Here is a 67412-nt window from a genome sequence, read left to right as displayed (position 1 = left end):
TGCAGACTCGGAAACAGGAAGTCCTACTGTTTGTCGATTGGACCAACCTTGATTGCGAATTAACGCTGACAATTCATAGCCCTCTGGATGGTGGAGAAGGCAAACATACGACTATTGCAGCTATTATCTGGATGGTGATGGGATCATCCAAAAGATATATCACAACCCAGCAGACGTAGAGGAATCGTGAGCCAATGCGATACCATGTTGTACTGGTTTTAGGAACACTGAAATCCAATGCAGGAGGACAAGAGGACGAGCGAGGCCTCCCCCTCCTCAAAAGGGAGCTCTTAAGAAGACCGAAATCCCCAGTCAGTGAGCCATCTTCTCCTTGAGGCTCTGTACCGATGTCAATTAGGCTCTGCCAAGGATGCTGTCAGGGGATCTACCCCAGTTAGCTTTGAGCCTCCAGCGCGGCCTCCAAAGTACTTCTTGCAAGGGAAACCTCGTATGAGCAATGCTGCGGACGACTCGTATGGACCTACAAAGTTGGAGATGAATCGGTTCAGATCGCATGATAGCGAGGGAGAAACAGCCTGGCACTCTAGTCAGTCACCGAATGACCTCGACGCTCCTCCGCCTGAGACCACAACTCCCAGGATTTTAGGGACGATATATGTCCACAGGAATACTAGAGATGGGGGCTATCAAATCTGGGTCTGGTGCAATCACAAAGGTAGCGAACGAGAGCTCTGGTGGCGGGCTGTAGATCTGGAGAATGAGCAGTTCGCACACCCCAAGATTGCAACGAGGTCACTAAAGTTAACTTCTGGGGGGAAACCTAGTTGGGTTCTGAATAGCACGTTGACAACGTATCGAAACCGGAGTGCAAAGCGGTCCAGGTCGCGACCCGCCACAGGCTCGACATTAGGTTCTACAGAGTCTGCTAGTGCAGCAAAATGAGCTATGTCGTGTTTTTCTTCTGTCCTATAATGGCCTTGTATGGTAAGAGTTCTTTGCGACCTGAAGCTATGCCGAAACCACGTAGTTTGACTCGTGGAATCGGCATGAAGAGGCAGTAAAGGAAGGAGACGAGAAGGAAGTCCGAATTAGAAATATCTGTGATTGCTCATGGTCAGCTGTCGTACTCCATCACCTGATACCATGGCACAAGTCTGTCGCGTCGTAACTCTTTGAGACGACTCTACGTATGATATGCATCGCAGACCTCTTCAAGCAAGCACACTGTCTGTCATGTTATGTCATATAAGCTCATGCCCCGCATGCTGTACGCGAGGCTGAATGAACCAAATCTTACCAAAAACTCTCATTCGCGATAGTGAAGGTTGGTCTGTACTCATGAATACAGAGGAAGAGCCACCTGCTCATCATGGAGTATATGCTCCATCGCCGGTAATTTCCATATTCCCAATAATTCGACACACTGATACTCCGTTAGCGGGCATCCAACTTTCCAACGCACTCTTGGAGGGACGACGACAAGGTTATTGACAGCGAGGATGAAACGATAGGATATAGTAGCCGCTCTAGTGAATATAGTGACACAGATCGGAGCATCCTGAATGTTATTGAGTTGAATGTTTTTGTGTCGATCGGTTCACTGACTGAGCATTTTACAGGACTTCCAACTACAGAACACAGTGCGTTGCATGCTGTTTCTGTTCCGATTGGGCACATAACCTTCCATAGGGCTCAAGCAGTACTCCACGGCCTACCACGACTGATATTGAGAATCTGATACTTGGATTATCAACGAGCGCTTCCATCTCGTCAACCACCGATACTCAAATCCTCGGAAATATGGCGAGTTTGACTCTCCGAAAAATCTACACCTCATTATGATATATTTGCCTTCATAGGACCCAGCCAGTACTCCGAAACCCCCCATTGATAGTCAGATACCCGAGTCTATGGAGAATGTTTTCATACTTTCAAGCCCTGAAGCTCTATATAGGCAGCTGGTGAGTGTCTGATTGTATGGATCTCAAAGAATGCTCATTTGCCTTGCAAAGACTACAGAGCCTATCATGAGTGGCATCAAAGATCAGATTCCGACGAAAGCGTCTTCATCATTGACCACTGATACTCCGATGGGGGTGCCTGCATTTTCTGTGTCAATGTTGCATGTCTGACGATTTTCCATCATAGAACTCAGCTAGCTCTCTACTAGGACACACGATGGACAATCTCGATACTCACAGAAAGAATGTGAGCTTGAACATACATTCCATCCGCAGATTTAGTCTTACGTTGCCCTGTTCAGAACTCAGCCGGTCCTTCAGAGGGATCAGATTGTCTGGCAGAGGAATTAGGACGTCCTTCTGAGCGACCAGGATATCATTCGAAAGGAGGGCATGCTTCGGAGGGGTCAGGACATCCTTCGGAGGGATCAGGATGTCCTTCGGAAGGATCGGATCCCCTGAAATGGTTTCAAAGCATTGTTGTGAGTATGTACTTATCTTACATTGACGCCATGGACTAATGCTCCTCCATCGAGTAGATTGTTGATGACCTTCAACTCTCCCGAATTTTGTTCAAGGCGGGTGCTCTGATTTACCTGCTCTTCCTAATCAGAGCGCTCCAGAAGATCTATGCAATGTTTTGGAACCAACCCCTTGCTGTTGCTGTCGGAAGTCTGATTTGCAGTATTGTATTGTTCATTCTCATTCAATACCATCCCCCGACGCAGGTCCAACTCAAAGTCACTAACAAGGTGGGTGTTACACTATAGCGAATGCTTTCATTACTCATTGCTGAAAAGTTCGAAATTCCACAAGTTGCAGTTGATGCTATCATCTTTATAGGATCCTTCACATGCGTCTCATTCGTGTTACAGATGATTCTCATTATCGGAGAGTTAGTAGCTTACTAGGAGCCATAAATTCATGTTCAACTAAGTGTAAAGTTCAATACAAAGAAATGGATTTCGATGATCACATTATTAGAATACTCGATGAGAACATAGAACACCGTGAAATGTATTCAGCATTGTATGTACAGGATACACTATGCCAAGATCATACCAATACCTCCCCATCAGATCGGCAAGTTGCATTCTTTCTTGAGATATTCGACTGCAAGGGCATCATTCTTATTCGAAAGTGTGTGTGCTCTTTGAAACTTCAAGTGCGTATGCCATTCTTGAGGAGTCATCAGCACCACAGGCTCAGTAGATTCGTGGATTTTGGTCAGTCGCTTTTGAAACCAATCTTTGGCATCTTTTGACCAGAATCCACAGTTAAGCCCACATGTTCTCCATGAATTCGGACGAGGCCACCAGGATCGTATTATAGTCTGTTGTACACCCTCCTTCGAGATGATGCCTCAACAAAATAATGAGAGATAGACATGAGAAAAAAGTACACACATACCTGTAGCAACCTCATATGTACCGCATATGAGATCCATTTCTTCAGTCGTCAGTTGGTTGTCCCAGAATGCACGGCCTCGGCCCATTTCCCACACACAAAGTGCATGCTCTCCTTCTTGCAGAGCATGTACAGTAGGTCCATCACAGACATCATCTTCATTAACAATCTCACGAGCTAATCGAGCAACTATGCCTCCACCTAACAATGCAGCACGACCTCTAGCTGAGCGTAGGAACTCGTCGCGAACAACCTCATATGCATGATAATCTTGTGAAATAGGAAGAAATTATGCTGGACGAAAACCCAGAACTGCAGGTCGACGGCGCGGGATCACCTTGCATATTCGAGGAGGATAGCTAGCTATCAGAGTATTGAATGGTAAACCCTCTTTGATTAAGCACCTGATGATATCTACCGTTCCTGGACCCCACTTCCTACGAGCTATTTCCAGAACGGTGGCTGCGCTGTGTAATGCAATTAGATATGGCTCATTATCCGTAGCATTTTGTGCCTGTATTAAGAAATGGTATCCGTGGTACGAGGACAGGACATCAACCTCGAACAGAATCTGAGGTCTCAAGGACCCATTCCTGATGGTCAAATCATACTCTTGGGGTGCATGCCGTAGATCTACTGTCTCTAACAATTGCATGACAAGATTGATTATCTGTAGCTTGACATGATCTTCTGGTCCATCAGGTACGGGCGGGCGTCCACATCCAAGCAAGCCCAATACTTTCTTCCAAAGCCTAGGTAGAACCACAACTTCTCTATTGTCTTGGAGGGGTCGTTTAAGAAGACCGAATCGATGGTGGGCAACGTCTTCGATGGCCTCTGAAAAGGTTATAGGTACCACGGGCAAGTGCTTTGCAGGCTGAAGACGAGCAACATAAGCATATGAGGAAGCGGGGCCGACGTCATAGCCCGCTTCCACATGTGATTGTGAGCGTGTAGAGATAAAAAAATCATCGTCAGAGTCATCCCCGAAGGAGTCTAAATCACCACCGTGAGGATCCAGGTCCGTGCAGACCTCCCATTCATCAGCAACAGAATCATAACGCCGTTGGCTTGGGCCATATCTCTCCCAGATATCCTCATAATTACTCCTTCCAACAGCTGTCCGCACCCTGATACCCTCTACAAGGTCCCAGTAATAGACATGAGCACCTTTCCGACCCGGAGGTCGATCTCTCCTAGCATTTTCTTCCCGCTGTAAGCAAGACTGCTTTTCGGATGCCGCTTCCGATGCGATAGCTTTGAGTCTATGAGCTTCTTGTTAAGATCATGTACACCATATAACCGTGCCAAAGCCACAAGGTGTCTAAGTGCGGAAGACGAGTGGGACAGTAGTGAAGTTATTAACAACACCGCCGTTACGCCGTTAGTCCCCGGAGATCGAGAGTAGAGAAGGGAGGAACTGAGAAGCAGCCAAGTCGGAGCGGCGGTATTGCCGGTGACGAGGAGCGAGCCAGAGAACGTCTAAGTCCTAAGGTTATAGTAGAGAGTACTCCAAGGCATTGAGCCTGAAGACTTAGAGAGGAGTTAAGTTGGGAAGGGAGATCTAAGTTGATAATTAAACTGAGGAACTACAGTAGCGTACAAGCAGTATTTATATCTACGGAGCGGCGCAGCGGGGCGGAGCGCCAGACTAACTACTAGGAGTTATACATGTAGTCCTGCAGGGTAAAGTAAAAGACAATAAGAAGGAGCTAGAGTGAATGGGTATGTGTAGCGAGAAAGAACAATAAGGAGAGATTACAATAAAAGGTAGATCTTCGGGATACCGAGCGGCGGAATGGAGGCCCGAGGCATGGGCTTGACACTTCTCTTCGTTGGATGAATGTGAATATGTCTTCATTGTGACGGGGAAAGCTTCCACCAGTGATACGCGGATACTGCAATTTAGGCTTGTAAGTAGATACTTCTGTGCTGTTGAAAAAATGGCCTTCTGATATTGGTGGCGGATAAGGGGTTTGTGTCGCAGTAAGGTTGTCAATCGTGGTAGTATCGGGAATTGGAAACGCGACGGGATTGGGAAATGGGATCACAAAGTTGAAAAATTTTGGAATAGACCAATCACAAGTTTGACCCCAGTATAACATCAGAGGCATTTTGGAATCGAGGAATACAGGGAGCCAGGGGAGACACCCGGAATTGTGCACATCGACAAATGCACCAACTGGTGGAATATCCATGATTTGGTGAAAATACGCAAGCCAGTCAGAGCTGATTGACGTTTCCCTACGAAGTAGCTCTTGCCATTCCCACTTTGCAGGAACAGGCCCCCGGTGAAGTTCCGCATACTCCTTCTGTCTCTTACCCAAGAAAGAGTCGTCCTCGTTGGGTGGAGTGTGCAAAGCGACAAGATCAACCCATTTGTTCTCCAAATGATATAGCATTCGAACAAAAAACGAGATACAGGCAATCAAAGGAATGAACGCTTGACGAGATCGCATTCCTGCCCTACGCGCGTCTACTTCCGTTCTCCAACGTTTGTGATACCCATAGAAGTTTGGTAGCGGCCAAAGGCGGAAATCGTCAGGAATGGCTAGCCGGCTGATTTTCATACAGGCACGTTGAAATGCGCACATATTTCTTTCTAACGAGTCCCAATCTTCTTGTAGTGACGAGCTGAGAGCGTAAGAATTTGACTGGCCGTCTTTGTCAATTGGTAGGGTACTGAATCCATAGTCAAGGCATTTCAAGAAATGGAATTTGAATGGGTTGCTGCTTGGAGCGAACCCCAGGAAGGGTATCGAGGAAGTCATTCAGCGTGGTGTATAAAAATCGGGGAGTGTGGCTATTTGGACTGGGATTCAGGTTTTGTCTTCGGGAGGGCACGATGGGAAAGTTGTGCGGCCTATGACTGAGGCAGGTGAAGACGTCGTTATCTATCAGCGCATGGAAGCTGGATAGATCGGCTTCCTGAGACGTCGCAAGCATGCAAGTCACCTCTATGGTCAGATAGCATTAAGTCCCAAATTACATGCTATTCATTATAAAGGAGGTGCTTACTTTCCATTACTTTGAACGTTGCCCGGTTAAGTGCAAAGAAGAGCTGATACTAACGATGTTGCGATAAGGTTATCTATTCGTAGGTACCTTCAGCGCTTTATACCCAGTTTGACCAGATAGAAGCCTGACGAAGAACTTAGTAGATTTTCAGGAATCAAAAGCTACGTAGAATGTCAAGTCATGTGCACCACGTTGACACGCCTAAATTTTGGCTAGACGTCTATGCTGTGAATTGTGACATTTTCACGTATAGATTTGTATCAAGAGGACTGTAATTGAGACCCAGATTGACAGTCAAAGTCAATACTGAATCAGTCTAATAAGTTGAAGGGACCATATACCCATACTACCACAAGTTGGTTAGTTTACCCATCCCCGATACTACCTTCGGATGACAGTCTACCTGTTTGTCAAGCAGGATTATACCAGACTCGGACTACATCCGAAGGATGACCATTCACATATGACATACCAAGGGTATTCTTATTGGACCTTACACTGGCAGGAGTTTGGAAGAACTTACTCAAGTGACCATGAACCGAGGATTGACTCGAAATGACTTTCTAGAACTCAGGAATTATCAAATACTCCTTCTAGAACGAGATCATGCATTAACCTAAAAGACTGCGATTTAGTCTAATAGACCAATCAAGTTGCATGTTTGAGGAAAATGACTAGAAGAACGATCGAAGTACTGCGAGGCTCCGAAGACATATCAAATGAGTGTCAAAGAGTCCTGACGTAGAAAATATTGAAGAATGCAATTAAATGAATACTATGCGTAACTCCCTTGATAGAGTATAGGCACAATGGGTGTCTATTGAAAGAGAGAAGCAATTAGTTTAATCCAGATGAATCAGATTGATAGGATTAGAATCGAGGAGAGCTAATTTGCCTCCGGACGAGGTGACCAACGATCGAAGTAAGTGTTGAACAGCAATGACAGTTAAACACTATTCGAGTCATTTTCTAAAAACAATTAAATTAAATGAATATTGAAGTACCTACCTATGTTTGGAGGTATACTAGAATCTTGGAACCAATATGGACCAAATAAGGACATGTAGATTCAAATTAAATGGTATCTGACCGAGTGTAGAAGTTTCCTGGCGGTTCCGAAAGTTTATTGTATTAAATTAATTGTACTATGCGACTCTATATTCTGTATGTATAAATAGCGATCCGATGTATCTGGAATACAAGTGATTTTGGGACAACGTTGCAGTGCTAATCCGTAAAAAGGAAAGACACACTCCCGCCAGACTGAAACCTCTTCGCTAGCAGCCATTCGGGCCCGGCACTTGTGAGTATAGGAACGTTGTGTTCTGCTCCTTGTGACTGCGAGAAGTCTATCCAGTTGTTGGGTATTCTTCGAACTTAAGATCAGTCGTTGGTCTTAAGGGCAAATCACGCTGTGTGGTTGTGCCAGCACATAGTTCTAGCCCTCCGTAGGGGTCTGTGTGTTTCGGTTTTAATTTACTTTGATTCAAACCCCCAATTCTTGATATACCCAAATCAATACAAACCAAAGCACAAATCGTGCTGAATCTACCTTGATCAAAGGAATATATCGAATCCTTAGAACGATTCAAATTGATTGATCAAAGCTTCTTACTTAGCTCTCAAAGCTTTGCAGAACCTTTGCCAATGCTACCCCTTGCTATTAAATAAATTTGATAGCAGTGAACTCGCATATTGTGTATTAGATTGGTTGGTTGGAGTGCCCATTAGATTCCTTCCTTTCTCTTTCACACAAAAACGAGGCAAGCTCGTTATCTGGAGCCCACCGCGAGGGGTGGTTTTGAAGCTACAATTAGCTCGATAAATTAAATTGAACGTTTGTTTGGATTATATTCGATTATTTGGTAGAAGTGTGTTGATCTTTGTGATACCATTTCTGTGAACTGTCAACATTAGTTCATCAGGAAAACCGCGTACTTCGAAGAATTCGGAGAAAGCAGGAGTATTGACACCGGAAGAATATCGTAAAGCAGGAGTTGTATTTGGGAGATCTACATTCGGCACATCAGCTCGAACATCCCTATTAAATCCTACGAACGAATCCAGTCGTCCATCTGTTAAGATCATGTACACCGTGTAACCGTGCCAGAGCCACAGGGTGTCTAAGTGCAGAAGACGAGTGGGACAGTAGTGAAGTTATTAACAACACCGCCGTTACGCCGTTAGTCCCCGGAGAGCGAGAGTAGAGAGAGAGAAGCTAAGTAGCAGCCAGGTCGGAGTGGCGGTATCGCCGATGACGAGGAGCGGACCAGAGAACGTTAAAGTCCTAAGGTCGAGGAGAACGTACTTCAAGGCGTTGAGCCTGAAGACTTAGAGAAGAGTTAAGTTGAGAAGGGAGATCTAAGTTGATCTAAGTTGATGATTAAACTGAGGAACTACAGTAGCGTACAGGCAGTATTTATATCTACGGAACGGCGCATCGGTGCGGAGCGCCAGACTAACTACTAGGAGCTATACGAGTAGTACCTGCAGGGTAGAGTAAAAGACAATAAGGAGAGACTAGAACGAAAGAGTAAAGACAATAATGAGAGACTAGAACGAAAGGATATGTGTAGCGAGAAAGAACAATAAGAGAAAGATTACAATAAAGGTAGATCTTCGGAGTGCCGAGCGGCGGGATGGAGGCCCGAGGCATGGGCTTGACAGTATCCCCCTCTTAGGCTTGAGCCCTCGAAAGCCATTAATACCGGGAGTTGATTGGTCAACAAGGAAAAATTTTAAAGGCCGTCAGCATCGGGAATTTGGCCCATCAGTCAGCAGGAAAATTTTCGTAAGCCGTTGGTACCGGGGATTGTTTTAGTCATCCAAGAAAATTTTCGGTGCACCGTAGACCAAGTACAATTCGAAGAAAAATTTTCGCTGGTCCGTGCGCAGTTTTTGCCGTATAAAGGGTCCAGAGTTTCGCCGAAAAGGCCCAAGTTCCCAAAACTTCTAAGTTCGAAACATGACCACTAGCCGCACCACTACTACCACCGTCTCTTCCACCGCCGGGCCTTCGAGGCCACGAACCGCCCCTCTGCCGCCCATCGACCTTACCGCTCATGAAGAAGAAGGGTTGGAGGAGGAAGATGAGGACGACATCATTCGTAAGGCACAGGAAAGAGTGGAGAGGGTGAGGGCGAGGAAGGCGGCGGCAGCGGCGAAGAAGGCCGCGGAGGAAAAGGCTGCAAGGGCGGCAGCAGTCCGAGAGCGAGCGGCGCAGGAGGCGCGAGAGCGGGCCATTCGGGCTCGTCAGCAAGAAGAAGAGGTTTTGGAACGGAGGAGGCTGTTGGCCGAGGCGGCGACCGCCAGAAGTCAGAGGGAGACTTCTCCAAGTGAAGTGTCTGCTTCCCCAAGGAGGCCTACGGTGGAACTTCGGCGAGCGGCGAAAGGAAAAGGGAAGGCAAATGCCCAGGTGAGTCAAGGTTTTGTGGTTCCACTCCCCTTACTAACGCTTTTGTTTCTAGCCGGTGGGCGGAGATCCCGACGACGGCGATGACGGGGACGACGACGACGACGACGAAGACCGCGCACCTTGCGAACGGTGCAAGACCAAAAAACTCCCTTGCCAAATGCAGGCAGGCAAGAGGAGTTCGATTATTTGTAAGCCCTGTCACGATGCCAAGGTGAGGTGTTCCTACTCGGGGCGCCCCACAACCTCGAAACAACGGGAAGGCGGTTCCGGCGAACGAATCGCCGTCTTGGAGAGCCAAATGGCTCAGAGTCTGGCGGACAGCCGGGCGCTACGAGAGGCGGACTCGAAAACCCACCAATACCTCCGCCAACTGTTGAGGAGGCAAGAAGACGACCATGCCCGCCTGATAGCCATGGAGACGAGAATGGCAATGATGGGAATGGGAGGAGGATCGGCGACGGCTGGACCGTCGAGGGGAACTACCGAGCGGCGGCGTCCGCTGAAGCGGCGGAGGGTTGTGAGGGAAAGTGACGAAGAAGAGGAGGAGGAAAAAGAAGTGCAGCAAGGTATGGAAGAAGATGGAGAAGGAGAAGTAGAGGAGGAAAGAGGAGAGATGGAGGTAGAGGAAGGAGGAGAGGGGGAGGCACCGGCGCCGACGACGGCGAAGACGGTGACCTCTGACAAAGGAAAAGAGAAGGAGTTAGTAGAGTAGTAGAGTCACGGACATCGGACATCGGCCCTGCGGCCCTTCTTGTAACTTCTTGTAGTCCTCTGCCTCCTGTATAATCTTGTTTTGTTTTTGGACTTTTGTATATAAATAACTGTTCAACGCAATTTTGAAGTCGGAAGGCAAATGGGCCGCGAGGCGGCGTAAGAAATAAATTAGTTTAGTATAAGTAGTGTAAGTGTAAATGGAAACTAAGTGAAAACTGTGATTAAAGAAACCATAATAAGCAAATAAGAGAGAGAGATAAACACTCAATTTACTATCATCGTGTTTACCCTCTAAACACACGAAGTAAACTTCGGCGGAGCGCGGCGGAAACGGGGAAAGGAATAAAATGATTTTTTGTGATCAAGGTCCAGGTTTCAAAGGGTATCGAGCGTGGAATGTGGGTACCAGTTCGTCAGCATGTAATTCATCAGCGGCAACCCAGGAGAACTCATCGTCGGTACCTTCATAACCGGCCCACCGAATATAATAACGTAGAGGACAACGTTTATACCTTCTGTCCAGCTTGGAGTCGAGGATTTCGGCAACGTTGTACTCCTCTTCACCATCAACTTCAATTGGAGGTGGAGGAGATTGAGTACGATTTGGGAAAGGATTCGGCGTAACCGGCTCTAGCTGTGAGACATGGAAAACCGGGTGAATGCGGCGAAGATAATCCGGGAGCTTGAGTTCATAAGACAAAGTACCAGGTCGACTGACGACCTTGAAAGGACCAAGATATTTTTCAGAGAATTTTTCAGTAGGACGAGTAGAGCGAATGTGCTTAGCAAGAACAAAGACTTCGGAGCCGATCGGGAACTCCGGGTGCGAGATTCTTTTCCTGTCAGCTTGTTCCTTGTAACGAGACTGAGCTAAAAGGATGTCCTCTCGAAGGAAAGCGTGGAGTTCATCAAGGTTGACGACGAAGTCTCTAGCAAGATCAGACTTCATGTCGACCTCGGGCCGAACGGTGATATTTGGGTGGTATCCTTTGTTAGCGAAGAATGGAGTAATACCTGTGGAAGCGTTGGGAGCGTTGTTATAAGCGAACTCGGCGATCGGAAGTAGCGGCGACCAGTCATCTTGTTGGTAGGAACAATAGATCCTGATGTACTGTTCGAGAGTCTGATTGACACGCTCGGTCTGCCCGTCGGCTTCCGGATGATATCCAGAGGTATAATGAAGTTCCATGGAGAGCGCTTTACCGAGAGCCCGGAAAAACGCCGAAACAAATTCGGAACCACGATCAGAAGTGACATGATTAGGGACACCATGCTTAGAGAAAACGTGAATAACAAAAAGCTCAGCTAGTTGTTCGGAAGTAATGGTGTCGTGAGTTGGAATAAATATGGCTTGTTTGGAAGATCGATCCACAACGACGAGAATAGCGGTGTAGCCATTCGACATTGGCAGTTGCTCAATGAAGTCCATGGAGATGGAATCCCATGGTCGGACCGGAACTGGCAAAGGCTTCAACAACCTGTAAGGCCGATGACGGCGAGGTTTGTTGCGCCCACAGATAGTGCAAGAGGTGACATAGTCACGGACGAAGTCTCTGACCTTGGGCCAGGTGTATTGACGACGTACAGCTTCTAGAGTTCGGTTCTGGCCGAAATGGCCGGAGAGTGGATGATCATGAAAGTAGCGGAGGACTTGAAGGCGAAGGTCGCCGTGATTAGGGACATAAATACGGTCGTCAAGGCATAGTAGCTTGTCACTACCTAAGCTCCAACGTTCATTGGAAGGATCTTTGGCAAGTTCCAAACCAACAACGGAGCTCGGGTCGGCGGGAAGGGCGAGGAAGATGGCTTGGTGTAGGGCTTTGATATCCATGATAATCGAGGCTCGTAAAACCGGGCCTTCCAAGAAGGTAGCTCGAAGAGAGGCAGTGAGTTGTTCGTTAGTAAATATAGGACGGAAGTTATGAGGGTTCACTTGGGCGTAGCCGATATCCCCCTCTTTAGGGTAGACGTCCCAGCGTCTAGTTATCGAGTCGGGTTTCTCGCCGAGTTTCCCCGGCCGGAAGCGAATGACCATATTAAATTGGTGTAAAAATTCTGACCATCGGACCTGTCGGCGTGTGAGAACCTTGGTAGTAGAGAAATACTCAAGATTCTTGTGATCGGTGACGACGTCCACCGGATCACCCGAACCTTCCAGATAATGACGCCAAGCTTTAAAGGCCTCTGTTAAGATCATGTACACCGTGTAACCGTGCCAAAGCTACAAGGTGTCGAAGTGCGGAAGACGAGTGGGACAGTAGTGAAGTTATTAACAACACCGCCGTTACGCCATTAGTCCCCGGAGAGCGAGAGTAGAGAGAGAGGAGCTAAGTAGCAGCCAGGTCGGAGCGGCGGTATTGCCGATGACGAGGAGCAGACCAGAGAACGTCAAAGTCCTAAGGTCGAGGAGAACGTACTTCGAGGCGTTGAGCCTGAAGACTTAGAGAAGAGTTAAGTTGAGAAGGGAGATCTAAGTTGATAATTAAACTGAGGAACTACAGTAGCGTACAGGCAGTATTTATATCTACGGAGCGGCGCAACGGGGCGGAGCGCCAGACTAACTACTAGGAGTTATACGTGTAGTCCTGCAGGGTGAAGTAAAAGACAATAAGGAGGGACTAGAGTGAAAGGGTATGTGTAGCGAGAAAGAACAATAAGGAAGAGATTACAATAAAAGGTAGATCTTCGGAATACCGAGCGGCGGGATGGAGGCCCGAGGCATGGACTTGACAGCCTCGAAGATGGCCAGTAGCTCTTTGTCGTGTGTATCATAGTTGAGTTCCGCCGCATGAAGCGTTCTGGAAAGGAAGGCTAGAGGATGAATTTCACCGTCAGCATATTGGATGGAAAGAATAGCCGCAATGGCGTAATCGGAAGCGTCGGTCTCCACGATAAGTGGGCGATTCGGCTCCCAATGGGCCAGTATCGGTGCAGAAGTAAAAGCGATTTTGAGGTTTTCGAAGGCCTCTTGACAGCTGCTGTCCCAGATCCAGGGAGCGCCTTTTCGGGTAAGCCGAGTCATCGGCACAACGATATCGCTATAATTATAAATAAAACGACGATAGAAATTTGCGAAACCCAAGAAGGACTGAATGTCCTTAACCTTCCCCGGGACCGGCCACTCTAGAACTGTCTGAACTTTCTCCTTGGACATAGTCAATCCGTCGGGAGAAAGAATATAACCCAAATACTCAACAGTATCCATATTGAACTCGCACTTCTCGGGATTGGCGTAAAGCCGATGATGGCGAAGCCGCCGGAGAACTTCCTTGACGTGTTCTTGGTGTTCTTCTGGCGTATCAGAGTAGATCAGAATATCGTCCAAATAGACGATGACACAAACATCGAGCATGTCAGAGAAGATGTCATTAACAAACCGCTGGAAAGCCGCAGGGGCGTTCGTAAGGCCGAACGGCATGACCTTCCATTCGTAAGAGCCGTAGCGGGTCCGAAAGGTGGTTTTCCATTCATCACCTTCAGCGATTCTGACTAGATGATAAGCGTGAGCGAGATCCAATTTGGTGTATATTTTAGCTCTTTTCGGAGCGTCGAGGAGATCTGATATGAGTGGGAGTGGGTAACGATCCTTTTTGGTGATACGATTGAGTCCACGGAAGTCGACGCAAAGGCGAAGTTTGCCGTCTTTCTTCGGGACAAAAAGGACCGGAGCGCCGTGAGGAGAGGATGATGGGGTGATGGCACCAGTAGCCAGCTGTTTGTCAATAAAGTCTTTAAGGGCGACTAGCTCCTTTTCAGACAAAGGGTAAATACGGCCGAGAGGCGGCGAAGCGCCCTCTTCCAAGTCAATCTTCAAGTCGTAAGGTCTATGTTCAGGGAGTGAATCTGCAGCAATCTCGTCGAAGACGTCTGCAAACTCTGCGTACTCTTCTGGGATAGAAGGATGGAGTGGAGGAAGAGCGGCCGGCGGCGCGGGCCGCGACCTCTGAGTGGATAGCACGAAGTAAAATAGGTTCCATACCAGCGTCCTTGCAAGCCCTGTTAAAGACTGCAGCACTAACGAGTGCAATGTCGACCTCGGGAGTTTCCAGTTGAGCAGCGAATTGAGAGACCGTAGGGTAAGAATAGATGGGTTCAAAGGGGAATTTGGACGAAAGGGGCTTGGCCCGTGAAGTCCGAGAGCGGCAGCGAGAGCGAGAGCGAGGTGAGTCCCCAGGAGGGGTCTCCTGAATTGTCGGTGAAACCGACGGCGAAAGTTCCGGTAGCGGAACAGCGACCTTTGCATCAACGGGGTTGATGGCAGAAGGCACAGACGTCTGTGGAGAATCAAGGTGTGAAGTGTTACGGAACGTAATGTTTCGAGATGCCCAGTCAATCAACGGATTGTAGCGGGATAAGAAACTGTAACCTAGTACTGCTTTACAAGATGAATCTAAATGAGTAACATAAAAGGGTAATAGAAGCAGCTCGCCAGAAGGGAACCGAACGGCGATATTCGCCATATCGGTAATGGGTTTAGAAGGTAATGAACCATCAAAAAGACGAAGATTAACAGGAGAAATTTTGGTCGTAGGAATAGAGTTCTGAGAAACATAACGAGTATCGATGAAAGAGTCAGTAGAACCAGAATCAACAAGAGTAGGAAATTTGAGAAGAGCAGAGATGGGCTCGGCCGGCGCGGCCGAATCGGATAAAGGAAATTCAGTAGTCAATGATATTACAAGAGATTGTTCAATAGAAGAAAGAGCGGACGCGTTGAGATATAACTCCCCAGGTGAGGTACGAACCTGATCAACGCAGCTCCCGTTTCGTACCGGGGAACAAGAGCTGCGGACTAGTTTTCCAATTCCTCTTCAACAACCTCAACGGTTGCTTCGGGGGTTTCTTCAACCTCGGCAGCACGGCCCTTCGATTCTCGGGCCTTTCGCTTATTGCAGTCAGCAATCTGATGCTTACCACCGCAGAAGAGACAAAGGTTGTTCTTCATCCTTCTTTCCTTCTCGGAGGGAAGAACTTTCCCATCTGCACCAAGATGGTTGAACGCGGGGCGCTGACCGCCGGATTGGCCGGAATTCGAAGAATTCTGGGGCTTACCATTGTTGTTAGGCTTACCACCAGAGAAGGGTTTAGGCTTCGGCGTGAACGGCGCCGTAGAGCCAGAAGGCTGAGAATTGTTATGCTGGTTAGCAGAACCAGTCTTGAAGTCCGAGGAACCCTTCTTTGGGTTCCGAGCAACAAAAGGCTTACCAGCCTCACGCTTTCTAGTTTCCTTGCGTTTCCAATAACGATTGTCAATACGAAGAACTTCTTGACGATAATCGGCGAGCGTCGCCGGCTCAGGCAAACGCGCCATTTCGTCCTTAATGCGTTCAGCTAGGCCTCGTCCATAAGCCCATTTCAGGGCAGCAGAATCCCAGTTGGTACTAGCAGCCAGGGTGTTGAACCGGATGTTGTATTTCCGGATGTTCTCGGTTTCCTTCATCTTCAGATTACCGAGAGAATCTTCGGCCTCGCCTTGGGCGTCGTAAACGCCGAAATTATCCTGAAGCTCCTTTACAAGGGCTTTGAAGGAGGATGTCCAGGCCGGCAGCGAGTCGAGATCCGGGTCGAGAATATCAGGGACAAACCATTCTTTGGCTGACCCACTGAGATAGGAAAGGGTATAGTTCACCTTCCGTTGGTCGGTGAAGTACTTTGGATGGTCATTGAAGACCAGGGCGAGATTGACGAAGAACGTCTTGAGTTTTCGGAGATCCGAACCGTCGAATACCTCTGGCTCCTTGACCTTGCTCTTGGATTCAGAGCTGTCAGAGGGGCGGCCGAGAGCGGCGAGGACGGTACCAAGGGTCTCAATGGAGCCCTTGAACCCCGAGAGGAGTTCCAACATAGCACGTTGCTCGTTGGGGATGTCAGGAGATATGGGAGTACGAGGTCCACCAGGTCCACCAGGACCGCCGGGACCGCCGGGACCACCAGGACCACCAGGACCACTGGGGTCACCAGGTTCACCACGCGGTAAACCGCCGGAGTCGTCATCCAGATCGTCATGATTGTTGTCGGCGCCCGGATCGTTGGGGTCGACAGGAGGGTCTTGATCATCGTGATCACCGGTGTCCAAATCGAAGTGAGGAGGTGGGTCACGAGGAGATTCAGAAGCAGCACGACGTTGGGGTTGTTTCCCCGTACGGCAGGCTATGGCTTGGAGAATTGGAGAATCAATTCGAGTAGTTGAGCGGCCCCGAGCCGGAGCGACCACGGGGGGTTGTCCACGGCGAGGGGTCAGGACTTGGACAGGTTGCCCGTCACCAGTGTACAAGGTGCTGTACTCAAATTGTTGTTCTTCTTCCATGGCTTCAGGAAGAGTCGACGTAGTAGGAACTGTGGCTGGACCGAAACCGCGATTACGGCGACGTGGTTGACCAATGGCAGAGATAGAGTCGGAAAATGGGGCAAATGATTGGGCTGTAGTGAAGAAAGTATTTTCTTCGGAGTTAGCTCTAGATTGAGCTCGAGTTTTCGGAGGCATAAAAAATGATATGTCAGTACGACGTTAACGGATTGAGTTTAATTATACTGTTAAGATCATGTACACCGTGGAACCGTGCCAAGGCCACAAGGTGTCTAAGTGCGGAAGACGAGTGGGACAGTAGTGAAGTTATTAACAACACCGCCGTTACGCCGTTAGTCCCCGGAGAGCGAGAGTAGAGAGGGAGGAGCTAAGTAGCAGCCAGGTCGGAGCGGCGGTATCGCCGATGACGAGGAGCGAACCAGAGGACGTCTAAGTCCTAGGGTTATAGTAGAGAGTACTCCAAGGCGTTGAGCCTGAAGACTTAGAGAAGAGTTGAGTTGAGAAGGGAGATCTAAGTTGATAATTAAACTGAGGAACCACAGTAGCGTACAGGCAGTATTTATATCTACGGAACGGCGCATCGGTGCGGAGCGCCAGACTAACTACTAGGAGCTATACGAGTAGTACCTGCAGGGTAGAGTAAAAGACAATAAGGAGAGACTAGAACGAAAGAGTAAAAGACAATAATGAGAGACTAGAACGAAAGGATATGTGTAGCGAGAAAGAACAATAGGAAGAGATTACAATAAGAGCAGATCTTCGGAATACCGAGCGGCGGAATGGAGGCCCGCGGCATGGACTTGACAGGGTCGAATCTCTCTTGAAGGACCCCAGTTCGGTTTCACGCGAGGCGCTGCACCCCGTTTCCGTGTGGATAATAACGACAAGAGTTCGAAGAGCAGATACGTTGTTGGGCTACCTGCTAACTTCTACGATGCGGAATGGCTCGAGAAGCAGGAGCCTGGCTGGGCAAAAGGTGGGACAGGATTTGTCAATGAGATGGTCCGCCCTGGTGCACCTAAGAAATTAGTTTTCCCCGCGGATCTTGCCAGGTGCGTATGATTTCTCAGAACCTCACATTTTATCTGATGGTCTCCCTCAAAGAACTTTGGAACAGAGGAAGTTTCCAGGCGTAAGCACAAGATAGATTGCATTCAAGTTGTATTGTATAGCACAGGTGGTTAGATATAACTGGCGCAATGGCAGAATGAAAGCATCGGTAGTGCACCGTGTCGAACGAAAGCAGTGGAGTGAAATAGATCGGAGACATAGGCCCAACATAGTCCTTAGTAACTAGAACGAACGAGAATACATGGATACGGACTTTCGATATGCATAAATGAGCTGAGTGACATCGGCTAGGTTTCGGTACCGTAGAGTATGATTGACGCCCTGTAGTGCTTCGCTCATTCTCAATCGCAATCGCAACTCATCACCATTTTTATAGAGGAATTACCAGCACGACCTTGCGGAGACGGAAGAAAATAGATATCCTCGGCGTATCAATTTATCCAGGTGAGTATACCCTGTAATGCATTTTTGGTACTCACGATTCACGAATATCTAGTGTACTACGAGCGCAATCGCAATGGATGCCAAAAGAACCGAAATCGTACAGGCAAAAACAGGCGCAGACGGTACTCATAGTCTTCAATCCTTCATGTTGATTTGCGGAAAATCTAACTACGAACGCAGTCTGTTCTAGCACTGTGGTATTTCGATCGATTGATAACAGGAAGTTTGTCATGCTCAAAGAGGAACTCAGTGTTGCTGCTGGTGGATTTCCCCCTGCTATTCTTTCCAGCGAAGCGGACGCGCATGTTTCCGAACCCTCTGATGTCCTGAAGGTTCTATTTCAATATGTTGCAGCAGACACCGACCATGATGATCCAACCCTGGAGCACATCGATTTCTTCTTACTGCTGAGAGTGGCTGCAGCGGCAGAAAAATATGAAGTATACCAGGCAATTGCTGCCATGCGACTAGAATTCAGGTAACCTTGGTTAACTCGTATTCTCCTTGATTGAAATTCATTTCGCTTGACTTAGGAAATTCTTCCACAGTCACTCCAGACAAATCTTCCACTTTGCTTTAGCTAGTTGGGACATGTCTTTGATTGAGGAACTCTCTGCTTACACAGCGAACATACCTATGGAGGAGGTAGCTTTTCTAATGAGGCCGTGTCCTCGCATGTTTAAAAGATGGGTATGTCTGATGACATTCGATTGACACGAATATTAACGATACCGTAACAGTGCTTATGGAGACATTACCACCTTGGAACATTATTCAAAACTCCGGCTGACAGCTCGAGAGAGGGAAAGATCATCGATAATCAAAGACGTTGGCAAGCTTACCGAGCCCTGGGGCACTTTCACTTTGTTTCGGACATGGATCCACTGAACGGCTCGTTCTTGGGCTTGACGAGACATGTTGGGCTGTTCGTATAACCTTTGACTGAAACACCTGGTCATATATATCTCTGCGAAAGAAAATTGTTAGATAACAACAGATTTTTATCAAATCATGCCCTATATCTTTCCGGAAATCAATCGATTAGTTTCTCAGTTGACAATGAACGACCATCTGAGGCGTCAAGCGTTTCTGATGCGCCTCCGAATCATTTCTTCAGAGTGGGAGGATCGGTTTGCTGATCTTTTCCTTCCTCGCTTCCCAGAGGAAACGAGCTCCCACTACCAGGAAAGGCTTGCATATGGCAAGGAGATATTCTTACATCCAATAATTGAAGGTCTGGAAAAGATTGTGGGGGACAAGGGCGTACGAGCAACTGGCTTCAGACTCTCTTCCATTTCATTCGGTGCAATCGAGAGCCTCCTCGTGGAGGAATATATATGGAGGATGATCATCCATGGCGTGACGGGTGCACTCGTGGAGTCGCCTTGCCATTTTGACCTCGATAACCCCACCAACGATGAGGATATAATCGATCGCCTCCAAAGGTATTATGAAGAGCATAAATTTATCCGTGAGTCTCATTCCCTTCCTACCTTCAAATTCAGACACTCCTTGCTTATTTTTCATTAGCTCCTTCTGAGAGAGAGGAAGGTCTGCCGGAGATCTTGAAGGAAGAGGGAATCGATACCGATTCTTGGATTGCAAAAGCTACCCCATATAATGCTCTTATACCAGCTGCCATATCCTTCAAAATGTCTCGCCCTCCCATCGTCTCTCCGGAGATGATCACGTCTTACAAGAATGCAATCCGCAGTGAGCGCAAGCAATTCAAGCAAGGATTTTATCCTGATCTTTGGTACAACCTTTCTGTCTATGAAAAGGGCGGTTCTTTAGTGACAGATCAGCTTATTGACGAGGAGTCTGTTTCCATTCCCGATTCAATTTTTTGATTATTTAGTACAAACTTCAGCTGTATCTGACAATGTAATCTAGAGCATATGTTGGAAAATGTTTCAAGAAATGTGATGTTGCGGGTTCAATATAGATACCAGAAATAAGTTGTAGCAATACCGATGGAGAACATATAATCTATAACGTCGTTTGTAATAACTCTTGTGCTTCTTTTAAATTGCTGGAAAGTTTGGAAATGCGTGAACTACTCCAAGGAAGGTTCGCAACTCGGCTTGAGACCAGTTCAGCTTCATCGTCATTCGTATCTTCAAATTTCAACTGTTCCAATAGCTATACGGGAAGATGTGATTAAACTTGTGTGGAATCGGTGTTAATTTATGACCCACCTCCATGTGCTTAAGGGCGACACTGTCTCTGTGTAGAGTTACTGTCTAGGATGAAGAAGTGAGAGGTGTGCTTGACAAAGACGAGCATACTCAGCATACCATGATATATTGTCGCCTGATTTCAAACATATGCTGTGAACGTGCCTCCACCGGATTATCCATGACTACAGGATGTGGCAATTTGAACGATGCGTCAGCACCGGTGAAAGGGGCGGGATGATCAGGTAAAGACGATAGTGGAGTTTTGGGCTTGGCAAGCGTTAGGCATTGAGAATTGTGACCATTGGAAAAGCTCTTTACCAAGCTCGAGTCCAAATTATTGACCATCGCGTGTACAGGGATAGATTATTCGGTAGTCTGGCTTTTGAGGCCAGGAGCTGTCAGGCTGTTAGGTCTTTAGGAGGGAGTATCGGTTCGAGGCTTCGAGCGTAGGTAATCGAACGACTCAACGTGAACCTTTCTGCGAAGTCCAGTATCCAGCAAAGATTTGGAAAGGAGAGAGGCAATATACGAGTTGTACTCGATACTGACTCGATACCTGCGGGAGATCGATCAAGTAGTTAGGTTCAAAGGAAGATAGATAGGTGAGTCACGGAAAGAAGACATCATTAATAGGAAGACATACACGTGACAGCATCTGTCTTCTTCTTGTACTACGTCCTGCAGAGTCAAACTCTGCTCGAACGCAATTTACATACCTCTGCACGGGCCAAAATTATCGACCCTTACGACCGAAGGTCATCGGAACCTCGACTCCGAGCTTTTCATGACGGTTACAACGTATTCACCACCCTATGCATAGAATCAAGCTTTGAGGATTTTTCACTGTCGACTGTGTTGTCACTCGAACGGCTCAACTTTCTACAACCTCTCAACGCCCGGCGGGTCTCATAAGAAGGGCAAGTTCACACAACGATGGCATGATGGCACATGCGAGATGTCGAGAATGAGAGGTAGAGTACATAAAAAGTTGCTCAATGTGATTCTCACTGAAATGCAGTACTTGGAGAAGAATGACTACTTGGGATCTGGTTGGAACAAAGTGCGTTTCATCCTATCTAAGTTTCAGCTTTCTCTAATAGTGTCACTTCATCGTTAGGGCCGTACCAATAAAGCTAATCAGCATCGTCTACCACATTCTATAGACACAGAATCAGAGTTTTATCGGTTATTATGCTGCGATAAACGTGCGTTGTTGACAATACAACGGTCATACATTACATCCTAACTTTCACTCTCAGGATTCAAACAGAACAAAATTGCGTGTAGAAATATCCCGTCATGTATATATGGTTTCTTCTCTAAGCCGGGAGAGTCTGCTTTGACCTCCTATCAACTTATGTATCATTAATCTATGTGTAAATTGACTCAAGTTTTCAACAGGATTTCTGTAACGCTCTCTACCAACTTGCGGCACACCCCAGAGCTGGTCGTGCCTCTTCGAGAAGATGTCTCTTTCTTGTACGCACAGGTCTGCTCGACCGACGTACATCTGCAAGTCTTTTTTAGCCACACGAAGACCTCTTGTCGCTTGCACTGCGAGCAGGATGTAGACGGTTCCTGCGGCGAAAACAATCTGAACGGGAGCTACAGGGACATAACGAACTGTATAGAGGCAACAATATATCCCAAGAAGGTCCATAATGTTATCGGCTGCACGCCTGCAGAGCTGTATATAAAGCCTGAGTAAGGTCATCAAGGCACATTGAGCAATTACCCTCCTACGATGGACAAACGGCCAATATAAAAGATAAAGGTCCACCAGAATGATAAGTTCCGCATGAGCTTATGAGGTGTAGAAGTATTCTTGTTCACTTGCGTGATGTCAATCCCGGAAGGCGATTCTTTCCACACATGCAGCTGAAGACTGGAAGAAAGAGTCAGAAAGTAGACCAGCAGTAGGTTACCAGCCAAGACAACATACTCAATACTGCTGATCTGTTCATCCTTGACCTCCCGCCGATAACTGGATACATGGAGGGTGTTTCTAATTACTATGGTGTTCACTCTTATTACAATATGACCCGTGCTCATAATGTCTTCAGACGCCTTATGAGAAGTAAATTCATTCAAAGGACAATCTCAATCACCCTTGTCTTTCTTCACGAGATTGTTGGTGATTTTTTGAAAATCTGATCCCATTGGATAGCACTGCTATAGAACATGTCACAACTCTCGCGCTTCCGAAACCTAACCCTTCATCCTCTCTAGTCCCTCACAGAACAACTCACCTATACCTCGTTACTGCACGCTGTCATCGTCGTACCGCTCCCGCTTGTCTACAGGGCATCAACGAGGGAACTTTTGGTTTTAAACCGTTCGCTGGCTTTTTCCTTCACGGCCGACTCGAGCACCCATTCAACCCACTCTTACGCGCCTCGCCTTCCCCTCGATAGCAACGCATCTTCTTACACTTGAACGTCGGGAGTTTTCAGCAGCCAGACTTTAACAACGTCTGCTCTGGATGCGTGTATTGGTATGTCTTTTCTTCTTCACGCTCTTTCTGTCCGTCTCTAACCTCACGCTTTACCTTCCGTCTCATCCTGACGCGTTTGCTTGCAGCTCTTTCCCTTCAAAAACCAGGATCTTTTTACTACCACCCAGACGCTAACCTCGACGTCCCTCCTTTCCCATTCATCCTCCTCCCAGTACCTATGCGTCGATCTTCTGAGGAGCTACAACAGTGTTACAGTATGCGAGAGATCCGGGCTATTTCAAATGCTGATGGTCCTGGATATCTCTACGCCTACGTCGATGGTAGTATTTGGAAGGTGGGGATGTCCAATGACTTTGTCCGTCGTCAGAAGGAGTGGGATAAGGACTGTCCTTGCCCCTGGAGAATATGGTTTCCGCCTATCCGGGTCGCGAACAGACGGAGAGTGGGTGAGTTTTCTGACTGTTGCTTTCTGTACCTCTTATTGGTCTCTTCTAGAATCATTAGTACATCTTCTGCTTGAAATGCAATGTCTTGACCGCCTGCGAATCTATTGTCCAAACTGTACGTAGCTTCACTTTAATTTCTGTTTATAGTTCTACATATCTAAAATCTAGGCCAACGAGTGCATTTCGAAAAATTCCTGTTCTCTGAACCCTGGCACATCGTCTGGAGTACGATTGTGTATCCTATTTTTTTGAGGGCTGCTATGTCATGAAGGTACGTGATTGTCCACTTTCTAAAGTATTTTGGCTGACATTTCGATAGTTCAAGTAGATCATATCTCAATACTTTCAATCTTGTCATTCTTGTCATTGATCTTGAATCAGTACTATTTGGATTGTAACATGTACAATACACAGACTAAAAGATGGGTGTCTGTGGCCTTTGGTGCTAAACGAGTCAATACTTATTGGTTACTCTATAGTTATCTAGACAAGAACCGGCGGAACAGGTCCTCAACGTAACGAATACTCAAATGCACAAAGACACTCAGGCACTTCCTCAAGCACTCCAAGGTCCCCAAAACATTTCAAGATCCTCCATTAACATCCCTGTATATTTTCACTAGATGTATCGATAAAATGAAAAGTTGTTCCCCATGTTTCAATACCGACATCCCCAACATCAGCGTTGCCACGCGTTCCGACATCCCAACATCAGGCATGTTCCGACGTTTCGATGTGTCGACCTCGGTCACGTCTGAACGTTCGGACGTCCCGACATCGGGTACGCATAAGCTCTGCGAGGTTTCTCAAAAGAACCTCGCCATTTACATGAGGCGGTTACTTGTATGATATTTTAATTTCCCTTAGTGAGAATTTTGAGCTACTATTTAATACAACCTCCAAATATCACCTCCATTTGCCCTATTGGGATAAGTTCAATAACATACGAGTAATCGAGGCCAAAACATTATGCATAATCAGTGCGAGTTTTGAGTTAATTTCCTCATAAATGTTTATTGTAGAATATTCTCAAGAATCGCTCAATACTAATTCTATAAAATGCATCCATTTATGGAAGGATTATTTGAATTTTTCGCTGGTTGAAAATTGAGATGTTTACGTACCAAACCTCCCTATAAACACAACCTTTCCTCGACGAGGAAACGGATCGATCCCCGCAGTGTCTCCACGATGTCTGAAAGTCCCTATGAAGTGTGTACATGTCGATTTTCGTTATTGTGAGTCTACTTCACCCTGTTTTTCCCTCAAATGAAGAATTTTGACATACACTCACTAGCTATCTGTGGAGCTACCTTCATAGCGGAAGAATTCAAACTGTGGAGTTTAACTGCTCCAATGGTTTTGTCTGTTGTAAGAGAGATTTGTTGTTGCCGGTACAAATATCTAAACCATGCTCCGACAGTCAGACGACCTATTCCAATCCAATGGACAAGTTTCTTCTTGCGCCAAATATGCACTTTCTCGAGCTCTAGAACACACGTCATCAGCCACCATAATCGTAACAAACTTCAAGGAGATCGCCATTTTTTTCCCTCCCGCACGAAACCGCCCTGAGCCTACTTTCGAAAGGATAACAACGACTCAACCCTCTCTGTCGCTCAGGGTCCTTGCCACCGCGTATCTACTCGACGCTCTTCCTGCTGGGGTTTTTATAGACGTTCCTCGACCAGATATGGAGATTGATGAGGACGTTGTCCTTCCACAGGGACCTCCGCAAGACCCACGTCAACCTCAACTTAGAGATGAGGAGGTTTTTGCTACTCATCACCGTCATTCTGACTTCGATATGGCAACACTAGTTCGAGATCGCGCAAGAGCGCTTCAGTTCTTCCGTTGGCATGAACACGTGTCAAACTTTTCTAAACTCGTTGCTCACCCCAATGACACGCTTACTGCTAAGACGAATGAAGTCGGGCAGTTCGTTCCAGATAATCGTCCCATCTATCCCTTTGACGCCTCTGAAATTCCATCAGATACAGCGGCACATCTCATTGCAACACAACGTGAATCGCCTCTTGTGACTGCTGGAGTCGCTGAATTGTTCAAGCGGGGCAGATCCTTCTTGCTCAAGATCTAAGATGTTGTGTCAAAAGGTTCAGAGCGCGGGATCTGCACCGTGTATCGATGTCAAATCACCTCCATCGACAATGATCCCGTGATAAGTTATTTGAGTGTCCTCGTATATATCCTAGATAATATCATTTGTAGGTAAGGTCGGTATCAATATAGAAAGGTTTTGCCTGGGGGCGAAGCCCCGCGCTCCCACCCATATATGAGGAGAGGGCTAGATACCCAAACAGAGCCAAGGCTCCTTCCCAGCGCACTCCGAATAAGGTGAAGCTGTACCCCATTTAGAGCTGAGGCTTTATAATATAGATATAAGTTGACTGTTGAGTATACATGGCATTATGCATCACAAATAAAGACCGGCGAGACTATAACAAACCCATAAGAATGGCATGACACCCAAAAGCATAAAATTGGCATAACACCCGAAATCGTAAGGAGGCATAACACCCGAATAATAAAGAGGCATAACACCCAAAATAATAACAGGCATAACACCCAAAATAATAATAGGCATAACACCCTATAATAACAGAGCATAAAACTCGATGTCCAAAAATAATATAAGGCGGTCTTGCAAATCGTTGCAGCGATATTATTCGGCAATATCTTGATTCACTACCTGGGTATTAGTGACACTGGTGTGGTCAGGTGTGATGGTGTTTTCCGACAGTGGTGGCATATCCCCGATCGGAGAACCCTGGTATGGAGGAGATGTGTCTGAGGTCGTGTTGGATTGGAATGGGTAGGAATACCACAATGACCCGCCGCGAGCTTTTGCCATAGTATCCTCAAACTCAACTTGACTCTCTACCTTAGTCCATTCCGAGTCATACACACTCTGGATAAAACCTGTGAATTCGAGGTATTGTTCGTTTCTGATTCAGAGTTCCGCTGGCTTCCAGAAGGCATAGAGTTTGGCTGTATGACGTTTGTTAAGGAAGAATGAGAAGTGCTGGATAATGAATTGTGCTCGTGTACCAGCTGGACCTGCTGGGTCGCGACTCGTCTCGAATCTCATGTAGTTGTTGACACACTCGACGAAAAGAATGTAGTCGAGGCCTTCCAGTTGATCATTGTCTGCGTATTTGATCCTGAGCATTTTCTTCAGAGCTTCGATGTCGATGAAATAACCACTCTTCCTGGGATCATTTGACTTGAATTTTTTATGCGGAAGTGAGTGGGCGCGGGCGGAAATGAACTGTAGAGCGTTGTTACTGAAGAAAGGGAGAGGGATTGGGGAGACGTGTGCGATTTCGTATAATGCATCGTGGAAACTTGCTTGGAAAGGAACGAGCGGATTCTTCACCACGGGGACCAAAGGTTCAGCCAATCTTCTCTTCTTCTTCTTCTCCTCCTCAGCTTCTCTGCTAGTATCCTCCTCTCTCTCCCTCTTATCTTTGACCTGAATCTTCCGACTCTCCATCCATTCCAGGATGAAATCCGGAATCAGGTGCTTCAAGGAGTCAAAACGAATTGGGTTTGTACGAATCTTCTCCCATTCCTCCAGCTGGATGGTGAGTTCTGAAGTGACTGGCGATGGTGACCTGATGTTCTCCGGATCCCTGAGATGCGCTGCTTGCTGTAAGTCGCGACGGATGTTATTTGCATTGTTCTCTTTGTTGAATGTTAGACGCGTCGTTATGTCCCAAGAAGCGAACATGTTCCGAGCTTCGACACTACTGTGCGTTATATGCACTCTGTCAGGATTCTGTAAGGTCGGTCGACTACGTAGAGGGAGCTGCATGGTTGTATCCGAAAATCACGACAAAAGATGAGGCTGTAAGAGGTCGGACGGTGAGCGTCGAGGGTGAGAACGAACAGGCGCCTAATTGAACTCAATCGCCACTCATTATCTTATCCTATGATAAGCCAACTTATCTCGGATCAATATCGCCCCTCTGCCTGAAGTTATTTGACGATCGATTCCAGCCACTGCAGAGTCCTGACGAAGACGACGAGGAGCTCGATGACGATCTTCTTCCTCGATGGTTCGACCCAGTCGTTTTTGCTAAGACATACGCTCTTAACGAAGCGTTTGCTTATGATAAACTTCTTCCTGCGCAAGGATCTGTAATTCCTTGGTTCTACGGTACTCACCAGGTGATATGCAGCGTCTTCACGCGGAAGATGCCACTTGCTTACTCTCACTTGACAGTTTACGCTACCTGACGGAACAATTCTGTCCGGCCTCCTGATGGAATATATCGAAGGATGGAACCTCGACTCCAGTTTTACACGGGGGTTGACCCCTGATAGGCAAATAAAAATGGTGCGGGTATCGTGGTCATCAGTCACGGAGCGAATCAATGACTTTCTTCCAGATCCAAAGTTGTCGACACGCAGCGCGTGTTCTGGATATTGCTGACGTCGCTCAACGCGACTGGCATAGCGATCAGGTAATCCTCTACACCAATCCTACCACCAAACTCGATCATGCGGTGCTCATTGACTTTGCGTCAACGCAGACGTGGGAGCCACACGAGGTGAACTACATTCAAAATTACTTTGGCCTGCTTCACGTCCTATTGGGTAGACAAGGCGATGTAGGGCTGGATCCGGAGCTTGTGTGGAAACATTATGGCGAGCCGGATGATTGGGATCCGATACGAGCTTGGATCCCTACGGAACCAAACGGTAAAGGGATGAGGGTTGTGAAAGCTAAGGACATGTTCCCTTACATTTCATCTACTTGACTTTGGATTCCCAATGATTTCGGCATTGGCTTGTATCTGAGTATGTCAAGTTGGTATAATACAACCGATAACACGTTTCGCTTGAAAAGTATGAACAAACTTGGAATGAGGTGAAACTATGTACATGATATTTGAGTGAGCATCACAACCAGTTGACAGTGAAATTCCAGTGTTCAATACAGACTCGAGCTAGAAAGTCCTCCTTCGACATCAGAGTGTCCCACTGCAGCTCTTCATTGCTCAGAAATTTGTACATGAGAGAGTTCTTTTTTTATCTTTTTATGTAATTTGAGCTCAATCCTGACTGCAACTTACAGACTGCTTGAGTTGTTGAACTTGATTGGGAGTTCTACTTAGTACTTGACATATGGAGGTCAGAATGGGTGAGGGAACTTCTCTTCACTTTTTCTAGAGAATTATCAAGCTCAAAGAGGCTCTGAGTAACAGGCCACTGAACTGAATCTTGAGCTAGGAACCCATGGGATGATGAAATTCAAGACAAAATCATGAAACAAATTGGCAAGGTAATAATCATGCTTGCTTCATAACAAGTAAGCTCTATATGACAAAAGAGTACCGATTTGTTGACTATAGGTCAGGCCCGAGCAAGATGGGGACCAATGAAGTGGTCCTGACCAGCACCTGAGAAAGCGAACTGCAAATCAAAAAAGAAAGCGGGCCTGACCGGGAATTGAACCCGGGACCTCGTCGAACACCCTTTAAGAGCCCTAACAACGAATCATACTCCTAGACCATCAGGCCGATGAATGTTGTTCCCCGGAGAGAATGATCATCCCAGCGATAGATGCGTGTTCTAAGCGGATTGTAAAGGAGTGTTATTGCGAAGAGTTAGAAGCGTATAATATATCTATGTGTCAACATGAGTTTCCAAAAGTCGGCCGGAGTATGTCGCCATGGATCGAACCGACGTCCTTCAATAAACCCACATCCTGGTCGGTTGTCTGTATTGGACAAGGAATGTACAAACAAGTGGACGCCGGAGTTACCTTCCAAGTTTGCCAAGGAGGAAAACTGAGGTGTTCAGTTCATGATCCACTGCCGTACTGCCTTTGAAGCTCCAACATCTGGATGGAGCAGTACAGCGGAGAGCCAGTATTCTAGCTGTCTTCGGCGTTGGTCAAGAAATGCTGGGCGGTAACGGGCAAAGGGAGCTTTTGGAGGGAGTTGGGGGACATATCGTTGTTGGTGCCGCTGATGGGAAGGTCAGACATAGTCAGAGAGCGATGCGAAGGTGACACTCACAGGGAGTGAACGTCTCAAAGCAGCATCGAGCTGCACGAATGCATTGTAGCGTTTGTGAGCATGTATTGTTGTACCCTATAGAACTTTCAATTAGTGAAGCTATTAAACTTATGACGGGCGGACCTCTTTTGTTTTCACAACACAGTCGTATACTGAATAGCCCCTTAGTACGAGATGGAAGGCTAGAGGATTGTAAAATACAGACCAACATACGCCCCTCCTCCAAGCTTATCTTTGTCGCCCACATTCGTCCATCCACTGATCTGAACATTCCGAGCAAAAGCTAAACTTTCTCCAACGTTATCACCAAGCCAGATGCTCGTGCTCTCAGTAGCTGAGAATATGGAGGCCGGTCTCTCGTATTCTGTTGAAGCCCTGGTCATTGGTATCCTCTCCTCGAAGCACATTTCATCGTACAACCTCGCTTCTTCTTCGATGTCAATTCCAGGATTGCGTATTATTTCCAGCCGTTTTTTCGTGTTAGCAAACGGATGAACATAGGCATTCTGGAAATTTGGGGTGCCCGGAGTTTTGGGCATCGTAGGTGTTATCGGGGAAGGGCATGCGGAGGAAGGTGGAGAGGACATGGCGATGGTAGAAAACGAAGGACGAGATTATCAGGGGAATATTGTCTGACGGAGTAGGACGGGGTTGGTGCGCTCCAAAAGGGACATGGGAATTCCGGAACGGGTTCTATTGTGATCCGCTGTCCCACCTTGCTCATTCTTGATATCGCCCCGCTCAGTTTATATATACATAGGTTGTATACGGCCTGAGGCCTGAGTACTTGAGTATCTGTTACTGCATCTATTTCGTTCATCAAAAAAACGAAAAGTAGCATTTGAAAATCGTACGATTCCTACAGTTTGCAATTTGACGCTCAAAGAATATGTCAATCAAGGAGCAACGGTGTGACTATCGGGATCCGTGCTATGGCTCTTCTGTAGCTTTGCAGATCCTAGATACACATAATATCAATCTGAGACTCAGGAGTGGTACAGCTACAGTGAATCATTTTCGTACTCTGGGAGGTTAGCAACCGTAATCAGAGCATTCGATGAAAAACTGTAAACAAACTTTCGGGAAACACGATAGTTGGTCAACGGAATTTGTGATTCAACCCATGATAGATGATGAAGATTCTGTTATTGTTAACCTATATCTTGAAGTAACAGAACATGTCGAACAAAGCGCTACGAACATATGAAAACAAGGGGGCGAATTCGACAAACACAGAACAAACACACTTACAGTAGGATACACTTTCTAAAAATATCGTACAACACAGGAACAGTTCGCAGCAAAAACAACATAACTATAGAATCATTACAGGCCCTATGGCTGCTCTTCACTGGAAGATCCCTCTTCAAAGATGTGTGTAGCTGTGGTATTAGGGGGTATTATAACCTCCGCCATCCCCACTTCGACATGCGGAAGATCCTCTTCATCAGCGCCTTCCTTTGACCGATGGGCAGCAACCGCCAGAGCACCAGGCATCGCAATCAGCACAGCAACTTCAACATGCGTTGGCACGGACATCTCTGCGTGCGGCAGTGTTTGATGTGCTTTCGTTTCAACCAGAGGGTGGGCGTTGTGGGAAGCGGAAAAATTGTGATCGGATTGAGAAGGATGATGGGAGCCAGGTGAAATGAGCCTCCAGATTCCTAGAGCTACGCGAGCAGAAGCTGCTGGTGCTGAACGAAGACGACTGGCCATGGAATTCGTTCCAAGAGCGGGACTCGAAGTTGTGTTGTGATTGTTGGCACCATCGGAATCGGAAGAAGCATCTCCAGTGTTATCTGCAATTGATTGTGGATTTAACGTGGACGAAATCGATGCAGACACCGGAAGAATATCTGCCCAGCCACCTTCCTTCCCATTCCATTCACTGCGGACCGTTGCCTCCCACATCTTTGGTTTCATAGCCAGATCCACCCTACCTCGAGCAGTAGCTATCACGCTTGGTGGGACATACGTTCCATTTCGGATTGCTTCCTCGACCATGCGACGGTGGCGTCGTCTAAGAACGAGAGAACGTACCACGATAGCGGCGGAGACACCAAGGAGCAGAACAAGCGTGGCGAGGAAGGTGTAGACTGTGAAAAGCTGCTCATTACAGATTCCCGCCTACAGCGTGAGGTAGACGTACGATAAAGAGAAGCAGAGTTCGCAAGACTTCCACCGCCATCCGAGCCTGAACCAGTATCGGTAGAATTTCCGCCGCTAGGAGTGCCAGATTGGATAGATGAAGTCGAAGACGTTGCAGAAGCAGAATTGGTTACCGAGACCACAGAAGAAAAAGCTGAAGATGAAAGCGATATTGTCGAAGACATGGTGATGGTTAGTAGATATGTTTCTTTGTTGTTGAGACGATATCTGGGGGGAAAGTAAGCCACCAATGTAAGACAAGTGAACTAAAAAGGACTGACTTTTGAGAAATTGCTTCTCAAGTGATCGAAGAGAATTAGTCGTGAAGTGAGTCGTTAATTATCCTTTAGTTCACTGAGACTCGGAAGTCGTGCTGAGCAACAGCAAGACACTGAGTGAGAGTTCAATGACAAGGTGATACCAGGGCACAGGGCCAATTATAACGACGGGACGATGTTTCTGGATTGGTGCTCGAGGAATACACGTCCCGCAGCAAGATTAACCCGGATTTGGGTTCGGCTGGACACGCTCAGCGGTTGACAGCAAATAAAATTGGCAGGTAAAGTGAAAGGAGGAAGTGAGTGTTTCTCAGACTTACGTTATAGCCTGTGATTGGTCTTCGGGCACAGCCCCACAGATTTCCGTCAGATATTATCCGAGTCCGAATGTTTTGCCACCATGCATGGGGAAGGTGGTTCGGTGTTCGCGCAGAGCTTCACTCGCATGTGCACAAAAACAATCAATCCAATCTGTTCGGGATTCGGGAAGGATTGACAAGCACTTGACACTGCTTGTGTTAACACCAATCTGATACCGGTCCACAGTCGTTCCTTTTCGAATTCAAGAAACGAAAATATCCAAAATAGACTTCACTGTCGTGGACCCCAGCCTGTTGATGTCTAATGTACTTGGATTGTAGGATAAGAATGGAAAAGCAAACAAAATTGACCAATTCCGGGGTAGAATAGACCTTGCAAGAAAGGTGGATTATATCTAGATCTCAAAAAATGTTTGTCGAACTCACGTCTCGGAAATTGAGGTCAATTTCAACTTGGAGCTCAATCTTTTTCGCGAATGATTCATTCGCTCAGAGGTGACTCGGATCGAACGCACACGAGCATCACAAGAGCCACAAAGATCCAATTACCATAACAGTAGATCAAGCATAATTATTATCATAATGTCGCATCATGACCAGTACCCACAAAGTACTGTACAGATACAACAAGGAGATTCAAGAATACCCTTTATCCTATCCTACCCCCCGCCCTATCGATCCTATCTTGTCCGGGCCACCTGCTGTTGAATAGCTTCTTTCTTCTTTTTCGAAGTCTCGCCGACAGCATCGAATACATTTCCCAATGTGACCCACCAGAAACTTTTTGCACCGTAAACGGGATTTTCTCGCTGAACATACACTGTTGCGAGCCTAAACGAACAAAATGCCCGCACAAGGTACTGCTCTGGTGTGAAGTGGGTCCCATGCAGCATATCGTAAACACCCTTGACGAGGATGTTCGTCTCCTCGCGCAATTTCCGTATGTGATCGTTACGGACGGCAGTTGACACTTCCGCATTGTATAGGATCGTCCCCGCTACGGCCTCTTCTTCTGATAGCAGATACGATTTGCTACGGTTGAGATTGTGCATCGAACAAATAATCTGAAGGTCAGCGCAGTATTGAACGAACATCCCATGTAGTTCGGAGTTGTTGTCATGCTCCTCGTTTCCCTCTATGAACTGTGCAACATAAGATTCAATGACTCCTAGAATGTCGCCAAACTCTGAGCCGGAAATACTGGTTGTACTCATGAGCGTCGTGAGTTGGTCCAGAGAAAGTTCCTCCTGTTCTTGAAGGTCAGTGTGGTGACCCGATGAGCTAATTTCCGAGCCAGAGGACAAGTCTATATCCCTGAACAATTTTCCCAGCGCTCTTGTACTGCGATAGTACTTCTGTTCATCAATCACTTCCATAGACTCGGGTGCATACCAATCAGGAAGACGCTTGTTATACATGGTCTTTCTGGGAATCGAATAAAAAGACACAGGATTTCCTGTCTTCGGATAGTCAACCGCTTGACTATGAAGGTCTGCGAGCCTCAGACATTCATTGTCTAGAATCCCTCTGGGACTCGAATCCGCAAGAACACGCCAGGTAAGAGCCACCTGACCAATGGCCTATAACATGGCGAGTAAGTAAACTGTAAATAGGGAACGGTCATGGAAAACGAAACTGACATCCGATAAAATGTACTGCATAACAAATTCTGCAACATCGAGGAGAGTGCAATGGCGAATGAGCTCCCGACGAACCGCGGGTTTGTACAAACTAGGTTTCTGAATTTGAGATTGGGAAATCCGGAACTTGGGTAGAATATCCAGTGGGATAATATCATATTCGTCGCCGTCTAAATCTCCTCCGCCCAAGGCAGAAGGAACAGGACGGTCGCCTAGAGCGTGCACGATCAAATGGTGCATGCTTTTTCACATTAGATTCGTACCTGTTGTGGAGAACACTATAGTATTTGGTAATGGTCCACGTCGCAAGGCGGAGGTTGCCTTTGGGAAGATCGCATTCACTAACTGGATATCTCCAGGATGGATAGAAGGGGACCGTGAAACGAGACAAGGTCCACTTAAATACTTCAGCTTTCCGCTGTTCTTTTCCATGATGCAAACGGAAATCTCATTAGGACCTAGCTCTTGATTGATGTCAGCTATTCCAACCAGATTATATGCTCCAGGAACAGGTATACGAGCTTCATGAGCATAGTGAGTGACACCAGAAGTAGTAGGCATCTGAGAAAATACTTGCCACGATATTTGAGATCACGTAGGACATGTTTGACTCCAAGGTCTAGGACCCTCTCGAAAAAGTCATCCTTGAGCATGGTATATCCGATTTTCGAAAGAAGGGTCATCACAGTTGGAAGACGGAAAGAGCCTCCAATACCTTGTACTTGGAAAAAATAACTTGCAGACTCAAGTGAGTGCATAGCCTCATGAGCTTCCTTCACTGCAAGATCTTGGTAGTACTTGAATGTTTCAAATGGAACACCCAGACCCTCCAATAGAACGATTAGCGGGCGGTTCAAATAGAACCTAATAAGACTTGAAGTGTAAGTAATGGTCCTTTGAATTCATCAATGACCGCTCACGGTGTTGGCTTATCAAATACTTGGGCAATCTCAAGTTTCGTCGATGGTGCCCCGATAAACTTGATCATTGACGGTCTAAGCCCGATAGTCATGCCAGTCAACTTGTAATCAACACTCAACATTCCTTTTGCCCCAAGATATCTAATCTGTAGTGCTCTTGGATAGTCTGAAAGCGTTTTTTTTCTGGGATTCATCTCTCCATATATCTTCCGCGCCAGGTCGGGAGACATTGTGCCTACACCATCAGTGAAAACCCATCGGTTTCCCTTCGAGTCGACTCGCTCTATATCTGGAATCTGTCTGATTTCTTCCACTTCAGTTGTAGTGGGATCCGTGGACGTGAAAGCTTGGCTGATCCTGGCGGCGTATCGCGCGGGGCAATACATCAATCGCCGATCGAATGCAAGGCCCGAGAACGAACCCAAGCTCTGGATGATTTTCTGCACATTTATCAATGTGCCATTCTCTTTAAATGGTGTCATGAACCAAACTGCGTGCTCCTTCAATGCAGACTGGGAATACGCAAGGAAATAGAACGGACGACCACCAATAATGAGTTTCTTCTTCGGCCTAGTGTCATTTCTCTCTCTCAGGCCCTCAATTAGAAAGGGAGCTATCCTCTGTGCAATGTAATAATTTCCGTCGATTTCGCGATCATACCGTAGGCGCAGTCTGCCTTCATCAGAGAAGCTGACGCGGATAAAATATTTGCGGTGATTTGGACGGAAGGATCGGACAATCCTGTTCGACCGTTCGGGAAGTGGCCCAGTGATTAAAACCGAGGAAGGTGTGACCTGGACATGGAGGCAGTAGAATAAACCATCATCTATGCGCTGCCGGTACAGGGACTGAGAAGGGTTGTCGAAAGTGCGTATACATTGCATGAAACACACATTCAAGGAATGCTCCTCCAAGTCCTGTCCTGGATTCCAGTAGAGATCTAAGGCCTTCTGCCCAAAGTCTTGGAAAACGAGTGCAACAAAATTCTGTCTCCGTTCGCCTTTCGTGTCGGCCCTATTGTTCAGGTAATTGATCTCTGGACGAAGAGCCAAGAGCTCTATTGGATCAGCACAGTGTCCACGAAGAAGAGCATCGAGTTGACATGCAATGTCGAATCTGAGAGTTGGAAGCCAACAACGGAATGATTTCAACGCAGATTGCGAAAAGAGCAGCCGATGTTCCACTGGATATTCGAAGTCTTCGATAGGAAGCTTCAAATTGCCTCTTTCGACCGCGAGACGTCGAAAAAGTGCCGGACCATCATGGGTATCAAAGACAAGACGAACGGACAGTGAGGTGTACGGCGCAACATCGTCATGATCGCGACCACTTGGGTCTTTCAAGGGAAGCGAAGATAATCGGTGACTTGGAAAATTTTGTACTAGGTTGTACAATTTCCGTCTGAACGAAGGGGGTGTATATAACGAGAAAATGACGGCAGGTTCTGTAATAGAGTATGTGTTAATTGCAACGTTGGAAATCTGAGAATACTTGAACAGGATAAGGAGGTCCTCGCCGTCATCAAATGGATTGAGTTCATACTCGGGATTAAGGAAGAACGTGGGATCCTCCAAGCATATTTCCACTTGTTGTTTTGGGGGGTCAAATTTGATCGTGGTTTTTCTTTCGCAACGATGGTCCCATTCTACTGAGAACATCTGGTCACGGCAGTCCCAGCCAAATTGCACTCTAGAGATTCTGAGGGAATTTGGTAATTCTGGGTTCCGTTGTCGAAACCCGGGTCGTCTTCTGGTAGTAGGTATATCATGAGCCTTGTTTGGATCAAGAAACGGTGCTGTCCTGATTTGATGAAGAATGCCAGAAGAAATACTCAATGGTTTGGTGCTCTTTTTGAAGAACACTCGTTTTGCCCTGATGACGATAATACGTTCCCGAGGTTGTGAATCCTCGCCGCCATATTCTCGAAGGAATTTCTCTCCGATTTCAACTGTCGGCAGAGAGAGTAGTCCACACCCACTGTTCCGTCTCCAGGAGCCTCTCCTGCCGGGCTGAAAAAGCCTTACATGAAAGTTTAATGGAGTGATAGGACTGTACTCCGGTCGATGTAATTTCTTCGCTAGGGCCTTGATAACGTCCAACTGCGTGCCAGATAAGTCGATGTTGTGCATAAAGACATCCATGACGGGGATCAATAGCAAGAAACCGACCAATCTCTGTAGAATTTATATCTCTTCAAAAAAGGTGCAACTCATATCTAAAAGCGCTCATGGAACTTCTGACTGGTCACATTCTCAGTTATATTGAACGCCATTCCAGATCAAGCCTTCCAATATCCGTACCAGTGAGAACATCGATGAGGGACGCAGCAATTCAAAAACGTACAGAGTGTGTCTTCTCGCACTGCGCAGAGTACAGCTCCCCACAGTCAGAGTTATCCAGCCATATATCATGTTCAAGATAAGAGGATCATTACTGCGGAGTAAGTATGGACTCAGGCTTGCGGACGGGCTTGGCGCTAAATCAAGATTACAGCTCCGAAGTTCAGCGCTTATTTGAACAATCGCCCACCCCAGTCTGAATCTTCGTTCCATCTGAAAAAAAAGGCCCATTACTGTATCATATCCTCATGGTTCTCCTTGCTGGAATCGTTATCACAGTGCAGCTGTATCAGATAATGGGACGGCATGATTGCGGTTATCTTAGAGCTTATAGTCAACATCAACTCGTCGGAACCTATCTACCGATACAGGACTCGAATTTGGTGTACAGACCATCAACATATGAAGACCGGTTGTTCCGGAACGTCCCAATATATCACATTTCTTCTGTACCACCATCTGCTCCAATACGTCGATGGGCAACTTTCATGACGAGATACCTTCGTTTCTCATTCCTTGGATCCAGAAGCAAGAGGTGTTTTGGGTAGCCACCAGTCCTCTCAGCGCCGATGGTCACGTCAACGTCTCCACGAAGGGTCTCAAAGGAACCTTTCATATCATCGATTCGAAGAGAGTCTGGTATGAGGACTTGACTGGAAGTGGTTCGTTCGTCTCGAGAAGGACAGTGGAACTCTTAGATATCTGCTTTCATAGGTGTTGAAACCATTTCGCACTTGCGCGAGAATGGTCGTATCACCATACTCTTCAATGCTTTCGTTGGTCCGCCGAGGATTGCCAGACTTTTCGGGAAAGGTGATCACATTGTCCTTACTGACGTGACTTGATTGTTCGTCCTTAATCCTGTTTGACAGGTTCTGTGTATGAATTCGGTACAACTGAATACAACGAGCTACTCCCGCCCGACGTACGAAACCCTGGTTCGCGAGCGGTAATCATAGTTGACGTCGAGAAAGTGGGGACTGTGAGTTCAATGCCTTCCAACCAGGTTCCATGGATTCACCCATGGATTCACCTATTTTCTTAGTCGTGCGGATACGGAGTCCCCTTCTTCGAATTCAAAGGCCATCGTGACACTTACTACAACGTTGCATCCCGTTTTGAGCAAGCAGATTTTGCTGCCCAGCAAACGGATAAAATGCCTGAGAAACCGGTCAACATTGATTCATTGCCGCAGAAAGGCTTGCGGCATTACTTTTTATCTCATAACGCAACTAGTATTGATGGTCTTACGGGATTGACCACTGCACACGAGACGCCTCGCGCTTGTAACATCGCTATAACGAAACGGTCGGAAATAGGACGCCTTTCGACTGGCCTCGTGACCAGAATTGGGATAGATAGCTCAGGTGAGCTATCGAAGATGCTTCAGTTAGTAGACTTGCGATTTTTAGCAGGTACTATCATGGGGCTTCTCCTTGCAACACTGTATTCCAAGTATTCAAAAGTATCGAATTGTTAACGTAGTGTGTGTAGCCCAAAGCACCAATGTACATATCATGCAAAGCTAGGAATTTCCGTCCGTTTCCGAGGACCTCGGATGTCTAATCCGTCCGTTCCCAAGTTCCAAGAGGTTCGAAGTCAGACCACCCCATCTTGCTACCTTATCACCACCATCTAGCTTTCCAGCAATGGGCCAATTCTTCGAGGAGATTCCCCCCTTCCTTATCTCGTGGCTTGAGAAACAGCAAATGTTCTGGACGGCTACAGCTCCTCTTAGCGGAATGGGACACGTTAACCTTTCACCGAAATGTACGAGAGGGATGTTTCATATCGTCAACTCGCAGAAAGTCTGGTACGAGGATATGAGTGGAAGCGGTCTGTACCCAGAAAACACTCTTTGAACAGTTCACAAGTCTGACGTACGTATCATTAGGTGTAGAGACAATATCTCATTTAAAAGAGCCTGGAAATGGACGAATTACAATTCTCTTCCATGCTTTCGAGGGTCCTCCCAGAATTTGCAGGCTTTTTGGTATAGGCTAGCATCCAGATCGCACTATCCTTTGAATTTCTTTTCTAAACTTCTCTACTTAGGATCGGTGTATGAATATGGAACGCCTCAATATGACGAGTACATCTCTCCAGGAGCTCGTGTCCCTGGATCGCGAGCTGTTATCGTTGTAGATGTCCACAAAGTTGGAACTGTGTGTACATTTTGTATACTGAAGCACGTCTTTTTCATTCCTCGTCAGTCTTGTGGATATGCTATCCCGTTTTACGAATTCAAATCGCATCGAAATCAGCTATTACAATGGGCTCAGAAAAAGGAATCTGAAGACGACGAGGCCCTCCGGGAGTGTAATGAACCTTCTTCAAAAGGCCTTATCTCGTACTGGAAAGAACATAACGCTCGTAGTATTGACGGCATTCCAGGTCTAGATCGCAAGACGTTCGAAGAAGCACTCAACCTTTTCAATACAGGAAGTTTGTCCTATATCTCAGACGACGCTACTTCTACCCGAAAAGCTGGCCCGCTTGCTGATGTTTTTAAAGACAATGGCATGTTGGACTCGAAATTCTTGACGGGCCTTATCCTTGGAGTCCTCGCGACTTCGGTGGTGGTGCGATATATATGATTGTTGCCGGTTTTGTCAAATGTAGTAACAAGGTTCGTGTACTCTCATGTTGTATTCTCACCATATTTTCAAATGTACCTTTAGCAAATGTAGAGTACAGAAAATGTACAAATAAATGTCATGCCTGCAGTCAGCGTAAGAGATCTGAGCGCGTATGTCAGAGGGCCATTCGGAGAGAGCAACGAAGTTGGACGTCAAGCCGCCGCCTCGAAGAGAATTTTTTTGATATGGTTTAGTCTATCATGCCGATGGCTTCCATTTTAACTGTGGTCTTCGTGGACATCCCAACCACAACATACAGACTCAAGTTCTTCCTTCAAACGGATGGGTTAACCTGGTGTCATTCACAATGAATTGACCGTTATTAGCGAGGCTCCGTTTGCGTGCATTGCCCAACATAGTCGGGAACCACCTTCAAGACCATGTCTTGAACTCCTTCATGTACCGCAGATGTACCAGGTGTACAACGAGTTCGAGTGTTCCTGTGATACCGCAGCATTCCACGCAGATTTCACCTATATCCAACCACTCGGTGACGGGCCGACAGGACTTTTGCACATCAGGCGGTGCTTCTATACATATGCATACATAAGATAATGTTTGAATGATTCTTTCCTTCCAGACTCCGATTATGACACCTTTGTGTACATACAGTCGGGGACAATCAAAGTCGACAAAAAAAATGAGCGAGTTTTCCCAGGCTCAGATTATAGTAGAAATCATTCTATTCTACTTTGCAAGTATTCTGGCACAAAAAGGAAGAGGTTTCAACGAGCCGATCTCCGAAAAAGGCAAGTTTGGGTTGCAGACCTCGAAAAATTGGCCGTACCCTAAAATCTCGTGGGAAAAACTTCGGAGGTGTGTTTTTGGACGTATTTGGCCTTCCTGAGTACAAATCCATCATCAGTTTTATCGAGAAAACTCACCCTCATGTGCCACAACAGCTTTGATGAAGTTTCCCATCTGCCAAAAGGGTGGGAAAGCTTCACATGCTCTGTCATGTGATGCTTGCAGCAGCTCGGACATACAGAGGGAAATGAAGTGGGTAGAATTTAACAGAAATTCTAATCAATTGTTCCCTTGTTATACCTTTCAGTGACCTCCATAGTGCTCAGATATGAAATGAAGTAGCTTAGAGTCAACTTTTACCTCAGAAGTTTTTGAAAATCAGTGGAAATCCTTGTCAAAAGGGGTCTAAAGATGCGTTGAAAACTGCCAAAAAATTGGCCGTACCTAAAACGTCGTGGGAAAAACTTCGGAGGTGCGTTTTTAGACGTATTTCATCGTTCTGAATCTGAATCTGCCATCAGTTTTCTGCAAAAAACTCTCGTTCGGCCGCTATCGGCTGATTACAGACTTGTCGGGTTTGATTGTCCCCGACTGTAGATATATCCGTGCTATTCAAAAATAATTAGCTATAAGTAAAGTAGTATATATTCACGGTCGGAGTTGTACTTGAGTCTTTCCTTTCGTTCCCGTCTCCCCCCTCGAAGAGCTCCAAGCCTACTGCGTTTCCAATATGACTTCTAATTCTGCTGACACCTCTGCTGGGATTGATATGTCTGGAATTTTTGCACCGTTTTTCTGGGGTGAGTCGCCGCATCAACCGTTCCTTGGTGCGCACTAATGCACATTATTTACTTAGGTTTCTTCGTTTCAATATTGTGAGCTTTTCGTGAAACAGTTCTAGCACCTCGAAATTTTTAACAATATCATATCAAGCTTGGGTGGCATCACAATTGTTCAGGCATATATGTACTTTCCTCATCCGAGTGATAGGATGTGCGTTCAGGTCATAGTGCGTCTCCCAAGGCCATCGAAGTTGTTATTGCGATGTTGATTGGCGCATACAGGCCGCGATTATGCTGTGAGTTTACTATGGGTCTTCGAAAGGTTCTTTGTCTTGATATAAATTATCACGTAGTATTTTGGACCTAATATCCTCAGCCCTCGTAGCGCAATCATTGTATTACTACTTGGTCAGTGATTCTGCTGGTCACCAGCGCTCACACTTCTGATATAGATCATACTCTGTCGACTATAGATCCCACATTTTGGATCACTGGCACCGCTGCAATTCATCACTCCGTGATTATTTATCCTTTTCAAAGATCACGTTGGACCTAAGCGCTTACCATGTAACTTCCTTTGCAGTGAGCTATCTGCCGAATGTTTGATATCTGGGATTTTGACTTTCATGTAAACATCCTTTGCTGCAATTAACCCTCGAACACATCGTCAGGATCTCTGATCACCTCCCTCAGCTCCCAGATGTACTTTGTCTACCAGATCTACTCGGGTAGGTTTTTTTACCATACCGTGCACGTGTCGTTAGATCAACGTTTCGCTAGTCAGACGCGTCGGAATTTTAGCCTCGACCGTTATCGGGGTTCTGGTGAGCCAACAACCCTCAGAATTAGTATACATACATTACTGAGAGAACCCTTTCCTACCCTTTCGTGGCAATTCGCAGACTCTGTTTGCCGTTCTTACGTTCGGTACGTACATTCGCCCGGCTTCGAATATTTCACTTCATATGTTTCCCCCACCGACAGTCGGAGGTATAGGTAAGTCCCGTCTGCCACCTTCACATATGTGCTTCTACTGAATGAGTTTGCTCGTAATTTCTTACTGTGGAACTCCCATGTTGAAAAGGCTGCGTTGCCACGATGTATGTCTTTGCATATGGTGTTCTCGCAGATCGTAACGAGGATTTCGCGGTACGGTTCAATGCTGCATGGTCTCCTTTATTTTAATTCGATTTCTCTCCACGACGTAGATATTTTTTGGTCTTGCCAAAGGGTTCGGTGCTGTGACTGATATCATGGCAACGCTTGCGATGTGTACATTCCTTTCAAACGCCAAGACGGGCATTAGACAGTATAGTCACTCAAGTTTTTCACGGCTTCATGCATGTGTCTGACCACCACTTCGCGCTATGTAGAACGGACAATCTGATCAAGAGTCTGATTCAATATGTCGTAGAGCGGGGAGGAGTTGTAACACTCATTCAGACTCTTCTTCTGATAACTTTTTACGCCGCTCCCACTAAACTCTACTGGTCAGTTCCAGTACTATTTCATACACTTTCTTCTCACTATGAAGAACAGGTTGGCATTCCATATCAACGTCACTAAGCTATATGCCAATACTTTCTGTGAGTACTTGAAATTTTTCTCCCATCGCTCACCGATTGAATGCTGACACTTGGAAATCTGTAAATTTAATCAGTTTGCATGTAAGTTATCAGAGATTAGTTCTGCTCTGAGTTTTTTAGAGTCATTTACGAAACCCTCAGGCTCAATGCTCGAAAAGGTCTATGGGAGAAACACGCCGCAAATAATAGAGCAACCGCGATGGTCTCTAGCATAGTGACCAACGGAATCGAGTTCAGATCCACCAGATCGGAAGGCATATCGACGTTTGGGAGATCATACGCGCTTACCCCCATAGATGTGAGTTGCAGCTTTCACTCATCTGGTCTTGCCTTACTTTGAATAGGATCAAAAGTCATACCCTGATATCATTGATATGCCTACGATCACAAAGACAGTGATAGTTTCAACTGCATGATGATAGCGTTCCGAGTCATCCTTTACTGTACATATTAGTCTCGACTGTATATATAATGTATAATTTCGGTCAACGTCTGGGTTGCAATCGCAATATACAGGTATACCACGTTATTCCCCTTCTTTTCCAATCCCTTTTGCCTGCGAGTCTTCTACCAGCTCAATCCTTGAGTGTCCAGCTTATTTCCCGAGTCAACCTCTCGAATACGCGTCACTAACAGAGAATCGTGCCAGCCAATGTTTTTGCCACCGCACCGACATCGACGTTGATGTGATAGGTACTCCCCAGATAACATAGCCTTGCACAGATCTTAGATAAGAGAGTCGAGACAGTCTCGTTGCAGGAAGATTGGATTTCGAACGACAATAACGACGTCAGAACTTTGTTTTTGCATGTTCGTATATTGCATGAAGGCGAGGAAGTGAAAACCTCGACAATCACGCCGTGACCACGTCAGTGCAGATAGCGCCAAGTAGACGAAGGGCCCAATGGATATTTATTGATATGGGGATTCAATATTCAAGGAGGATACTATTAACTTGATATTAACTTAAAGCCAGAAAAGCACCAATACCTTAGGCCGAAACAGGCCGAAACCGACCAAAACCAACCAATTCTCCAGGCGTCAAATTCACTCGAGCCAGTCACCTTGGTGTTCGTGGAGGTGAATTCTGCCTGGAATCACATTTCAAAGTTATCTAGTTATAAGTTTTTCTCGTTAGGCGTTGCGAGCTACGACCGCTTTCCGTAGCGAATCTCGTGTCCGGTCATCTACGGTACTTTTTCCGAGATTCAAGGGGACTATCGGCAAATACGCGTCGGCTGCGCTTGCGACGCCGACAGACCAAATTTTTTTATCCAGCTTCAAAAATCCTAGGCCTCCTCTCCTGCAGAACTTACACCAATCGAGCTTGTATTTTAATCGACAGTGTATTCCAAAGGCTCTCCGCTTCCAATGAATTCAAGCTCAAGCTCATTGGGCAACTTTCAAAAAAACATCGTAGCGGTCGTCGTCCGCTCGCCTTCATCCCAAACATAAGCAGTCTATGAAACATCTTTGACGCGTTTCTCACCCAATCCACCCGAAAAGCGTCAGAGTTAGCACCATTTCGAATGTAAATTCACTATAATTAACTACGGACAATATGCTTTCAAGCGTGGAATATATGCAGGGTGCATCAGCTCTTATCAGAGTCTACCAAAGCTTATCCTATAACCTCCTATAACCCAGATAGGAAGAGTTTCATCCATCAATCTTGAACAGGAAGAATGCTCCCGACATTGTCCTCGATCATCAGAGTTGGGCGTTGGACGTTGAGCACTACTTGGGGATGCCAGCGCTTCGTAACAGTTTTGTAACTGCTCATTATTTGGTACGCTCTCGATTTTTCCTCTCCCTTTCTGTCTTACATGGTCCTTATGCTACTACATGCTCCAGTTCTTCTGCCCGATCTGTTTGACCTTCGGAATCCGAAAATGATTTTCGTTACAATGACATTCTCCAATACTTGTCTTCATTTCCCTATCCATTCCATAAGCGACCACAGAAGCGACTTGACATTGACAGCTGGAGTTGAGGGTCGTCCGATGAAGAAATTCCCGGACATATCTTTCATCGTTCCCTATAAAGTGCTCTCAAAATACCATCCCAATCTCCCAATCGACAATGACTCAAGGAAAGGTCTTCCCTTCCAAAGCACTCCTCCAGCTGCCTCTCTTCCAAGACGATGGATCGACAGAGCAATACTCTACAAAACAGCAAATCGAGCGATCTTACGCCAGAGCAACTCTCGTGGCGCGTGCATATGGTTTGTATTTCAGATCCCACCCGTATTCTGTGTTCATTGTTACTTTTTGCAGAATTTACCTTGGATGACGTCCTTCAAATGAACGGCAAACTATGGGATCTTCACGCCGATCCCATTTCATCGATAGACGCAGCGACCACAACAATATTGACAATCCACTACAATCTTGCGCTCGGGACGCTTGGGCCGATTCTTACTACTCGGCCAGACCTCGCCCCGTTGATCCAAAAACTTCTCAAATTCGAAATCATGTGAGCGACTTCAGAGGTCATTGTATTCTGAAGGGTGTTGCGGATTGAACGCGTCCGTTTCCAGAGGACAATTCATGTTGACGGAGGTCGAGCATGGCCTTGATGCTCGTCAAATCGAGACTACCGCAACACTTCTCCCAGATGGTTCGCTCGAACTGAACACTCCTCACCCAGGTGCAGCAAAGTAAGTCGAGTTGATATCTGGTGTATGGCATGCATATGACGAAGGATTTTATTTCTAGGTATATGCCCCCTGTTACGACTATTTCCGGGATGCCCACCATAGGTGTAGTCTTTTCACGTCTGATTGTGGACGGAAAGTGCCATGGCATCCGCCCAGTTGTAGTCTCCCTGACCGATGGCAAAGGTATGTGTAAAGGGGTCAGCTCGAGGTGAGTTGAGCATATTTGTGTCGACTCGAATCCTCAAGCTCAAGTATCTGCTCTAAGGATGGTCCCTCCACGTTCGGGTTCAAAGCCTTTAGATCATAGTATGACATCCTTTGACCGTGTTCGATTACCTCCGGGAAGTGTTATCGGCTCTCTCGAAGAGTCAACCGACGTACGAGGAGACTTTTTGAAGAGCATCTGGAGGATATCCACCGGAGGCCTGGCTCTATCATTGGGCACTGTCTCGTTCTTGTCTGTTGGAGTATACATTGCTGGCAAGTATAGTCTCAGAAGAACGGTTAGTGGCCCGGAAAAAGGCAGCAAGATGCCCATCATAGGATTCCGAACGCAACAGCTCCCAATTCTTCATGGATTGGCACAAGTACACGTTTTGCAAGCGTTCTCGAAATTCGCCATTCCGTTATTCCGAGACCGGAACCTTCATATGTATGTCCGACACGGAATTTCGACGATATTCAAGGCAACTGCGCTGCAACATTGCCAATCGACCTTGCTTGCTCTTGAAGAGAGGTGCGGTGCGCAGGGCTTGTTTAATTATAACCAGATTGTACGAGGGCATGTTCGTATTTGACCTTACCAAGTACCGACCTGAGAAGCTAATCGTCATTGTAGGCCGATATGAGGGGAGTCTGTATTGCGGAGGGCGATATCTTAGCTATCAGCATCAGTAAGTCAAGTCCTATCTACCATGCGTTGTTGTATTCAGCTACGTTTACAGGACTTATATCTGAACTTTTACAAGGGAAGTATTGTCTTCCGGAGCCTAAGTATCCTGACTGCCTGCTATACAAACACGAGCAAGGGCTCTGGAAAGAAGCAAGAGATCGGTATTCTAAACTCAGCGGGACCCACCGTAGCGAAGAATTCAACAACGCGATACTACCTCTTTGCCGGCCTCTTGCTGAGTTCATCGGTCATCGGATGGCGTACGAGGCAGCCGTAGATCAAGGTGTCGATCCTGCTCTTGTAGAGCTTTACGAAGCAGGCGTTATCAAGCTCGACTCTTCGTGGTATGTGGAGAACGGGCTGTTGAGCCGTGCTGAACAGTTTGATTTGGAAAGCGCCGCTGCGAACAAAGTTTTACCAGACTTGAAACGCTTTCTAGATCTTCTGGATGTGGCAGAATATGCTACAGCTCCCATACTGTCTGGGAAGAGCTGGAATGAGTTCGTACTCAGTTTGCCGCAGTTTTCAGGGAATTCAGAGCCATTAGAGGAACTTCGGGGTGATTCACCAAAACCTACTTCGATGTCGGAAACTGTATATAGAAAAATTTTGTTTTGGCGTTGAAACAACTGTTACCTACGAAAACGTTACTATAGATAAATAGATAGATAGATGACTAGATATATACTTAGCACACACTGTGCAGCTGGTATGTTGTATATAACTCTTGTCTTAAAAACTACCCGCCGTGAATACAAGTAGATAAAGACATTTCGTATGGAGACGAGGAAATGGAAATACTTTATTCATGGATTTATCATGCATACTATACAACAAATCACCGTTTCGTTCACAAGGTACTTCATGTCATGAGTTGAGTCGAGCTTCAGCAGCAGTATATGTACCAGTTATGAGACTGCTTCAGCCTATGCAAACACTCGATAAAGGGCATGCTCAGGTTGATTAATTGACCACAACTTCACTGGTTCTGGAGAACATCTGCCAATTTCTCTGCAGTTGCTATCACCGCCGCAGCCTGCAGTGATGTATCAGAGTTTGACTTCGAACACGAACATCAAAGAATACTCACTGAGTGACCTGAAACCATGGAAGGAAACACAGATGCGTCGCAAATGCGCAGACCGTTGACTCCATGCACCCTGAGTTCATTGTCCACTACTCCCTCGTCTTCGGAAGCAGACATACGACAAGTCCCCATTGGATGGTAGAGCGTTTCCAGTCGCTCGGAGATCTCCTGCTTGAGTTGATCATTGCTGTATTCGTTCAACTTGCCATCAAATGCTGGGTCCTCAAAATCGATATGCGAGGCAATAGGCTCAGTTTTTTGAATCTGGAGGGCAAACCTGATTCCTCGCAGTATCCTCTCGATATCTTGGTCGGCTTGTAGATACCTAGATTGTTTGACGTGGAAAGTCAACACCCCAGCGTGTTTGAAAATGAGAGAGATTTCTGCATACTTGGGATCGACGGAGGGATCACTCCATGGGTCAGAAGACTTCAAGCGAATCAAACCTTCGCTTGATGGTCTATGGAAGACTTAGTATCTCGCTGTCAAGGAAAACACCAGAGATATCACCTCAGAAGGCAAACGTGTAATGCCCGTGTGTGTTCGCTGAATAAGAAACCTCCGTGATCCTTATATGACAACGGAGTGCTAAAGATTTCGATATCGGGACTGTCGGGCCCAGACGTCGTATCAGAAAGTCGGTCTGGATACTCATTTCGCGGAAAGAGCTTCGGATCGTCGGTTCGAATGAAGGCAGCCGCCTCTCCCCACTTGAATTGACCGAATGACTAAGAAGACGATTCACGAAATGGTACGAGGACAGAAACAACTTACATTGATCGCTAGAGGGCCGGTATGAAAGATAAGATATTGTAGTGTTGTCAGAAAATATCGGAAGTTTTGTATAAATCCTTTCCGCATTAAAAATACAGGAGCCAGCTGCAACTTGTCTTTGAGGTGGATATCGAAAACAGGATGATCTTGCAGGTGGGCGCCAACATTTTCAAGGTCTTTGACTACAGCTACGTCGTGTTCGCGAAGGTGGGATGCGGGGCCGATACCAGAGAGCATCAAGATCTGGGAGCAATGGTCGCAGTCAGCACCGGCAATCTTCAGTGTTTTTCAGAAACGAGCACCGTACATGAGGAGTATGGATAGCCCCGGCGCTGTCAGCACGATAAGATTGTTCAGGAGAAGTGGTTAAAGAAGCAGATACACTTACGCTAGAATAACATCTTTGTTTGTAAATGCATAGTATGTGGTCCCACCCAGAGTACTTTGCATCTGGACCCCGACAGCTTTCGGTTGTATGGTTGTTGTATCAAACAAGATTTTGGTGACTTTCACTCCAGTCACGACCTTAAGATTGGACCTCGCAAGTACTTGAGGTGTTAAATACGAAGTTTCTGTCGATACTCGTGTTGCTTTTTCATCGATGTATGTCACTGCCCTAGATTTGAGGGCAGGTGAACGGAGAAAGAGGCGATGAACTCACTTAACTAGGTTGTAAAATGTGAGCAGATACATATCTTCGTCAAAGACGAAGAAATTGCTTACTCGATTTACGCCTAGTGTTCCCTTTCCATTATCAAAATCTGGACAGAATGGAACATCCAAAGCTTGACACGATTTGACAAAGTCTTGTCCGAACCGGGTACTGTAATTAAAGTAGCCCACTCGTACAGGCCCGTCTGATCCTCGCAACGAGGTGTCAACTTGGGGATAGGATGGATCCGCTAGCACACGTTCAAACTTTTGAAAGTAGCTGGAAGACCGAGGGTTAGATGTCGAATCACTGGCCTCGAATCACTTACCGACCAAATTCATTCCACGACCATGTTTTGTCTTTGGTAATGTTTGCCCATTCGTCGTAATCCTCTGGAGATCCATAATGGGCACTGTTACAAGTAATGAGATTGGACCGTGAATGCTAGTAGAAAAATGCGGCGAGCCCTACATTTGCGCATTGATGGATGAGGCTGAGAAATGGGGAGTTAGTTGCATGATATTTCGATGGCAGACGTAGGCATACGTACATCCGCCCAATAGCTTTCCTGCGCATAAACCTCAGCACTTGCAGGGGTGTTTACGCTTCATCTAAGAGGTGAAAGACGTACCACGAGGCCAAAATTTGGATTTACCTCCCAACCCCTCCTGAGGTTCAGTAAATATCTGGAATGCATGCTCTGTCCTGAACAGTTGACCATATGCTACCGGAGTTTGAGTGAAGAGTACAGCTTTGCTGCTGTTAAGCAGCCGTTGCATTAGTCAATGGCCCCCGAAAGTCGGAAGAGATATGCGGACCTGCCACCTGCTTCGAGCAAGAGAACTTTTGTGGCCTTGGTCTCGGATAGTCTAGACGCTAAAACACAGCCAGCAGTACCTGTAGAGTGGTCAAATCGTATGGCCATGGCCCTACGCAGAATGTGTCTAACCTCCTCCCACAATGATGAAGTCGTAGTCAGCCCGACGATTTGTCGCGTCTGTAGTCGCGACCTAAACGGGATTATGAGTGAAATCGATGTGTAGAAGACTGCCTAGTCTGATACCTTTGCTAGGTCGGTAATGAAGGCCATTCGAATTTTCCGGAAGTGAAAGACCTCAACTGAATCATATACATTACCGAATTAACACGCGCCGTTTGGGACCAAGTCAGGAAATCAACGGAGAATTGGTTTTTCGCCGATCGGAGTTACACGTGCTTCACTGAACGAGGACCGGATCACAGGCTTGCTCTCGTCACGGGCTTGCCACCACTCATTTGACGCTCTCACTGACTCCAGCGGTCGATGATCCTTGCTGCCTTAGGACTTTCATTTCCACGATGACTTCAGAATTCGGAGGGCGAGTTGGTCTGGGATCTGTGCGTTTAACTTTAACTCTTGGTTTCATTCATACTCATCTATTATTGCAGTACATCATTATGTTAACCCCGCTGTTTTTCCTCTCCCTCTTGTTGTACAACGTATCCAATGGTTCTCCATTTATTAATACACAATGTGTTTAGCCTCGTGGTTTGCATGGTTTAAATCTTTCGACGAAAGAAGTATCTGCTGTCGACAATGAGTGACTTGGACTCTACTGTTGGTGTTTTGGAAATCGGAAATGTGGTTGCGACCTATTTTTTCGGGATCATCACACTACAGACTTATTTCTTCTTCCGAGCGTTTCCAAACGATAAACCACTAGTCAAAACTGCGGTGAGCCATCCCTCCATCGATCATCCCGTTGCACTCGACTCAATTAATCTGAAAGGTTGCTGCAGTTTTGTGAGCATCTCTTCACTAGACATCGGAAATATGAAATCTCATCCAACCCCCGTAGTGGCTTCGAGCTCGGACACACCGTCACCAGTCTGCACGCACTTTACATAGTCACAGTGACCGACTTCGGCCAACCACAACTTATCGTCAAACTCCCTGATAGTATTAACATAACACTTCTCTTCGAAGGCATGATCACCATTGTCGTTCAAGTATGTATGACTTTCCATAAGTGATATTTGGATTATAAACATTGATGACGGTGCTTTCTGTAGGGTTTTTTCATAACGCGGGTTCAACGGCTTTCAAAAGTACACAAGATGATCATACGTTTTTTCTGGATCTGTGCGGTACTGCGGTTTGCAGCGAGCGTCGCTCTTACTATCTTCGGGATACAGACTCATAGCACAACAACCTACGTTGCCGACTGGTCGTGGCTTTTGACCACTCTTTTTGCGTTGGGCGCGTTTGTTGATCTCGGTGTCGCTCTGGCTCTCTGTGTGTATCTGTATTCTCAACGCTCCACCTCTATCGCCCGGTCGGTTATCCCCTAAACCCAAAAGCGCGAATTGACGTTCACTGTCCAACAGAACCACAATTCTCTTGGATCGTCTGATTGCGTTCACATTGAGTGAGGCCCATCATTGTCGGATTTGTCCTGGCTTACTCGTTGAACAGCAACTGGTCTATTGACGAGGTTAGTCTATCCCCGCGCCTAATATTGATTGAGATCCATAGGTTCTTTCCACAGCATCATTTCTGTAGTCACTGTGCTTTGTGTGAGCTCCCAACTCAGCTTCTTATGATGATCTGGTGCTCATTTCCAATGCTCAGTACGTTACCATGCCGGACAACTGTACGCCTTGAAATTCTCACTCCTGTAGAGCAAAACACCTTCTGACCTAGATTCTTGCAGCAGTCTGGATTTTGATGTACACATTACTCGCAAAATGTAAGTACATTGGACAGGTTTTCGCCAAAAAAAAAAAAGCTTATACATTATGCCGGATGCTTTTTCTTTCCAGCATATTCTAACTCCATGATGGTTTCGTACGTGTTTCTTCTTGACAAGTTGAATGTTGTATGTATACTGATCTGACTATCAGCCTTAATTCTCGGTCGGCTGTGAATCCATCTTCTGGTTCCAACGTCATAACTCTGGACATCAGTAGATCTGCTAACCAGGCCGTCCATAGCTCCGATAGACGATCTAACTTTAGATCATCTCATACCGAGTCGAACGAGAACGTAAGTACTACTAATGCCCGCTTCATACGCTCCTTTGACGATCTCTAAAAGGCGGGTGTTAGTGTCTCTCGGGTCGTTGAAACTAGAACTGACTCGGATGATAATCTTTACACTACTAAAGGGAGAGATGAAATCTAAGTTGACATTTAGTTCGCAAAAAATAGACGATATTCTGCCCTCTTTCACGAAGGCCTATTTGCAAACGGAAGAAGGAGAGTTTACAAAATGACCCATGATCAGAACAAAACAAATCGTACTCCAAATCATGCATCAAGTTGTACTCGTTACTCTAGAACGGCCGATGTATGAATGGTTCATTCTGCCCCATCACCGTTTTTTCGCAAACAAGAGGGAAAGCTGTTCAGTGACGTTAACAATGCTCTAAACAAGAATTCGAAGTACACAGAAGTGGGTACATGTGAATCGCAAGGGCATACAGCGGCGGTAGAGTTTTGAAACATTCATATCTTGTGGTAGCCTAGTTTAGGGAGCTGAGGAAGATAGAATTACTGGGTGGTCAGATGTTGCAGAAGAGACGAAGAGAGAATATACGTCGGTTGCTTGAAGAGAGTGGCAGACTCCCGGCATGCTGGGCTGCGTTGAGGAAGGGAGTGTCGTCAGGGTATTGGGAATGGGCCAAGATCAAGCAATAATTAATAAGTACCCTAGGACTCTCTCAGCAGCGTTATGGAAAAACCACTGTACGCTACTGACTACTGAGGGATCGAAGGTGGAGCTTGGCATGGACACCTCAAGCAGCCTCCATGAACTCCAAAGCAAGCTGAAAACTACAGACAATGACATCTGGCTCCGAGGTGTCCAGCCTACGTCAAAGGAAGGAGATAATGGCTTCAATGATTGTCCCCATATATCACTGTCAGCCCCCATCGATTACTGATCCACCTGACCTACCTTCTCCTTCTACCAGCTTCCGCCACCTTCCTTGCCCCTGAACTGTACAGTATTACATCACTGTTTCCCACAGACCAGATTATGTATATATAGTCCCTCATCTTGACCTCTCTGTCATTATCTGGGACCAGTTTGCCTCTGCTCTGCTTAGTTGCTCCACCTCGCTGCCTGCTTAGTTGTTCCGCCTCACTGCCTTGCTTAGTCACCCTGCTTTCCTGCCCCGCTAGTCACTCTGCCTCTGCCACTTCGTGACATTATCCTAGGAGCAAAAACCAAGAAGGATGAGGAGGGGATGGGGACGAAGGGGGAGGTGGTGGTCGAGCAGGTAGAAACACCAATTACACAACCCGAGGGACCTCCCCAACAACAACCTTGGAGGTGCCAGATTGAGATCTGACCTTCGTTGATTGCCTCTTCTTTGTTGACCCGTCTAGGGCAGGTGAAGCACAAGCACGCTTATGTTTTGCAGCCAAGACTGCCTTCTGCTCCTGGGCCCATTGAAAATGCTCCAGCTCCTGCCTGTCATGCCTTGTCCCTAAAAAGCTCCCCTCGTTACCTCCTAGACATCCCAGAACCGCGTACCAGCTCCTTCCCACCTCCCAAATAACCTCCCATCCCATGACGGAACCCTAGCCAACCTTCCGACCAATGCTAACCTCCATCTAAAGCGACAGCTCCGCGACTCGTGTATGCCGCCGGACAATCCCCTATCAATTTAGCCTCATGGGTTCCGCACTTCACACCATCCCCATTGAATGCTCGTTTACTATAATGGTTCCTTGTCAACTCCTTTCGCCTATATAAGCACCATCGTAGCATAAACGTCCCTAGCTTGGTATATTTTGAACACACACCCTTTTGCATAGGTCCAGTCCCTGTCCCTTTGTACCTGCTAACCATATGGATTTCTCTTTACTCTCTGTTTCACTACCTCTGTTTCTCTCAACTCTTGTCTATCGTCTCTGTGATCGTCTATACGATCCAATACACGCTTTTACTTCACGTCTAAGCAATCCAAGTGAGTTCCCGAGCTCCCTCGAACAATATTAAAACTCCCCAACGCCTACTGCCTTGGTGAGCTAACTTCCCCAAATATCCTCGAGCTCCCTAGCTATTCTATAAGCTTCAGGACCTCGATCTAGGTAACATCGAAGCTACCCCTCACGTCGAACTACGTACTGCTTCTCCGTTACCACCTCCCACACTTGAGGATGTCCATCCTCAAGCCTAGCCCCCAGGGACCTGCCCTCCCTGGCACATCCCTTCTCGGGAGCTTACACCCTCGAGACCCATTTACACATACGACCTACTCGATCCTATATTGACGTTCTAGCGAGTACAACTCCTACTACACAATATCGTACGGTCCCACACTCTTCCATAACCTCCCTACGCCCTAGGGACCTCCCTGGACCTCCTAGGAACCCCCTCAAGGGTCACCATCTCGTCGTTCCAGCCACTACTAGGTCATTCCCGTCCTCGGTCACGGTTCTCGTAGCTCCCTTCGAGCTCCAGCCTGCTCCTAGCACGCTACAACATAAACCTCCATATACCAAAACCTACCCTAAGACCTATTTTGACCCAGGTCTTACATTATACCAAGCTCTCCCGTCACCGAACGGACTCGTCGCGACAAAATGTCGGCGATGTCAACGGAACGACCTTCTAGTTCCAAGATCGAACCAAAGAAACAAAAGAGCGCATTATCTCGTGGAAACACGACACAAGCTCAAAAGTTGAACCAGGCTGCTAGCTCCACTGTTATCACGGTGGCAGCTGGTCAACGCCTGATGTCCATCCCAGAACAGTCGTTTGGGGATGAAACCGCTAGCAACGTCCGGACCCCCGAGGGACGTCAACCGGCGGTTGAGGAGCCCCCTCCAGTGGAACTTGGGATGGGACCACCACAATGGAGGCATACTTCCATGGGTTATGCCCAACCTGCCAGTAGCCCCATGGGAGGTTTCGCATACTCCCCTACCTGGGGAATGAGAGGACCTCCCCCTGGACCGGTACCGCAGCTAGACATGGAGTCAGCTTCGAACGCGGGTGGAAGAGTCAGCGGCCAAGTAGCTGCTATCGAAAGGATACAAGGGGAGAGTACTGACCCTCTCACAGTACGACGACAGGAGAAACTTCCAGAGAGGAGAGTATCCCCTGCCGTATCCGAACAGTCTCGGACGTCATCCCGGAGGTTACCAACCCCCCCGGTACAGTCCCTTAACCTTCCTCCCCCGAGACGAGGAAGTTCACTCTCCAGTCTCCTGAAGAGCCCAGCTATGAATACGCCCAACTGGGAGTGTACCCATGCAATACACCATAGCAGCACCAACTTCCCAGTACAACCGTTGTCTGAAATGACATTGCGTCTGGAAGACGTCATTCGAATTCAGGAGTGTATCCCGGAGGATGTAGCTATGGTCCTAAGGGAGGTATTGGAGTCGATGGGGGTCGAAATATTGGGAGACGGTCTCGAATTCTCAGACTTACGAGTACAGTTCCTGACAGTGGGAACTCAACTGGAGATAGACCTCCCAGAGAAGGCCCAGCAGTGGCTGATGACCCCCGCGAACCGATCAGATTTTCTCTGGCTGTACAACGTCCTGTTGGACCCAGAGAGGATGTTGGAACTGTTAGAGGCAGAGGCACGTTACGGGCGATCGTTCCGAAACTCGAGGGGAATACTTCCCCTCCTCCCTGTTAAGATTATGTACACCGTGTAACCGTGCCAAAGCCACAAGGTGTCTAAGTACGGAAGACGAGTGGGACAGTAGTGAAGTTATTAACAACACCGCCGTTACGCCGTTAGTCCCCGGAGATCGAGAGTAAAGAAGGGATGAATTGAGGAGCAGCCAAGTCGGAGCGGCGGTATCGCCGGTGACGAGGAGCGAATCAGAGGACGTCTAAGTCCTAAGGTTATAGTAGAGAGTACTCCAAGGCATTGAGCCTGAAGACTTAGAGAAGAGTTAAGTTGAGAAGGGAGATCTAAGTTGATAATTAAACTGAGGAACTACAGTAGCGTACAGGCAGTATTTATATCTACGGAACGGCGCAGCGGTGCGGAGCGCCAGACTAACTACTAGGAGCTATACGAGTAGTACCTGCAGGGTAAAGTAAAAGACAATAAGGAGGGACTAGAACAAAAGGGTATGTGTAGCAAGAAAGAACAATAAGAGTAAGATTACAATAAACGATGGATCTTCGGAGTACCGAGCGGCGGAATGGAGGCCCGAGGCATGGACTTGACACTCCCTCATACCCATGGAAGGGAAAAGGAATTCTGTGGAGAAGCGGGGCTGCGTATATTGTACCGAGCATCTAACTACAGATCAGGAGCTGTACAATTTGAACCTCCCCCTTCGAGGGTTAACATTCCGAACTACCAGGCAATCCAAATACTTCGGAACGCAAACCTAGCGGAAGCAGCAGCTAAAATCGATGAGGAAAGTAACGAGGATGCTAACGCAATCGCTGCAAAAAATCGTAGGCGCAGGAGATACACCACGGCTCACCTCCTGGCCCCAGTGGAGTCAATGCCTGATCAGGATAGTCCCGTCCGGGTCCGTAGCGGACAGACGGTATACACGTACACGCCCATGAGGCATATGCACCAGCTTCTGGTGAGGAGTGAGGAGTCTGAAGCGATGTTGTGTTCGCAGGAGACCCGACACTGGACGTTACTAGCGGAATCAGACACTCTGATGCTGTCGGAGGAACTTTCTGGATTGAATCTAGAAAGAGCTTTGGAATTCCGTTGCAGACTGGTCGCGGATAATCGGGGAACCTCGTATATGGTTCAATGCGAACCAGAGAGTGTAGGGGAGTTCCCTCCAGAGCAATTTGACCAGAAAAGGCAGCTCCATGGATCTGAGGGTCGTTTCCTGGCACAGAAACATTCATCGCCCAGGAATATCGAGGTTCCTGAATTCCTTAACCCCGGTAACGCGGCCACGAGGAGCCCCCAGTTACGCTCGGGGACCTCCCCCACTGTACATGCCTTGGCTCAAAATTCGACTCCTCCCCCCAGAGTTAACCTGCAAATGAAACCGGTAACTCCAGTTTTGACGCAGCGATACCAGTTTGGCGAGGTAAGGATGGATGGCGAGCAACATTCATCCCGGATCTCTGGACATGATCTGACAGCTCGGTTGGTTCCCAACCCTGTACACGTTCCTCCAAGACTGAGCAATCCATCAGTCGTGCCCTATCAAGGGTCGGTATCGATGCAGTCTCAGGCAGTGGGAACGGAGAATCAAAGGGTTCCGAACCAACGAAGAATGCTGGCCGTGCACGAGGAGGCGGCACCCCCGCAGAGAGCTCCTTTTGGAACTCCCTTTGTAACGGGAGCTCAGACGAACTGACCTGGCATGGTTGTCGACTCGGCACGCTCTCAGGAATCGGTAGCAATGATCCAACAACAGGCTCGGGTCATTGAGACGCTCCAGGAACAACTCCGTGGGGTAAAGAAAGGATTCACAGCGGGGGAAGTACCGACTGGAGGACCTCTTTCCAAAACAGGAAACACGGCGGGATTATTCGGGCAAGCACCTAGGGTAATGAGAGAATACACGAGAGAAGGTCCTTCTCCTGTAGTTCCCCAGCCAAGGAGCTGGCAAGCTATGGAACCAATATCCTTTAACCGAAACATTCCTACAGGAGCTAAGGATGGAGACCCCCAGGTAGAACAAGCAGGACAGATCCCGGCTACTCCGAGTAGTAGGGGAGTAGGCGAAACCTCCCATGGGACTACTGGCAGACTGGGCGTAACCCATGGAGGTATACCTCCGTTGTGTTGGCCCCATCACAGGTTCCACTGGAGGGGGCTCCTGGACCGCAGGTTGACATCCTTCTGGGGTCCTTACGCTGCTAACGACTTCATCCCCGAACGACTGTTCTGGGATGGACATCAGGCGTTGACCAGTTGCCACCGTAATGACAGTGGAGCTAGCGGCCTGGCTTGACTTTTGAGCTTGTGTCGTGTTTCCACGAGATAAGGCGCTCTTTTGTTTCTTTGATTCGATCTTGGAACTAGAAGGTCGTTCCGTTGACGTCGCAGACATTTTGTCGCGACGAGTCCGTTCGGTGACGGGAGAGCTTGGTATAATGTAAGACCTGGGTCAAAATAGGTCTTAGGGTAGGTTTTGGTATATGGAGGTTTATGTTGTAGCGTGCTAGGAGCAGGCTGGAGCTCGAAGGGAGCTACGAGAACCGCGACCGAGGACGGGAATGACCTAATAGTGGTTGGGACGACGAGATGATGACCCTTGAGGGGGTTCCTAGGAGGTCCAGGGAGGTTAGGGAAGAGTGCGGGACCGTACAATATTGCGTAGTAGGAGTTGTACTCGCTAGAACGTCAATATAGGATCGAGTAGGTCATATATGTAAATGGGTCTCGAGGGTGTAAGCTCCCGAGAAGGGATATGCCAGGGAGGGCAGGTCCCTGGGGGATGGGCTTGAGGATGGGCGTCCTCGAGTGTGGGAGGTGGTAACGGAGAAGCGGTGCGTAGTTCGACGTTACCTAGATCGAGGTCCCGAAGCTTACGAAGTAGCTAGGGAGCTCTGGGAGGTTTGGGGTAGGGTAGCTCACCAAAGCATGTAGGCATTGGGGAGCTTTAGTAATGTTCAAGGGAGCTTGGGGACTCACTCGGAAGGCTTAGACTTGAAGTAAAAGTGTATATTCGATCGTATAGACGATCAGAGAGACAATAGACGAGAGTAAAGAGAAACAGAGGTAGAGAAACAGAGAGTAAAGAGAAATCCATATGGTTAGCAGGTACAAAGGGACAGGGACTGGACCTATGCAAAAGGGTGTGTGTTCAAAATATACCAAGCTAGGGACGTTTATGCTACGATGGTGCTTATATAGGCGAAAGGAGTTGACAAGGAACCATTATAGTAAACGAGCATTCAATGGGGATGGTGTGAAGTGCGGAACCCATGAGGCTAAATTGATAGGGGATTGTCCGGCGGCATACACGAGTCGCGGAGCTGTCGCTTTAGATGGAGGTTAGCATTGGTCGGAAGGTTGGCTAGGGTTCCGTCATGGGATGGGAGGTTATTTGGGAGGTGGGAAGGAGCTGGTACGCGGTTCTGGGATGTCTAGGAGGTAACAAGGGGAGCTTTTTAGGGACAGGGCATGACATTACCCCCCCCTTTACTCCTCCGAGCCTCTGAGGAGGTTTTACTTCGAAATATCACGTGGGTTCCACGTGATCGACTTTTTTCTTGTTTATAAGTCCGTTTTCCCTCCTCGTCCGCCTTCTTTATCCTCCTCCCTGTCATCACCCGAGTAGAACTCGACTGCAATGACTGCGCCTCGCACTTCTACTTCTGCCGATGCTCTTGGCGGACCTCCCTCCTCTCCAAATCGCCGCGACTCCAATGTGGACGAGATCGTAAGTAACGTGGAGGAACCTTCCCTTGGGCAGCTATCGCTGTTCAAGTCCGTCTTTGGTGTAGGTGTATCGCTCGCCCGTTACATTGTCGATGATCCCTTGTGGTCAACTTTGGCTGCTGCAGGTCTGCCGTGTCCAACCTGCGTTCGAGGTAAAAAGGAAGCTAGTTGCTCACTTGTTCCTCATCTTGCTCGGTGTAGCAACTGTGATGATAAAAAGCCGTGTGTTCTTGGACGGCTAGCACGCTTTTGGTACTTTTCCCGCAAGTGCTCCCGCAATTTAGCTTTTGCTCGTCGTTTTCTGGAGGTCCACGGAGACCCGGGTCAGCGTACCCGCTACTCTCTCCCCACTGAGCAGTGGCAGATCCTTTACGATCGTGTTGAGCAGAGTACTAACTCGACCAGTGCACTTCTTGAGTTGAACCCCTTGGATGATCAGGATCAGCGTGAGTTGGATCGTCAGGAGCTTCGGGAGTTTCGTCAGCGCCAACCGCTGGTTCCAGTACCATCGACATCGGTTCCTCACACCTCCCAGTTAGCTGGCAGCTCTTCTCTCCTACCTCCTGCTCCAGTTACGAAAAAACGCAAACAACCTGCCAAGGTGGATCCTGGTTTTACCCCCAAGCGTCGACGTCCCGAACCCGCTGTGGATAGGTCATCCCCCATCGCCCCTTCGGTTCCACAGGTCGAGGGAGAGTCAGGTTATCGTCGCGTGGTCCCCGTCCTCCGTCCTCCCCACGTTCCCGATTCAGAGATTCCCACCTTGCCAGGATTAGGACACCTCGTCCCTGAGGATTCCTCCCATCGGTCAGTTGTCGAGCAATCTCGATCTCAGGGTTACGCTGAGATCCCTCATCGTGTTCCACAGGCTGGTTCGTTTGAGCTGTTTGTGCCTCCAAGCGAGGTGGAAGACTTTTCTCGGGGCAGAATAAAAACCCCCCCTGTTCAACAGGTCAGTAACTGGTTTTCCTTCCTTTCCCTTTTGTCTGATATGCCTGTCCAGCGTTCTCGGGAGCCTATGTGCCCCTATCCTCGTTCCCAAGCCTCCTCCGCTCTAAGGGTCGAAAATGACCGTCTGAAGACTGAAGTGGAGGAGCTCCGAACCCTTCTTGCGCAGTCTCGTGGTCAGGTTTCAACCTTGACCTCCCTCCTTCGAGACACCTCGTCTTCGTTGGACCTTAGGAGCCAGGAGCTTGAGGCCAGTCGTCGGTCGTTGGAGGAGGTTGCAAGGGACCGTGTTGAGTATCAACAAGTTCTGTCCCAATTTCAGGCTATCGAAGCGGAACTGCCTGAGCCTGCATCCGAGGTATGTTTCCTTCCCCCTTCCTTTGTTTCTTATTGACTGAGCAGCTTTCTCTTGTCAGGACCTTGTAACCCGTTTCCGCATCGCCCATTCCGAGGTGGATGCCTACAAGGAGGTGGCAAATCGTCAAAAGCAGGAGATCGGGGAGCTCCGTAAGCAGGTTGATGATGCTAGTAGTCGTTCCTCCAATGCTTACGCGGAGCTCGATTCTGCTAATGCTTGCGCTTTGCGTCAACGAGATCGTCTGGAGGAGTTGGAGGAAATGGTTTGCAGCTACCGGGATAGGGCTCATGTTGCCGAGGGTTTGATTAGGCAATACCCTGAAGATGAGGGTTTGTACGAGGTCGAACTGCCCTCCCTTTCAGAGGTCCAGCGGAAACTCGATGCATCGGAAGCCTTAGTTCATCGGTTGGCCACTTTTGCTCACCGACTTTATCGAGCCGATCCTGCAAACTTGCTCCATTACCATAACCGGTATGTAAAGGGTCTTTTGGAGGCCATCACCCTCCTACTGTATCGTGGTCTCCATCACACTCCCGAACGTCTTTCCTCCGTCGTCGACTTCGTTTTGGGTTACTTGTCCCAGGCTCGGTTTACCCATGGTGAATTGCATCTTCGGTCAACGAGTAGTCTTTTGTACTACTACTCCAACGCAGCAGACCGAGTCGAGGGTCTCTACCAGGAGATGTTGACTCACTCTCGTTTCACTTCTCACGACGCCTTCCTCACCGCCGCCCAGCATGCAGGATACGTCGATGCCCGTCCGGGGTCTTTGGAACCTCCTCTCCATAGGAGATTCTTTTCCTTTGATCACCCCATTCCCATTGCGCCTTCTCCTACCTCCGATCACCTCCCCGCCGTCCCTGCCATGGATTCTATTATGGTTTCCTGGGAACGTCTCATCGCGAATTATATTCGCGATATGATTGACACCCTAGGACCCATTACTTCTTTCCCACTTCCGCGGATCTTACCGTCGTTGGGGGTGGTTCTTCCCCTTTAGAAGGTTCTGTTTTAGCGGAGGAAGATGACGAAAATGCTCCTAGGGAGGTTGTGGAGGTAACAGGGGAGGTAGGTGCGAACGTCGCAACACCCGCGGAGGAGGACGACAGGGGTCTTCCTGTGGGAGGTTCGGAGACTCCTGCCATGGCTCGGACTCCTCTTTTCCTCCTTGCCTCTCGTTCCCCCTCGTCTCCCCTTCTACCTCCGTCGGTCCCTGTCGTCCCTCACATCATCGACCTCACAATGATTGATGACGATGGCGAGGATTTATATAAGTCCCGGGAGGAGTTTGAAGCCAGGATGCAGGGTGAAGTGGCGGTTAAGAACGAAAGATCCAGTCCAGCGTTGTAGCCTGCTTGTAATCCGTAGTACGATTTTGTTATATTCTTTTAGTGTCGCGTACTCCGTAGTTCGTTTCTTGAATGTAATTCGATTCTTTCGATGTGAATTTGGGAGTAGCGCACTAAGTGAGGAGTGAATAATGAAAATAAAAAAATGAAGTTTGCAATGGAAATTCAGAAAATCATAATTATTCGTCGTGTCTTGAAGTCTTTTGGTCGTTAGTTCGTGTTTCTCCGCCTTCCTCCATCTTTATTTTCCCGCTCGTTCCCTGTGCCCCCTGTTGATCCCACTGCCTCCCCCCTATCGTTCTCGGCCTGCTTCTCCAGTAGCTCCCATTGGTCCCGCTTTGGTTTACGCTTTCTATTGTGCTCCCTATGCCACTGCTTCATAAGTTCCAATGAGCCCGCCATTCCTTCCCATCCCACCCACGAGTTGAAGTTATCATTGTAACCCTCCCATTTAACAAGGTATTCCACCTCCTCGGGCTTTCCTTTAATGGGCTTCGAGTCTAGGATACTTTCCACAAAGTGTTCCGATTCTCCTTTGACGAAGATTGGAGGGGGTGGGGAGTTCTGTCGTCTGAACTTGTCAGGGAAGTGAGGCTTCAATCTATCCACGTGGAACACATTGTGGATCTTGTGGAGGTCTCCCGGGAGGTCCAGTCTGTAGGCATGACTTCCTACTTGCGACAATATTGAATACGGCCCAGTCCATTTGTGATCCAGTTTCTTCATGGGTCATCTAGTCTTAACGTTCTCCATATTCAGCCAGACTCGGTCGCCCTCTTTCCAGTCCGGAGCCTCCTGTCATTTCTGGTTCGCATACTTCGTATATACCTCATTCGCAGTTCGAATTCGTTCCTGGAGGTACATATGTAGCTCCTTAAGGTTGGCGGCGTACTCGTTGACCTCCGCTCCCTGTACTCGTTCCAGTGTAATTGACAACTTCGGGTGGTATCCTTTATTGGCAAAGAAAGGTGAGACACCTGTCGTGGTGTTGGGGGTATTGTTGTACACGAATTCTGCTATTGGGAGCAGGAGGTCCCAATCGTCTTGGTCGTAAGTGCAGTAAATTCGGAGGTATGCTTCTACTGACTGATTTACATGTTCCGTTTGTCCATCTGTTTGAGGGTGGTATGCCGTGGATAGGCGAGACTCGATTCCTAATGCTCTGCAAAGCTCCCTCCAGAATTGAGACACAAAGAGGGAGCCTTGGTCCGAGGTTATATCGGAGGGCATCCCATGCTTTGAGAAGACGTGCGTTATGAATAGGTTAGCAAAGTCCTCCGCGTTATTTGTCGTATGACAAGGAACATATATGGCCTGTTTGGTGAGTCGGCAGACTACTACGAGAATGGCATCGTATTTCTCTGGGCCTGCTGTGACTGGGAGCTGGGTGATATGGTCCAAGGAGATTGAGGACCAAGGTCGTTGACCAATTGGTAGTGGACGGAGGTTCCCGTAGGGTTTGGAGCAACTGGCTTTGGCTCTCAGACACGGGTGGCAGCTCCGTATGTAGTAATTCACGTCTTTAGACAGCCCTTTCCAGAAAAACAGTTGATTTACGAGCTTCTTGGTGCGTTTCTCCCCCGGGTGTCCCCTCAGTTTATGGTCATGGTACGACTGTAGGACCTCCCTTCTTAGAGTCCCAACGTCTGGGACGTATATACGACCTCCCCTCTTTATCGGCCCATCCTCCCAAACAAGAGATTCCTCCTCATTGCGTGCAATCCTCTTGAGTGCTTCAATCATCATCGTGTCCTTTGGAGCTTCTCTTACTCAGTTTACTAGGAGGTCTTCATTCATGAGGATGGTAGCGTTCAGACGTTCTGGAGGTATTAGTACCCTTTCCCTCCCCGCTAATGCCTGATCCCTTGAAGCTCCCTTCTTTGGGTACACGTCTGATCTCCGGGTTAACGCGTCCGGCTTGGCTCCCAACCTCCCGGGTCGATAGTTGATAACAAAATCGTATCCTGAAAGGGGCTCTGCCCACCGGGCTTGTCGTGCTGTCAGCTGTTTCGTAGTGGAAAAGTACTGGAGGTTGTTATGGTCTGAGTACACTTGGATCTGGTGTCGGGACCCTTCGCAGTACGCCCTCCATTGTTTGAAGCAATCCACAATAGCTAGTAGCTCCTTGTCGTAGATGTCGTAGTTCAGCTCCGTGGAGATCATTGACCGTGCATGGAAGGCAATGGGGTGTATCTCCCCTGTTTCAGGATTCAGCTGCGATAGGATCCCCGCTATAGCCAAGTCGGAAGCATCGCATTCGAGGACTACCGGTAGGTCCGGGTTGTAATGTCCCAAGACTGGGGCTTCTCTGAAGGCCGACTTCAGAAGCTCGAAGGCACTGCTACACTGCGGCGTCCAGTTCCACACTGAGTCTTTTCGGAGGAGCTTCGTGAACACCTTGGTGATTCCCGAGTAATTGTCTAGGAACCTCCTATAGAAGTTTGCGAATCCTAGGAACACCTGGAGCTCCTTAACCGTCCTTGGTTTTGGCCAGTCCATTACCGCCTTCACTTTCTCTGGGTCCATGGATACTCCCAACAGTGATATAATCACTCCCAAGTACTCCACGGTGTCGGCGTGGAATGCGCATTTTTCCGGCTTTGCATGGAGGTGATTGGCCCGTAATCATTCCAGGACCTTCTTGATGTGCTCCACATGGGACTCCTCGTCGTCTGAGTAAATCAGTATGTCGTCCAGGTAAATCACCACACAGACGTCCACCATATCGTGAAAGATCTCGTTCATGAAGAATTGGAATGCGGAGGGTGCATTCGTGAGCCCGAAGGGCATTACCAGGTACTCGAATGACCCATACCGAGTTCGGAATGCAGTCTTCCACTCGTGTCCCTGGGCTACCCTGACGTTGTTGTATCCTGCGCGGAGGTCGATCTTTGTGAAGATCTTCGCCTTCCGTAGTTGATCCACTAAGGTTCCTATCAGGGGTAGAGGGTACCTATTCTTCTTCGTAATCTTGTTCAGAGCTCGATAGTCGACGCAGAGTCGCAGGGTACCATCTTTTTTCTTGGCTAACAGGACAGGAGCTCCCGCGGGGGAACTGGAGGATCGTATGAACCCCTTTCCCAACATCTCGTCGATGTACTCCTTGAGAGATTTCAGTTCCTTCTCAGACATGTTATAGAGCTTCCCTATTGGAGGTATCGCATCACCTTCTGTTTCGATTTTGATATCGTAGGGTCGGTGTGGAGGTAGCGTCCTTGCTTCTCCTGGCGAAAATACGTCCAGGTATTCCTGGTATTGCACGGGAATGGATTTCTTTAACTCCTCCGTCTCCTGGCGTTTCAGTGCTTCTTCGTCGAGCTCCTTGACAATCCCCCCTTGTTCCGGGCTAGGGTTCCCACTCTCAGGATCCTTTGGTTGCTGCACTCCCTCTGGGGCGCTGCTATCACTCGCCCGGAGCATTTCTTCAGTAGGGGACTCCTCCTTCGTGGGCGATATATGAAGGAAGTACGCTGGGGTTCCCTCCCTCAGTAGACGGTCCATCCCAGCAGCTCCTATTAAGCTGATGGGTTTCCCTTGTGTGGTGGGGTCCGATTTTCGTTCCACCACATGGGTACCCGCTATGAGCTGCTTTCTCCGGAAGTTGTTGCGTCTTATTGAACCCTTGGGAGTCAGACCAGACCTTGAAGGAATCTTGGGTATGTTCAGGCTTTCGATGTCTAAGGTGGGAAGGTCGGGATAAGGTCCATGTTCCCTCCTTTTCTTCCTCCACCGGACTTTTTGCTTAGCTCCGGGCCAGGAGGAGGACCGTTCCGTGTCCCTGCTCTTCCACTTTTGATAGGCCTCCTCTGAATCCTTCGTTGGTTTCGGGGTTACTTTCTCTATGGCGGATCGTCCAGCCTCGAGGATTTCCTCCACCTCTTCTTCCGTGCTTTCGCTCGCGAACGCTAGCCATTTGTTGATCCCCATAAGGATTGGGTCGTCTGGCCCTAGATTCTTGTCCGAGGGGAATAGCTCGTGTGGACCTGGTAGACTCGCCTCGTACTCTTCGTCCTTTACTTCCTCTAGTTTCACCCCTGTCCTTGGAGCTCTAGGAGCTTCCAGAGATTGTTGAGGAACTTCTGGAGGTTGTTGAGAGTTCCTTCATGTATTCCTTCGCCGTTTACCCCCCTTCCTAGCTCCTCAGTACCTCCCTCGGCGCCTGGTTGGACAATTTCCGATGCAAGGGCTGCTGAGATTCGGACATTTCGGTCCTGGAACGTCAGACAAAGTTCCTTCCAGTCAATTACTGGGTTGTGCATGCGTAGCCATGGCAGTCCTAGCACAATCAGAGCCGTGGGGTGTAATCGAGTTACTAGGAACTCCACCTTGTGAATTGTTCCATCCGAAAAACTGATCTGATCAGTGTAGGTCTGAGTTATCAATCCTGCGGAGGTAGGTTGCCCATCAAACAGCTCCAAGGGGATGCTGTTTGTTAGGTCGACCAAATTTTCGGGATGTCGCATAGCGATGGTTTTGTCTATGAAGCATCTAGTTGCTCCACTATCCACTAGTGTGGCGTATTCTTTGTCTTCATCGAGGTCGGAGAACGGAGAACGGAAAGCGTGTAAGGATGATGAAGGAGTTGTAGGATCGGGATGTGAGACGAGCTAGCTGACTCCCCACGAGTGCAGCTCTTATTGTGGTAGGCGAAGGTGTTGCGGGGCTTCGCAGTTCGCCCTGATCTACCTCGAAGCCCCCTGCCCATTTCCCACTTCGTCCAACAGTTCTTGCTCTCCTCCCTTTGGTGAGTCTAAGATGTGGACGTTCCATAGATCGTCCATTCCTTCCCGTTCTTCCACCACGATCCCGGCGCGAATCCGTTCTAAAGGACAAGTTGAATCGTCCTTACGACCTCCCCCTTGGTTGGCCGTCCCTCTTCCTCGAGTTGAATCGGCCTTGGAAGCTCTCTCTGAGCTCCCTTGATGCTCCGCTGGACGTTCTAACGATTCTGGGTTAGGGCAGTCCTTTGCCTAGTGCTCTTTTCATCCACAACGCATGCAGAGCTCCTGCCTTCGTCTCCTCCACTTCTCCGCTCTTTCCTCAGGAGTCCATTTCCTCCCGGTATCGGTAACTCCTGCTCGGAGGACTGCTTCAGTCCATTCTCCTCCATCCCTGCAGTGACAGCAGTCTTCGTCCTCCTCTCGATTCTCGCTATCGTAACTTTCTCCTTCCCCCCAAGCTGCAGATGCCCTTTGTCGTTCCTCTTTCCAGTTGGACCTGTTTTGGAACCTCCCTGTCGCAGCTGGTTTCGGATTGGAGGTCCATACATCAGCTGGCTCTCTTTCCCTCCGCAAGGGGGACTTGTAAGGAGCTTCAGGTGCTAATTCCAACCCGGGGAAGCGACTCAGCCATCCTTGCAGTGGTTTTTCGCCGTGGAGGTTCCTCAGACTCTCCACTTGCGCACGTACAGCTCCATCCAATTTCGTGAACACTCGAGTCCATTCGTCGTAGGATCGAGGTTCTTCCCTTCCGGTAACAACCTGTAGAGGCAACCAGGGAGCTACCCCTTTCTTGAGGTATGTTATCAGAGCCTCGTC

At 47.7% G+C, this 67412-nt stretch overlaps 17 protein-coding genes and 1 non-coding gene across 18 annotated transcripts in view; 10 read left to right on the top strand and 8 right to left on the bottom strand.

Moving 5' to 3' along the window:
• The window catches only part of C8R40DRAFT_1074644 (uncharacterized protein), a gene marked incomplete at both ends in the record, with an annotated part of 920 nt that extends 17 nt beyond the window's left edge, over positions 1-903 (top strand). Inside the window, 4 exons of the mRNA XM_046226744.1 lie at positions 1-28; positions 80-186; positions 244-311; positions 359-903. The exon at positions 1-28 is cut by the window's left edge and continues 17 nt beyond it. Of these exons, the coding sequence (XP_046079768.1) occupies positions 1-28; positions 80-186; positions 244-311; positions 359-903 (748 nt within the window). The remainder of the gene's footprint in view (positions 29-79; positions 187-243; positions 312-358) is intronic.
• A 168-nt stretch (positions 904-1071) lies between these two features.
• C8R40DRAFT_1177515 (uncharacterized protein) lies at positions 1072-2833 on the top strand (the record flags this gene model as incomplete). Its single annotated transcript, XM_046232699.1, has 11 exons — positions 1072-1113; positions 1167-1228; positions 1281-1353; positions 1400-1525; positions 1581-1601; positions 1821-1922; positions 1974-2057; positions 2110-2169; positions 2225-2404; positions 2462-2674; positions 2723-2833. The coding sequence occupies 11 exons, from the start codon at positions 1072-1074 to the stop codon at positions 2831-2833; spliced, it is 1074 nt and encodes a 357-aa protein (XP_046079767.1).
• Positions 2834-3144: 311 nt separating this feature from the next.
• Positions 3145-3399, bottom strand: C8R40DRAFT_993665 (uncharacterized protein; the record flags this gene model as incomplete). The annotated part of the gene is made up of 2 exons (XM_046236751.1): positions 3145-3255; positions 3310-3399. Coding segments are annotated over 2 exons (201 nt in total), but the record flags the coding sequence as incomplete, so codon positions are not given.
• A 15129-nt stretch (positions 3400-18528) lies between these two features.
• Positions 18529-20148, top strand: C8R40DRAFT_1177510 (uncharacterized protein; the record flags this gene model as incomplete). The annotated part of the gene is made up of 5 exons (XM_046232698.1): positions 18529-18776; positions 18832-18988; positions 19039-19227; positions 19286-19769; positions 19829-20148. 5 exons carry the CDS (start codon positions 18529-18531, stop codon positions 20146-20148), a joined length of 1398 nt encoding a protein of 465 aa, XP_046079765.1.
• A 139-nt stretch (positions 20149-20287) lies between these two features.
• C8R40DRAFT_1177509 (uncharacterized protein) lies at positions 20288-20823 on the bottom strand (the record flags this gene model as incomplete). Its single annotated transcript, XM_046232697.1, has 3 exons — positions 20288-20440; positions 20497-20541; positions 20596-20823. 3 exons carry the CDS (start codon positions 20821-20823, stop codon positions 20288-20290), a joined length of 426 nt encoding a protein of 141 aa, XP_046079764.1.
• A 2327-nt stretch (positions 20824-23150) lies between these two features.
• On the top strand, positions 23151-24228 carry C8R40DRAFT_1074639 (uncharacterized protein; the record flags this gene model as incomplete). The annotated part of the gene is made up of 6 exons (XM_046226743.1): positions 23151-23379; positions 23429-23494; positions 23548-23612; positions 23633-23650; positions 23794-23885; positions 24003-24228. 6 exons carry the CDS (start codon positions 23151-23153, stop codon positions 24226-24228), a joined length of 696 nt encoding a protein of 231 aa, XP_046079763.1.
• A 562-nt stretch (positions 24229-24790) lies between these two features.
• On the top strand, positions 24791-25477 carry C8R40DRAFT_1177508 (uncharacterized protein; the record flags this gene model as incomplete). The annotated part of the gene is made up of 1 exon (XM_046232696.1): positions 24791-25477. The coding sequence occupies one exon, from the start codon at positions 24791-24793 to the stop codon at positions 25475-25477; it is 687 nt and encodes a 228-aa protein (XP_046079762.1).
• Positions 25478-26062: 585 nt separating this feature from the next.
• On the bottom strand, positions 26063-27214 carry C8R40DRAFT_1074637 (uncharacterized protein; the record flags this gene model as incomplete). Its single annotated transcript, XM_046226742.1, has 2 exons — positions 26063-26319; positions 26449-27214. The coding sequence occupies 2 exons, from the start codon at positions 27212-27214 to the stop codon at positions 26063-26065; spliced, it is 1023 nt and encodes a 340-aa protein (XP_046079761.1).
• Positions 27215-27776: 562 nt separating this feature from the next.
• C8R40DRAFT_1074636 (uncharacterized protein) lies at positions 27777-28163 on the top strand (the record flags this gene model as incomplete). Its single annotated transcript, XM_046226741.1, has 1 exon — positions 27777-28163. The coding sequence occupies one exon, from the start codon at positions 27777-27779 to the stop codon at positions 28161-28163; it is 387 nt and encodes a 128-aa protein (XP_046079760.1).
• Positions 28164-28839: 676 nt separating this feature from the next.
• Positions 28840-28925, bottom strand: C8R40DRAFT_t292. Its single transcript has one exon. It is a non-coding gene; the product is annotated as a tRNA-Pro (tRNA).
• Positions 28926-29204: 279 nt separating this feature from the next.
• On the bottom strand, positions 29205-29965 carry C8R40DRAFT_1061302 (Phox homologous domain-containing protein; the record flags this gene model as incomplete). Its single annotated transcript, XM_046225419.1, has 4 exons — positions 29205-29375; positions 29427-29501; positions 29550-29578; positions 29632-29965. 4 exons carry the CDS (start codon positions 29963-29965, stop codon positions 29205-29207), a joined length of 609 nt encoding a protein of 202 aa, XP_046079759.1.
• A 796-nt stretch (positions 29966-30761) lies between these two features.
• C8R40DRAFT_1177504 (uncharacterized protein) lies at positions 30762-31759 on the bottom strand (the record flags this gene model as incomplete). Its single annotated transcript, XM_046232695.1, has 2 exons — positions 30762-31522; positions 31576-31759. 2 exons carry the CDS (start codon positions 31757-31759, stop codon positions 30762-30764), a joined length of 945 nt encoding a protein of 314 aa, XP_046079758.1.
• A 732-nt stretch (positions 31760-32491) lies between these two features.
• Positions 32492-37190, bottom strand: C8R40DRAFT_1241495 (RNA dependent RNA polymerase-domain-containing protein). Its single transcript, XM_046233545.1, has 7 exons — positions 37076-37190; positions 34733-37016; positions 34390-34676; positions 34076-34333; positions 33813-34024; positions 32614-33752; positions 32492-32556 (listed from the first exon to the last, which is right to left on the bottom strand). The coding sequence occupies exons 2-6, from the start codon at positions 36871-36873 to the stop codon at positions 32853-32855; spliced, it is 3798 nt and encodes a 1265-aa protein (XP_046079757.1). The 5' UTR covers positions 36874-37016; positions 37076-37190; the 3' UTR covers positions 32492-32556; positions 32614-32852.
• Positions 37191-37546: 356 nt separating this feature from the next.
• Positions 37547-39668, top strand: C8R40DRAFT_1177502 (uncharacterized protein; the record flags this gene model as incomplete). Its single annotated transcript, XM_046232694.1, has 8 exons — positions 37547-37733; positions 37786-37884; positions 37944-38053; positions 38117-38536; positions 38601-38907; positions 38966-39064; positions 39127-39236; positions 39285-39668. 8 exons carry the CDS (start codon positions 37547-37549, stop codon positions 39666-39668), a joined length of 1716 nt encoding a protein of 571 aa, XP_046079756.1.
• Positions 39669-41070: 1402 nt separating this feature from the next.
• Positions 41071-43361, top strand: C8R40DRAFT_1133914 (uncharacterized protein). The gene is made up of 18 exons (XM_046229288.1): positions 41071-41257; positions 41314-41332; positions 41391-41466; positions 41522-41535; positions 41593-41647; positions 41713-41756; positions 41823-41867; positions 41933-41967; positions 42020-42063; positions 42142-42166; positions 42224-42235; positions 42324-42388; positions 42448-42548; positions 42613-42729; positions 42779-42825; positions 42900-42906; positions 42967-43123; positions 43170-43361. The coding sequence occupies exons 1-18, from the start codon at positions 41188-41190 to the stop codon at positions 43239-43241; spliced, it is 1005 nt and encodes a 334-aa protein (XP_046079755.1). The 5' UTR covers positions 41071-41187; the 3' UTR covers positions 43242-43361.
• Positions 43362-44567: 1206 nt separating this feature from the next.
• Positions 44568-47092, top strand: C8R40DRAFT_813486 (acyl-CoA dehydrogenase NM domain-like protein). Its single transcript, XM_046236306.1, has 8 exons — positions 44568-44614; positions 44680-45049; positions 45102-45300; positions 45365-45484; positions 45543-45692; positions 45750-46269; positions 46323-46377; positions 46429-47092. Exons 2-8 carry the CDS (start codon positions 44908-44910, stop codon positions 46998-47000), a joined length of 1758 nt encoding a protein of 585 aa, XP_046079754.1. The 5' UTR covers positions 44568-44614; positions 44680-44907; the 3' UTR covers positions 47001-47092.
• A 263-nt stretch (positions 47093-47355) lies between these two features.
• Positions 47356-49814, bottom strand: C8R40DRAFT_1061307 (uncharacterized protein; the record flags this gene model as incomplete). Its single annotated transcript, XM_046225420.1, has 13 exons — positions 47356-47412; positions 47467-47788; positions 47855-47923; positions 47974-48173; positions 48238-48480; positions 48545-48569; positions 48626-48848; positions 48929-48932; positions 48961-49168; positions 49218-49301; positions 49436-49457; positions 49521-49648; positions 49708-49814. The coding sequence occupies 13 exons, from the start codon at positions 49812-49814 to the stop codon at positions 47356-47358; spliced, it is 1692 nt and encodes a 563-aa protein (XP_046079753.1).
• Positions 49815-50146: 332 nt separating this feature from the next.
• On the top strand, positions 50147-52052 carry C8R40DRAFT_1241491 (uncharacterized protein; the record flags this gene model as incomplete). The annotated part of the gene is made up of 13 exons (XM_046233544.1): positions 50147-50266; positions 50318-50603; positions 50659-50672; positions 50728-50878; positions 50942-51204; positions 51257-51297; positions 51345-51363; positions 51418-51445; positions 51501-51522; positions 51583-51618; positions 51692-51716; positions 51773-51914; positions 51966-52052. Exons 2-13 carry the CDS (start codon positions 50466-50468, stop codon positions 52050-52052), a joined length of 966 nt encoding a protein of 321 aa, XP_046079752.1. The 5' UTR covers positions 50147-50266; positions 50318-50465.
• Positions 52053-67412: the final 15360 nt, after the last annotated feature.

The sequence above is a fragment of the Lentinula edodes genome, assembly GCF_021015755.1.
Source record: "Lentinula edodes strain Le(Bin) 0899 ss11 chromosome Unknown C8R40scaffold_65, whole genome shotgun sequence".
NCBI lineage: Eukaryota > Fungi > Basidiomycota > Agaricomycetes > Agaricales > Omphalotaceae > Lentinula > Lentinula edodes.
Note: the sequence above shows the minus strand (reverse complement) of the source record. Positions and strands in the feature narration are given on the sequence as shown.

Coding starts and splice junctions, on each gene's coding strand:
- C8R40DRAFT_813486 (XM_046236306.1), top strand. CDS start 44,908: ATGACTCAAGGAAAGGTCTTCCCTTCCAAAGCACTCCTCCAGCTGCCT. Junction 45,050..45,101: donor TCTCGTGGCGCGTGCATATG/GTTTGTATTTCA, acceptor TACTTTTTGCAG/AATTTACCTTGGATGACGTC. Junction 45,693..45,749: donor TGTAAAGGGGTCAGCTCGAG/GTGAGTTGAGCA, acceptor ATCTGCTCTAAG/GATGGTCCCTCCACGTTCGG.
- C8R40DRAFT_1241495 (XM_046233545.1), bottom strand. CDS start 36,873: ATGGATGTCTTTATGCACAACATCGACTTATCTGGCACGCAGTTGGAC. Junction 34,677..34,732: donor GTATTTGATAAGCCAACACC/GTGAGCGGTCAT, acceptor AAGTCTTATTAG/GTTCTATTTGAACCGCCCGC. Junction 34,025..34,075: donor TATAGTGTTCTCCACAACAG/GTACGAATCTAA, acceptor TGCACGCTCTAG/GCGACCGTCCTGTTCCTTCT.
- C8R40DRAFT_1133914 (XM_046229288.1), top strand. CDS start 41,188: ATGACTTCTAATTCTGCTGACACCTCTGCTGGGATTGATATGTCTGGA. Junction 41,757..41,822: donor CCGCTGCAATTCATCACTCC/GTGATTATTTAT, acceptor CTTCCTTTGCAG/TGAGCTATCTGCCGAATGTT. Junction 41,968..42,019: donor TGTCTACCAGATCTACTCGG/GTAGGTTTTTTT, acceptor ACGTTTCGCTAG/TCAGACGCGTCGGAATTTTA.